General features: G+C 42.8%; 4 protein-coding genes across 4 annotated transcripts; 3 read left to right on the top strand and 1 right to left on the bottom strand.

Moving 5' to 3' along the window:
- Window positions 1–4172: 4172 nt before the first annotated feature.
- Window positions 4173–12065, top strand: samtor (S-adenosylmethionine sensor upstream of mTORC1). The gene is made up of 5 exons (XM_070972966.1): window positions 4173–4403; window positions 7503–7644; window positions 7735–7863; window positions 9172–9286; window positions 9554–12065. The coding sequence occupies exons 1-5, from the start codon at window positions 4244–4246 to the stop codon at window positions 10184–10186; spliced, it is 1179 nt and encodes a 392-aa protein (XP_070829067.1). The 5' UTR covers window positions 4173–4243; the 3' UTR covers window positions 10187–12065.
- Window positions 12066–13286: 1221 nt separating this feature from the next.
- On the top strand, window positions 13287–18032 carry LOC139337236 (transmembrane protein 168-like). The gene is made up of 4 exons (XM_070971743.1): window positions 13287–14783; window positions 15155–15297; window positions 15630–15904; window positions 16543–18032. The coding sequence occupies exons 1-4, from the start codon at window positions 13647–13649 to the stop codon at window positions 17088–17090; spliced, it is 2103 nt and encodes a 700-aa protein (XP_070827844.1). The 5' UTR covers window positions 13287–13646; the 3' UTR covers window positions 17091–18032.
- A 543-nt stretch (window positions 18033–18575) lies between these two features.
- Window positions 18576–42398, bottom strand: ptdss2 (phosphatidylserine synthase 2). Its single transcript, XM_070971745.1, has 13 exons — window positions 42172–42398; window positions 41290–41636; window positions 36487–36588; window positions 33060–33142; window positions 29463–29530; window positions 28571–28705; window positions 27178–27228; window positions 26459–26572; window positions 25783–25901; window positions 25246–25360; window positions 24963–25108; window positions 23855–24040; window positions 18576–21741 (listed from the first exon to the last, which is right to left on the bottom strand). Exons 2-13 carry the CDS (start codon window positions 41520–41522, stop codon window positions 21588–21590), a joined length of 1506 nt encoding a protein of 501 aa, XP_070827846.1. The 5' UTR covers window positions 41523–41636; window positions 42172–42398; the 3' UTR covers window positions 18576–21587.
- Window positions 42399–49164: 6766 nt separating this feature from the next.
- On the top strand, window positions 49165–51593 carry cdkn1cb (cyclin dependent kinase inhibitor 1Cb). Its single transcript, XM_070972264.1, has 3 exons — window positions 49165–50137; window positions 50285–50402; window positions 50871–51593. Exons 1-2 carry the CDS (start codon window positions 49606–49608, stop codon window positions 50398–50400), a joined length of 648 nt encoding a protein of 215 aa, XP_070828365.1. The 5' UTR covers window positions 49165–49605; the 3' UTR covers window positions 50401–50402; window positions 50871–51593.
- The last annotated feature ends 19998 nt before the right edge of the window (window positions 51594–71591 follow it).

Below are 71591 nucleotides of genomic sequence, written 5' to 3'. Positions count from 1 at the left end.
TGGCTTTTCACTGCAGTGTTTGGAGCTGAACACAGCTGCAGTAATGTACTTGCCAGGGGATTTCCGGGCAGTCCGCTGTGAGGATTACACTCTCTTTTGCCTGATGAACATGAACATTTTTAGCCACCAAAAGAGCACACAGAAGCATATGTGTATGTGTGCAAAGAGAATTAATGACTTTTCCAAAGATTTCCTATGGTTCAAATTCCAATTACAGCCTTCAGGGACAAGTGTTTATTTGCATTATTTTTATTTTTTGTGAGCATACTTTTTTTTTTCTCTCTTTTTTTTTTTTTACTGGAAATCTTGGCGATGGCGATGATGTTTTAAAGAGGACTATGACAGACTGTAACAGTCTTCTGTCAGTATGGTTATATAATTTGTTTAGCTTTCAAACATGAAGTCACTGTGTTATTTGAGCTCAGAAACAAAGTCCATGAGAGCAATAATTATTTTTTATTAGCTGTGCAGGTGGAGCTTATTTTGGCAGCGTGTCATCAGAGCATTCTGGCTCACTGAACCCTACACCTGTTGGACTACATATACTGATAATGTTTACAGCGTTTAAAAAACACTGCAGCCAACCAGCTGCCTTTATTCCCACGCTATCTGTTTGACCTCTTTTTAGGATATTTATCACTTGAGTGCAGTGATCAATCAGAAATGATCTATGCATCAAAGTTTAAAGCCAGGGAGTAATTTTTTTTTGAGGCTGTAGCGCCGCCTACATAAAGAGGATAAGATATAGTTCCATGTTTATTAATTATACAGAGAAGAATACAATTTCATTTCAAATATTTTTATTTGGATTTTTCAAACAAATACGTAAATGGTGAGCACGGAGTAAACAGTAGATCCTTATTTGACAAAAGAAAAGAAAAGAAAACAAAAGAAAGCAACAAGACAAAACAAGACAATAAGTGCAGGGTTTAACACAAATAATGAACGATCCTGCACATCCCCCCCCCCCCCCCCCCCCTTGCAGTACTGAGAATATCAGGCACGGTTCTAGAGGTTAACTTATGGCATAGGCAGGCAGTAAATGTTTATGTCAAGGGCCAAAACCAAACCAGTCCCAAGTTCATGTTGTTTGGGTATTATGAAAATATGATAAAAATGGATCCCATACTTTATAGAACTTTTTTCCGAGCTGCGAATGGAGAAGTGCAGCATCTCCAACTTGAGACAGGACATTATGTCCTGGAGCCACTGGCTCAGCGTGGGCGGGGCAGCACCCCTCCATTTAAGCAGAATAGTGCGCCTCGCCAAAAGCAAGGCAAAAGCGACCATGTGCTGCTCACTAGATGTCAAATGTGGGCCACCATTCGCAGAAATGCCAAACAGAGCTATAGTAGGGTTAGGAGCGAAATCCCTGTCCAATATTTTAGATAGAGTGTTGAAAACATTATTCCAAAATATCTGTATTTTGGGGCACAACTAATACATGTGGAAAAGGGTACCGTCGCCGGTTTTGCATTTATCACAGATTGGCCTTAGATTAGGGTAGAAACTAGACATCTAAGTCTTAGACATGTGTGCGCGGTGGACAATTTTAAACTGAAGCAGGCATATCTTGCACAGAGTGAGGTCCCGTGAATTGCTCATAAAAGAGAGTCCCACTGGTCATCAGACACGGGTCCCAGATCCTGTTCCCAGGCCAATCTAATCCTGTCTAGAGATGGGCATGATAGTGTTGATATGTTCTTGTATGATTTCGACATTGCACCTTTAGATAGTGGGTCAAGGGAAAGAAAGGTGTCTATAGGGTTGGTGTCTGGTTTTAAATTGTATTTCACAGACAGTTGATTGAAGGAGGCAAAACATTCATCCACAAAGAGGTCTGCAAAGCATCTGATACTACAAAACTGTACTCCCATATTCAATTTAATAAGAAACACTCAACAGATAAGGTTAGATTAAAATGGGAGAAAGAATCTCAAACTGTCATCACAGAAGAATGGTTGAATATTTGCTCTGTGCAGTCAACTTCTACTAGTTCTGGTCTCTGGAGAGATTTCTGCTGGTGGAATCTGGTTAGATATTTTATAACCCCTAAGTTAAAATATGCACAGACAGGGGAGACGGCCAGGGGACTGTGACGGAGGAACTGTGGTGAACAGCTAGCAGACCATTTTCACATATTTTGGAGCTGCCCAGCTATTCAGCCATATTGGCAAAAGATTACACAAGTAATACAAAATATTTTTGGTGATGAAATCAACAGCTCTTTCTCCACAATCTACTTGGGGAATATTGCACCCCATATACCGGGACGAGATGAATATCTTTTGAAAATTTTATTAGCAGCCAGTAAGAAAACCATAACTTGGAGCTGGTTATAGCCCACACCTCCGGCAGAGTCAGACTGGATCGATATTGTGACCAATATTCAAAATATGGAAAGGATGACCTTCTCGTTAAATCTACAGACTGATAAATATTTGCACTATTGGGAAAAATGGATTGTGTACATGTCCACAAGAGATGCTCATGTATTTGTAACTCCATCAGTATAATGCCTGAATGAATGTACAGGTGACCAAATGTTCGTTTTATGCTTTTCTGTATGTTCCTTTTATAAAAATAAAGTACAAAAAAAAAAAAAAAAGCATCTGATACTATTCCCATGCCAGGTCTTAAAGGATGAATCAGAACATGAAGGAAGGAAAAGGTGATTGGAGGCAATTGGGCTCAGGAGGGAAAGACGCCTTAGGCTGAAGGACTTACGAAACTGGGTCCATATTTTAATGGTGTTACGCACCACCGGATTGTCTAAAGGTTTTGTGGGAGGGGAAAAATACAATTTAATAGGCGCTTCTCATTTCCTTGAATACCTTTTCTTGTTTTTGGTGATGTAATTGTATCCCATCGATGACATTATCACAGTGCATCAAGCAGATGTGTCTTCATCTCCAGCAAAAACCAGCAATTATTTTTGGAAGAATAATAGTTGTGAATATGTTTGTGAATGGGTTTAAAAGAATTTCTAGCTATATTATATAGAATATTGCTAACATACTACTATTGTCCTAACTGCATACTGAATTCAACTTTGAATTGGGATCAAAGCAGTGAAGAAACTGTAAATGTTTCAAATGAATGTACTTTCTTAGCTACAGGTTGTTGGGGTAGCGAATGACTCGCTGCTGTCTGCACTCATCCTTGGCAGGGGCAGCAGTTATCATATGGTGATGGAGGAGGTGAAGATGGAGTCAATGATGGTGATGATCATGAAGTAGAGAGCTGTTACCACACCAGACTGAAATGTTCTCTGTCAGGCTGACGTACTTTCTCCAGCACAGTGTGACTGACTCAAAACTTGTTTAGTTTCCTAACAAGAAATTATTTCTGACCGTTCTCACTCTTGTTCGGGCTTTTCAGATCTTATGCTTTGAGGATGCTTTTTAAATGACTGCTCCTGAATAATCTGCACCAACATCCCACTAATTGCAACATTATTTATCAGGCATTTCCGAGTGGCTCTCCTCACACTATCCCCTCTGAGCAGAACAAAACTTCGTGTTCATGACCCGTCACACTCTCCCAAATCTATTGTCCAGACTACATCCTATTTCTGGACCTAATCGGATTAGCTCACTTGTTGAGGCAGTTGGCCAAGTGTTGCTGTATCTGTGCCAAATCATTGTAGGTTGTACTAAAGATTTGTATGAGCATGTTTTTGGATTAAACTATTACCTAAGTGATAACTTCTGTGGTTTGTGACTGAGTTATGAATGTAATATAACTTAAGCACAGAATACAGCATAAGTGACTTGTTTAAATAAAAAATAAAGTATTATGGTATGAAAATGGATGAAAGTGTTTCGGCATTTGATTTAAAAAGTCATGTGTTGTTTGTTATCATGTCATTTAAAAAAAAAAAAACTTGTAGGGGGTCACTGCTCTTAAAGGTAAGTTTAAAGCAAGGCCTTTAAAGCTGTGCTTAAGACTAGTGTGCATGAACAGCAATGTTTAGAATCACAGTAAAAATAAGAAAAGTGAAAAAGATCTAAATTTTGAATTGTGGGATTAACAAAGTGTACTTAAATGCTCCACGGCAAGCACGCAGGCTCGGCTACCCTTCCAGGCCTGTGATTGGACGACGGACTGTCAGTTCTGGAGCATGTCTGTCAAAGTCCTCCAATCAGCTTGCGTGTTGTTGGCTTGTGCGCCGGTTCGCCGGTCGGTTTGCAGCTGGAAAAGGGGAAGCGACTGGCGGAGGCAGCATCGGTGGCACGGTGCTATGGACCTCAGGGACAATGTCGAGACAGGGGAGACGGAAAACCACCAGGAGTTGTTCTACGTGCCGATTCCAGATGAAGCACCGTGCAAGAGGGAGCAGGAGAAGCTGTCGGGGGTCGTCAAAAACGTCCACAGAAAACTGCGCAGGAAATACAGAGAGGGTAAGCAGCCGCAGTGGGCCCCTCTGTCTCTCTGTGGCCCTGCAGCCGAGTGGCTAACACTTAACGTTCGCTCAAAGATACAAAATTAAACCATTTTCTGATCTAACCCCGGAAAAGATAACATATCCTGCTTGCTAACGTTTACCCTCCGAGCGGTCTAGTTTTGCGGCTTGTTAGCTAGCTGTTGTGGAACCAGACCGCAGTCAGCAGACGTGAGGGTTGCATTCAGCAAGCAAGGCCTTTAATGCTGCTTAACAATAACATTACACACACTGCAAATGATAATACTGTTTTTAAACGAAGTCACCCGTGTCAACATGTGGTCTCTCTACTGAAACCAGCTTACTGACACCCGAGACCTTAACAGGTAACTAACGAGACGCTATCAGAGCTGTTGACGATGAATGACTTTCTGATCCCTTTTTATTGCCAATAAATGGATTGAACAAACAACTTCAGTGAAACGTTTACCACCAAATTAGCTTTATGTCCGAGCATTGGTGTTCATACATCAAATACTGTCAACACACAGATCCACTGAGGCAGATTTTTACAGGAAACTGTCTATTTGAGGACATGAGGCTGAAAGTGGGTTTAAACTCTGGACGATTTTATGTCAGATGGTTCAGGAAGGGCTGGTGTCGTGGGAGCAAAAGAAGAGATTGGCCATTTGTGCTTAATTAAAACAAAAGAGTCTGACCTTTATTTTACAGGAAGTACTGGAGAGGTAGTCCTGGATGTGAATGGCTAAAATATAATAATGCAACCAGTATATATCAGAATATATTAAGATTTGTGCTCAAATCAGTCCAGCATTGCATCCATAAAGCAGTCTTGCTCTTGTCTTGGTTTGCAACAAGAGAAAAGCAGCCTTGATATCTACATGAAAGAAAAATCACTTTAGGTTGACCAGTGGCTGCTATAGCAGGTCTAGTGTCATGTTAGAGAGGGTTCGCGCACATTTATAGAAACTAAATCAGTCGCTAGTCCGAGAAGGTCATCTCTGACACCATCTGTTAGAGGCTGATGGAGAAAGTGTCACCTGAGAACAGCAGAAATTGACCTTTGCACGCTTTATTTTATACATTTTAGACAAAGGTGCCCCTTTTGTTATGAATAAATAAATTTATGGTGCGAAGTGAAACTCTGGATACAACTTTTGGGTGGATTTTCTTCTGCTTTTGTGATTTGGGGAAGTACAAAAATGCTCAAAAGTAACCACTCAGTTCACTGATGAATCTATGATGTCTCAAAAATGATGAAGCTCACCAGAGATGTTGCTCTCAGTCACGTCATCTGTCCTCACTCAGAACTCATCCCATGCTATTTGCAAATCAAATTAGCAACACCACAGTCAACCTTTCTGTGTGCAAAATGAAATGTAGCTTCATTCTGGCATATCCTTGTATTCGAGTAACTGAAACAAAAGAGTTAATGACTCCTTTAAAGCTGTGAAGACTGTGTCCAGCTGGATTTCCACAGGATTAATGTGTGTTCATCGGCTGCAGTCTGTCTGTCCTGAGAGCAAAAACCTTCTTTCCTACTATGAGTCAATCTGGATAAGAGCGTGATATAAAATGGGAAGTTTGGAAAAACCCTTTCACAATACTTCAGCAGTGATGCATGACATTTGAGTCGGTCAGCATCTTCATTGCCCAAAGAAGATAGTGACTTTTCACTTTACAGCACTGCCAGAGGGGCTTTATTACAGCTGCAGGCTTGAAGTTGAAGGCACTTCAGTTTACGCTGAAGTGCTCTGGCTTTCAAAACTTGCTACAGAGGCGTCGTGCTGTTGTTGATGCTGCAGTCTATCTCTCATATCTCTTTCTGGGGAAACACATAGTCCTACCTGAGACTGTGTAGGAGGGGAACACAGAAAGGCACAGTCAAAACAGCAGGTTTGAAGTTGTTTTGTGGAGCAAAAAAACTTTATTAGTTCATCATTATGTTGTACTGTAGCAGAACAACAGCCAGCAGTTTGTAGGCCATAGGATTGAATCCACTGTGCAGGTATAATATATGATTCGGGTCGTCCCCTGCTCGAATGCCGAGTCGGCTCATTTCATGTGACTGTCTCTGAATCAAAAATATGCATTTAACCATTTCCCTGCTCTCCAGTCTTGTGAAAAGTGAACGGCCAAAAGAGAAGACTGTGCAAGACAACTTCTATGAGTTGAAAATGATTCATCAAAAACTGCAAAAAGGAGTGTCAGTCCTGTGTGTGGAGTCACTCAGATGCGACCACATTCTTTACTGTCAGTGGTGTTGTAAGCAGTGCGTGTTTTGCTGTTATTTCTGTAAGCTCTGTTCTACATTTCCACCTTACAGTAAAAACACCGCAAAACCGTGATGTCACATTTCAAAACAGTATCTTATCAAGTCATATTTTGAATCATCGTGTTAAATCTGAAAATATTGCTGGGCAAGAGAGACTAGCTGATTGCTTTGGAGGCTTGAACAGCACAGGAAAGTCATCCTGCTAGCAGACCTCATGATTGGTTAATAAGTAAAGCATGATCTGGTAGGCTTGGCATTGAATCACAGTGGTCATACTTCCAGAGTGCTGCTGTTTACCACCACTCCTCTTGTTGTCCTTTCATTTCTGCAGATCTGATAGTTTTCCTTGTGGTCATGGGATTTCTCTCTCATCGGCTTGTTTGCCCGTGCTACGGGCTGTAAACTTCTCAGCAACTGTGAAGATATACTGTAGGGATTTTTTTTTTTGTGGACATTATTCTAACTGTGAAATGACAATTTTAGGATGAGCTTCAGAGAAACAGTTCCACTTCTGTGCTGGCAGAGACGAGTGACCGTGTTGACAGTGCAGCAGTAAATGTGGCCTGAGCTTCTCTAGCAGGCTTTCACAAAGGAGTTCTGTTATGTTTTGGTGCTAAAGGGGATGACCGAAGTTGGCAAGTATGTTGTGAATGTTTGCTGTTTGCTGAAGATAAGAGAAGATGATAGCAGATGATGACAATAGAGGCAGTGGCTCAAGCTTTGAAAGTCTCAATTGATTCCTCTAAATTGTGGGATCTGTGATTTTCGTCTTTTTAGTTGTTAGATCTGTCCTCAATTTTATATTTTTTTCTCTTCCCTCAGTGGGCGACTTTGACAAGATCTGGCGTGAGCACTGTGAGGATGAGCAGACGCTGAGTGAGTACGCCCTCGCCATGAAGAACCTCGCTGACAACCACTGGACCAAAAACTGCGAAGGAGAGGGCCGCATCGAATGGTGTCGCAGGTAAAGCTGGCCTCAAGTGTCTTCCAGCGTCTGCAGTTTTTGACATGTCATCGTCACTTTCACAGTAAGGTTTTCATTCCACTTCTGCAGCGTCTGTCAAGAATACTTTTTGGATGGCGGGATGAAAAGAATGTTAGAAAAGGACGAGAAAAGCGCCACGCTTGGCCGGGGTCTGACTGCAGCATCTGTAAGTGCCCAACCATACAGCACCATCCCCAGGTGAGTTGTAAGGAGAGCTTCTCCTGTCATAAATGTAGATGCTGGAATCATCTGTGTCCCACTTATGTACTGCGCACTGCTTGTATTAAGTATGCAGTGTGTACTTGTCTCAGTCTGTAGTAAACTGATCTTGCCGTATTTATACAAGATACTGGTTTATAGTGGCAAAAAATATGTTTCCCACCTGATGTCAGTCAAACTGCAACTTTCATGACAAATTAAACTTCACGAAAATAAAGCGAACGTCATCTAAAGATTTACTGTTTATGAGTTTTGCTTTTGGAGCTGTTCAGAAATCATTTTAATGTTTACAGCCGTAACTAACGCCTTAATGTCTTTGCATTGGGGGAGGGCAGTGTGCTGTACACCAACAGCGGACTCCAAACTTATTTCACAGATACTTTTTTGGGTATTTTTATGGATACTGCTGAGAAAAATTTGGATCAAAATCTGTAAGAGACAGAGCAACTCACCTAAAGAAATGATTACAGTAACAATTTTTTTGATGTGCAGTGCCTGAACTCAGAGTATTACTGTAAATGTTTTTTTTTTCTTTTTTTTGAGTGGTCATTTCAGCCTGGTAAGTTTCAGAGTTTTATTTTGTTTAAGCTCTTACAAATTACTTTCATTCATTCAAGCTGCTCCAACTTTGCTTCTGCTCAAATTCTAAAGCCCTGCACTAGTGGCCCCTACAGTCTGCAGTGTGTATTACACACAATATAAAAGGAAGATAAGATAAAACTTTATTAATCCAAACCCAGGGAGATTAAGTAAGGTGTGTGATCCTCAAATGTACTCATGATTTCTGGCATACTTAGAGCCTTGCTGCTAATGTAAAGTAAACCTCATGATCATGCTGAGCTCTATTAGAAAGTACCATGAAAGTAACTAGTATATGCAATCTAATGGAAAATATAACATGTTGGAGCACTTTTTGGCAGAGCAAGAAGAAACATTGTGTTGAAAGCCTCCATTTAGTCAGGCATAATTGTTTAAAATGACACTTACACACTGCGTGCCATGTACATGTAGAAATCCCAGTCTGAAGTCAGAGATGGAGGTCTCTAAAATCCTCCTCCTCGAGGACCACGAGCATCCATAACAAGCTTCACGATAATCTGCCCTGACCTCAAGGTATCTTGTTGGATACAAAAAAAAAAAAAGGGTCCGTCTAACCAACATCTGTATCCTATCTGTTTATGTGAAATTCACAATGTGGATGTCATAAGACAAAGAGGCATTGTTGGATGCCGTTGCATGCTGGTTTGACAGTAAGCTCCTGACACTTCTTCCACATTTGTGTTGCAGTTCCATCTCTCAGCTGGGGAAAATGCGCCTTCTTGACGTGGGAAGCTGCTTCAACCCTTTCTTGAAGTTTGATGAATTCCTCACAGTTGGTATTGACATAGTGCCTGCAGTTGAGGTACGAGTGCTTATTTGTTTAAATTCTTGTTGACACAAATACAATGCGTGAGGCTTTCCGTGCCGGCATCGCAGAGCGAAAGCAACACCAGAAATGACTCATGCAGGGGTATCGGTGTTGTGGTTAGACTGTGAGCGAGTCAGCAGAAAGCAGAACAAAAAGTGTGTCGCATTTGCAGCTGCAAGTGGAGAAACTACGTACATAGGTGGAATGAGCAAAAGATCACATTTGAAAGTGATGAAAGTCTGCCTGTCTTCTCTCCTTCAGAGCGTGTACAAGTGCGACTTCCTCAACCTTCAGCTCCAGCAGCCTCTCCAGCTGGCAGGCGATGCAGTAGACGCCTTCCTCCGCCAGCTGCACAACCCCATCGACACTCTGCCTGCCCAGCTTTTCCACGTGGTGGTCTTCTCCCTACTCCTGTCTTACTTCCCCTCCCCATACCAGCGCTGGATCTGCTGTAAGAAGGCCCACGAGCTGCTGGAGCTGCACGGCCTTCTGCTCATCATCACGCCCGACTCCTCCCACCAAAACCGCCACGCCCTCATGATGCGCAGCTGGCGCGTCGCAGTGGAGTCGCTGGGCTTCAAGCGCTACAAATACGTCAAATATTCCCACATGCATCTCATCGCCTTCCGTAAGGTGTGTCTGGCCACCACCAGCGACCTGGTGTCACGAAACTACCCTGAGATGCTCTACATCCCTCAGGACTTCCATTCCAATGAGGAGGAAGAGTGTGCCGACGTGCCCGTGCAGGTGCGCTCCGAGTTTGAGGATGACCAGCTGGCTTGGGGCTTCACGGAGCTACCTGACACGCCCTATGATTCAGATTCCGGGGAGAGCCAGGGCAGCTCGGTGCCCGGCTTCCACGAGCTAGAAGACCCCATCCTGCTTCAGAGCTAGGCTTAACCAGCCCCCCCCCCCCCCCCCCCCGCCTCCCTTTTCTCTACGTAACTGTCACCTCCCCTTCAACTGCTGTGCTGCCAAATTTAACCTGCTGCATTCTTCTCCCACTTCTCCTCCCCTCTCCTCAAAATAATGCAGTTTGCACAGTGTGAAAGAGAGAAGTTTACAGATTATTTTCTCATATCCACACTCCTCTGAGAGTACACACGCACACACACACACATATACACATACCACACACTAAGATGGATATATTTTGATAAATGTCTAGGTTTTTTAAGAGTTGGAAAGCAAATGCCCTTGAGATATCTGAACTCCCTTCTCCTTGATTTCCACCCCATCTTCCAATCAGCTCTCAATAACAAAAGTCAGCTTGTCTGCATTCTGTACTCAGTCTCTGTTTGAATAAGCTAGTGTGGCAGGCTGTTTAGTACAAAAGGCAGCAACACGAGCAGTGTGACAGGGGTTTGATTGCACTGGAGAGGCTGAGTTGGAGTGACTGGACCGGTACGCTTGCTTCTGTCAGTCATGCAGCTAGATTTTCTGAAAATTCTTGATGTGCATTTAGTTTTCCAAGACAAAAGATGAATATCATTGTTTTGAAATATATATTCTCAAACAGTCAAAACATTGGTGTCGTCCAGTGTTAAGTGTGGCAATGCCATTTTAATTTGGCATCCTCTGAATGATTTGTGTATCTTTTACAAGAAAGTGGTATTTGTAGCATTTTAAACATTTTCAGAACCATACGGTAGGAGTATTACTAGGTTTACTAATGTGAAACTGTAACTGTGTTGACTCATTGTGTAACAAGGTACGAGTATTTCAAAGTAGGTATTACACTTTTTTCCTCCTCTCGTCATCCTCACAGATATTAATACTGAATTATCTCCTGTTTGATGTCCAAAATTTTTGTTCTCAAGCAGAGAAATAATACAACACTGCAAGTCAGTGACCCATAACAGATGGACTTTACAGCAACTTTGATGTGAAAATACACTCAAGTACTCTGCCTCCAAAAAAATCCAGATCTGAGCTCCTCACAGTCAGAAAGTTCACCTTGACAGAAGAGATTTGCACTAACTTCCTGTTTTGTCGTACAGAACCTCTGAATAGGTGAGAAACTGTAGATTTTAGCAATAGCAAGCAAGACCAGATCTGACGATCGTTTGTCCTGCAGCGGGAGGTTTTAGCTAAAGACACTACCAGACGAAATGTTAGCGTGTGTCCCTGCCTGTCTCTGAACAGGCTACATGTGTGGGTGTGGTTTGTCAGTGTGAATGAAGGAATGAACTTGCGTCGATGTGTTTTTTGTCGGTGGCACTTTATCATTGATCCCAAAGGGTGTCACAAAATGTAGTTATTTTCCTATGATGACAGTTTTACAACCAATATGACGGGCCCATAAGTAAGTCTAAGGTGCCTTCTCTGTTCACATTTACTGTACGTTTTGCAGCAGACTTTCATGCCCCTGGAGAAAATGTAACTCATACCTTTTAACAAAAAGATATCAAGCTTCTTTGGTCAAACAGTACACATAAATGTCCAGTTCTTCTTTGTCTTATTAATGGATAACAAGAAACATTTCCGGTGTTGATGTAAAGCAGTGTGTTGTTGCCATTCCCATATCATTTTTCCAGTTTCTGCACATCTCTCTGCTGATATCTCCTCTTTTTTCACAGAAAAAAATCACAGTACCACACATGTTCAGACTTTGAAGAAGCGTGTTTTGTGATTTATTGGTGCATTTGTCTTCCAGTGTTTCTTTTGGTCCATTTGCATGAAATGGTTCATCTTCATTATCAACATTTTCAACAATGCAGAACAACGTGTGCTTCTAGTATGGTTGTATTTCTCTTTTATAAATGAATGTAAATGTAAGGTGTCTGTGTGGATTTTTTTTTGGGGGGGGGGGCTGTTGTAGTTTTACTTTTGAGCATTTAAAATACTGCTCAGTGTACTGCTTTTGGAGTTAGGACTAGAAGACAGAGAAGGTCACTGATCAGGTAAGATAAGATATAACTTAACTGATCCCATGCTGGGGATATTAAGTTGCTACAGACAGCAGTAATAGCAAGAATAAAGGAGACGTAGAAAAGATTCAAAATAAAAAATGAACTATGTATATTATATACAAAAAAGTGTATAAATAAAAAGTTGCCTCTAGAAGGATGGCTCAGTTTCTCAGTGGAAAATTTTGGATTTCACATGGTAGAATATGGATAATAAAAATACAGTGTTTTGCACAATTGCACAGTACATAATATATAACAGTAGAAACAACAATATAGGCACAGTAAATATATATATATATATAATATCGCACAAGAAATGTGCACAGATGTAGCGGATATTAGCTAAATCTTAAACATAAATAACAAATACACATAATTCCTTATTGATTTGTTACAGTGGATATTATATCTAACCTACTGAGGCCATGTCCTTTATTTTAAAACTTAATTGTAGGTAGTTTATAGGCTACTTCTAGTACTTTATTTTAGTAGTCCACTACTAAATTAAGGCCAACAAAAAAGAAGATTCAAGTAAATAAATACATTAAAAAAAAAAAAAAACTAATAAAAAAAGATACAGACATTAAAAGGCTATTTTCTTTTTTTCCTCAGGAAGGGAGTGCTGCATTGAAGGACTTGAAGTCATGACCTTAGTATTTTTAAAATCTTGACTATCGCCATGCTGCTCTTTTGCATACATTTTGAGCACAGAATGGGCCTTTTAACGCTGCTCGGGTTTTTTTTTCCCCCTGGTGCTGCAGCAGTAGACAGAGATACCTTTGAAAACAGAACTGACTCAAACCTGGCTCACAAACAGAACTGAAGAGCTGGTGCCATTTTACAGTGTCCAGTTAAAACACACGTTTGAGCATAAAAGTTAAGTCTTGGCCCATAAAAACAATCTGAATTCCATGTGAGTGTGGTTGAAATCTCCGGAAAAGTATGTCAGCTCTTGAGTTAAAACATTTTCGGTCGAATGCATTTTTAACTCTAGAAGCCCCAGTGATTTAGTATGATAATACCTGTGGACATGGCCTTTTATTTTTGGTTAGCAGTTTTGACCCTTCGCACTTGCCGTAGTCAGAGCCATTGTCATGGCGCCTGTCATCTGACTCAAAACTTTTGACGTGACAAACTTTTTGAACCGATATGCCTGTCACTCTACGGACAACTGGGTTAAAACAGTGTCGGACATTAAATGAAAAGAATGCAAACGACCGTCGCGAAGATGTAAATGTTTCTGCGTGCTAACGTTGACCGGTGCAAAGATGCACCGCTAGTGGCTAACGATAATTAAGCTAGCCACTTTCAACAAGTTAGCTAGCTTAGCTAAACTTTTAGCTGGAGTTTTGTTGTCGAAGGGATTTCAGATGCCGTGACGGACAGTAAACCAACTACGAGTTATTAAAGTGCCTGTTTTTTTGTTTATCTTTCTTGGCAAAATGTGTCGTTTTCTACGCTACTGTGTCAGCCACTGCCTTCATACCGCGATGACCCGGCTGGAGGAGGTCAACGGGGATGTGAGCGTGTGGTCGTCTGTGCGGTGGCTGGGCTACCTGTCCGGCATCAACCTGCTGGTCGCTCTGTGTTTGGGGCTGTATGCCCGGTGGGAGAGGACCGCGGAGACCATTCTTCTTGTCATCTTCATTTTGGCTCTGATTGTCATCGGACTAGCGAGTATAATGTACTACTACTTCAGCATGGAGAGGGTCAGCTTCAGCCTCCTCCACCCGTGGCTCGGCTTTTTGCTGGGGCTGTTGTGTTTCCTAAACAGCCCCGACTTGGAGAACGACCTGAAGGAGAAGGCGGCCAATTACATGCTGCTGGCCAGTGTGGCTCTCAGGACGCTGTGGTCGCTGCTGGACCGACTCTTTGGATGTACCAGGTACCGTCCTGCCTTCCTCACCTCGGCGGAGCGGCTGGAGCTGGCTGGCTTTGCCACCGCCAGCACGGCGCTGCTCATCCAGAAGTCCTTGAGCGTGATGGTGCTGGTGGTGGCGCTGGCCACTGTCATGGTTGCCCTCCGGATGAAGGCCCTCCTGGCTCTGCCCAACTTAGTCTGCTTTGCCGTCATCACCGCCGTGCTGTTCTTCAAGTCTCTGGACATCACCACCAACCCGTTCGCCCTCGCCTGCTTCTTCAGCCAGCTCATCTGCGACCCTCTGCTGGATGTCTACTTCAGCGGCCTCTCTGTGACCGAGCGCTGGCAGCCTTTCCTGGTGTGGCGGGGTCTGTGGCGCCGGCTGTCCCTCCTGCCTCTGCTGGTGGTGGAGGTGACCTTCATCATTCTGGCGTCCCGGAAGCTGAAAGACCTGGACCAGTGGTACCTGATGATCCCAGGCTTTGTGGTCTGCGTGCTGTTCTGGGCCATCTGCCACATGGTGTTTGTCATCACAGTGTGGGGCTTTCACACCAAACTCAGTGACTGCCAGAGGGTGTGCCTGTCCCAGGGCTCCGATGGCAACGGCCTGGACAAGATTATGGCCTCAAAGGGCATGAGACATTTCTGCCTCATCTCTGAACGCCTGGTGCTCTTCACGCTGGTGTCAAGTGTCGCCGTTTCTGCTTTTTGTTGGCAGGTAGGGACAGCCAGACAACATGTGTCTTATCCTTTTACAGAGAAATGCCTCACGAGATCAAGCGTATATCACAGGGATCTGTGGCTCCAACGTGCTGGAAATGTGGAAATACTGTGAGCACAAGAAGAAAGATATTTGGGATGTAACAGCAGTGAATCACCTTGAGGCACATCAACACACATCTGTAATTCTTTATTTGCAATCAAGCTCCCACTTATTTACTACATGTACATGACAGTATTTCATCCATAGTGTCCCCTGAAGACATGCATATTTGTATTCCCAGTTGTATCTGCAGCATTTTGCTTCATGTGCCACACTCCTGTCAGTTTATGTAAACTAGTCAACTGACCCATGAATGTGCTCTGCAGGGCTCCAGCAGTATCTTTGTGAGCGTGTGTCTGCTTGTCCTGCCCCTGGAGTCTCTCTTCCACGGGCTTTTCCACGAGCTCGGGAGCAGCCTGGGAGGAACCTGTGTGGGCTACGCCGTGGTCATCCCCACCAACTACTGCAGGTAGCGTGTAATGCATAACTGCTGGCAAACAAATACCAGCCTAATGTTGGTAGACTGTATGGCCTTACCAGACTATTAGTCAATAACAATACACATATGTATGATGGCAACTAAAAGGTAAATATCAGAATATTCTCCAGTTTTAAATCAGTATTTTCTGTTTTTCCTGATATGTGCATCGTGCCACAAAATGCAGTAAATCTGCATTCCTGCAATAAGGCTAAATATTTCAAACCAAGGCGTTGGTCGGTAAACATCCCCTGACCTGCGCTGAATGACGGATCTTAACAGACACGATTCTCTCACTCTCACTCTCCCCCTTCCCCTCCCAGTCCTGACGGTCAGCCCATGCTGCTGCCTCCGGACCAGGTGCAGGACCTGAACAGGCGCTCGACGGGCATGTTGAACAGTGTGCAGCGCTTCTTCGCCCACCACCTCATTGAGACTTTTGGCTGCGACTACTCCACCAGCGGGGTGACCCTGGAGGCTCTGCAGGCCAAGATCAAGGCCTTCTTGGAGCTTCGCACGGCGGACGGTCCTCGCCACGACACCTACGTGATCTTCTACAGCGGTCACACTCACCGCTCTGGGGAGTGGGCGCTGGCAGGTGAGAGGGGCTTCGAGTCGAAGCTGATACGATTAGTAAGGGTTGATTCATGGATCATTTGAACAGTAATATAATTAGAATATAAGAAGTTAGGCTGCATAATTGATTGTATAATGATTGTAAGCATGATTTTCCCTTCAGAGTTAATGACGCTTGATCAGATGCGGTGTTGTATGAGTGTTTCTGTGCATCAAATGAACTGCTGTATTTTGGCTGCAATTCATATTGTTTTTGTTATGTGCTGTGATGCATCATTATAATATTACTCCACATGAATACCTTTGTTTTTTAAAATGTTTCAGAATTAGTCACACAACCCAAGCTACTCAACCCATCTGCTGTGGAAGGGTGTAAGACAATCTTGACCATAACAACAAGACATTTTAGTAATTTTCTAGAAGATAAAACCTTCCACCTAGTTAATTAAATTAGTAAATAAAGAAAAAAATAGTTTTAATGTAGATGAGGTGAGAAAAGTCACTCATAAGTTGAGAAACATCTGCAATCTTAATGATGATTCTATGGTCACTCTTTGCAGCTAGTGCACTTCTTACTGTTTAATTTTTATGAATCAGAGAATGTGGATGTCGCTCTCTTCATGCACGCTTTGTTTCTGTGTGGTCTGTGTTCATCGTCAGGGGGAGACACTCTCCGTCTGGATCACATCTTGGAGTGGTGGAGGGAGAAGAACGGCAGCTTCTGTTCGCGCCTCATCTTTGTGCTCGACTGTGACAACTCGATGCCGTGGGTGAAGGAGGTCAGGAGGGTGGAGGGCCTGTACGTGGCCGTGCAGGGAGCGGCGCTCGCTCGGGTCGCGGACGTCGAGCTGCAGGACCTCCCGCAGCTCGGAGACTTCACCTCGCAGTGGGTGGAGTACAACTGCAACTCGAACAGCAGCATCCAGTGGTGCGAGAGGGGCAGGCCAGTTTCCGCCGCTTACGGCATCTCCAAGCACTGGAGCGACTACACGCTGCACCTGCCGACAGGAAGTGATGTCACCAACCACTGGAGCGCGTACTTCCCGCGGATGACGTACCCAGTGGTGCAGTTGGCGCTGTGGTGCGGCAGCCTGAACCTGCTGTGGCTCTGTGGCGCCTGCCTGCGGTGTCTCAAGAGAGTCAAACTCAACTGGTTTCCACCAGGGATACTGGACACCGGCCAAGGCTTCAAACTGGTCAGATCATAGAAACATGAACAAGGGCTATTTTTATTTTCAGAATATGTTTGGACAGAATATCGTCTAAAAGTCAATGAGTTTCATTTGACCTGAAAATAGGCAGCTACTGGATTGTAAACTCGTCGCTAACCAGTATCCTGATATTTGCTCCAAAACTAATCACTTGGTTACTGATCCATTTCGAAGTTTGTCCTTTTAGTACCAGTTTTTATAGTCTTTGCAAATTCCTCTATTAATGTTTTTAGCTTTGATTCAAAGATCTTAACATCCCGTCACAGACAGGTCAATGTGGCGGATGAGACTGAGCACACTGACACTATTTTGCACATTTTTGCATCGTATTTACTGTTCGATCTGATTCCAGCTTGATTTTAAGAACGTTCATGTTGTGCCTATTGACCCTAAAACTACCAAATGACCCCCAGCTCCCTAAGCTGGGCTTTTTAACCTTAAACCAAAGTGGCCATGGTACAGTGCAGAGGAAGATCTCAGGCATAAGTCATATTTGATGTGTTCCTAGAGCTCAAAACTTTAATATTGTTCTTGTATTTTGATTCTGAAATGATTCCTGTTGCTGTTCTCCACTATATACTTCACACCAAGCTTAGAATACTCAGCACGCTGCTTTGTGTCTGTTGCAACAGCATTTTCTAAATCTTGTAGGGGTTATTTTAAAATACACTCCAGCTGCTTCAGGGAGTACAGACAGGGTTTTTTTTTGAGAAACCTGTACTGATGAATGCACTATAAACGGAGACGTGTGACAACTGCCAGGAATGAAATGCATCACGTGAGGAGATTCATTTCCTTCCTGGACTTTATTGCAGTTTACTGGGCTATGCAAGTTTATTCTTATCAGTTGTATGTGTTTGCAGAAGGGATTTGTCGGAAGAAAATCAGGTGAAAGACGGATGAAACTATGCAATAAAGGAGAAATGAACCTTTGCTTCTTAAAATGTGCGTTTAATGGGCTCCTCATTGGTTACATTCCAGCATCAACTAAATTAAACAGGTTATTTCATTTCAACAAACACAAATGGAAACGCACTTGGGTGAAAGTCCTCATATGTCCTTGAATGTTTCCTGGAAAGAATCATGTCTTACTGAGGGGAAAACAGACACTCAAGCAACTATTTATTCTTCAGTTATTAAATTTTTGTCTTCATATTTGTTGAATTGTGTGCTTGTCAGACAATTTTAACATATTTGCATGTTCAACTTACCACACCTCCAAGGAAGCCAGGAGGTATTTACAGAACAGAACAAAGCACTTCTAATCCTATCACTGGGCAACCTGCTCCATCACCTGAACCGGTGTCGCCTGAGGTCAGGCAGTCGGCGAAAGCGTGAGTAAACTGTACTGTTGTCCTGTGCTCGATGTTCTCGTCTATCCTGTTGGTCTGATCAGTGGAATATTTGAGTACGTGGGGACAGAAAATGTTCACCACCCAGCCTGGATACAGCTTCTGTGTGTTAAAAATCCAGCAGACTTAATTTGGGTTTTCAGCAAATTTTATTGAAAACATTATAAAAGTATGTGGTGCAGCAGCATATTTCAGTTTGTATGATCTTTAACATGTTCACATTTACACAAACCAAGTTGAAAATGGCTTTTACAGCAAGTTGTGAATGATCGAGCAGATGAAAACAACGCAGGGGCAGAGAGTCACAAAACATCTGCTGCCCCCGTGTGGCTGCTAGTGATACTACACTGAACCCTCAAACACGCTGAAGGAAAAGGTCCTTTTTTTAGGGGACCGCTTCCTCTTTCATTCCACAGCTCCTTTATGAGTTCAGTTTCCGAATTCACTGTTTTGTGATTTCAGAGCTGAAGTGCAAATTCATGACTTGGGTTGGTTTAAGTCTTAAGTGATTTCAAGCAAAACCATTTCGACCAATCCAAGGCATAGACACAGTGAATCCCCCCAGCCCGCATCTAAGAAGCATTCATTTAGGAAAGGAGGAGAAAAAAACAAACTTTGTGAACTTCTAAAAAGTTCACGAGCGACTGAAGTAGCACAGCACAGGATAACAAGTACAAAGTGACGGATCAGCTAAACATCGATTTTAGGGTTTTAAATGTGCACAGCAGTCTGCGTTCAAAGAAGAGGGTGACCGATGCAAACGGTCGCAGCCTGGATGAGCACAAGGAGCCTTTCAGAGGTGAAAGGCCAGAGCCTCTCTTTGAACGGCAGATTCTGCTGGATTACATTCACAAGAAAGTCACGGTAGCGTCATTAAACATCTTCATTTACACCAAGAAGGTTTTTTTTGAGCTAGATTCAGACGTCATCTACGCTGTAGCCTGTAGCCGCTGGGACACGATGAGTAACAGACAGAAATTTACAACTGATCCTCTGACAGCCACAAGACCTGAACAGAACAGACGCTAAAGCTTTCTGAGGGACGTTTGTGATCCCCAGACTGTGTTCTTTTCAGTTTGACCAAGCTGCATTTTTTTCTTTCAATGTAAAGCTTATTTTTTGTACCATTATGAAAGCTTCAGAACATTTAACTAAAGCTGCAACTAACAATTATTTTAATTATCTACCATTTTCTTTTACCATTTTGTCTATGGAAAAAGGTGAAAGAATGGCCTTCGTGAGTTTAATCATTTACAGTTTGTCACAGTCCACGATCAAATTAAGACAAAAAAAAAGCAGCAAACTCTCACATTGGAGAAGCTGCTGCCAGAGAGCATTTAGCATTTTTGCTTGGAACTATTAATTGAATCAAATTAGTTGATTAATCTACGAACTGTTTAACAACGTTGTAACTGACAAGGAAATCAGAAACTTCTGAGGTGATTCCATGTGTCTGTAGACTGAGCGACATTCAGTGTTACAGAAATAAGGAGTTTTTTGACCTTCACTGCTTTAAATGGGCGTCAGTCTCCTTTTGTGACATACAAAAACGTATGCTGGCCTGACTGCTCCCGATGGCTTTGGGACTCGGTTTTAGTTGAAATGAAAAGGAATCTGAAATGAGGTTTAACAGCTGTTCGAGAGACTCAAGTGGGTCAGGGGTGGCATTTATGGCTTTAGCAAGAATGAGATCTAAGCTTTGGCTTGTTGCATGTGCAATATGGCAACCCCACAGAGCCGGAAAGGTTGGTCCTCTTCCCAAACTGCAACACAACTAAAACCTTCATTTCCTCCTCTTAAGACAAGGCTGGCTTCAGACGCAGCAGAACGTGACATTTTAATTTTAAAAAAATGGCATGAAAGAAATCAGACATTAAAGTGACGTTCTGCTGCGGCTGAATGAGCTCGGCCTCTTTGACAGCGGAGGAACATCCACGTCTCTGCCGTTGGTTGGTGCTGTATGTGAGCCGCCGTGTCAGCATCAGAAGGGAGCGCGGCGTCCCGTCAGGGTGATTGTCATGTGATGCGTTTGTTTGAGTGCTGCGGATTCCTCAGTGCCTCATTTTACAAAAAGGAACGTGAGTACAATCTAGTGTTCGTAATCCATTTACCATAAAGAAATAACAACAGCAATAACAAAACGTCTCCAAAAAAACACCCAAACTATGTCCCATATACATTATCATGGAGAATATCAGCAGTTAAATACCTAGAATATGGTACATCTTTTTTTTCCTTTACAAACTTGTCGTTCTTTTCAAGAACAAAGCCTGAGAGGAGTTTCTCCTCTCTGTGTGAGCCTGAGGGAGGATCCCCGGCAGTTACGAGGACCTCCAGGCTCAGCGTCCAGGACTGAGAACCCTGAACGGTAAGTGAAAAGCTGATAACGTCTCCCGCATGTAAACCATGCATCAGGAGCCTGGGACCAAACAAAAGAGGACTCTAAACTGTCACAGATGCACAGGAGTCAGTGGACAAAAGACGCAGTCTTCCCTGAACCTAACAGAGACATGTCCATATTAAGCAAGCTCTGTTTAACTGCTGCTTGGCGATATTGTACCCATCACTCCGAATACCCTCCTTTTCCTCACCTGCACTGACGCTACCACACAACACAGAGCAAAGCTTATTTACAGTGGCTGACATGTTCCTGATGCTCATCATCTCTGCAACAAGACAAAGTGCAGCTGAGAAAATGGAAACTGCTGTCGACCGTTGATCAACCGCAGCGCCTCCCTGTTCACCTACTGTCTATCCCTCCTTCCACTATATCTCTTATCCCCCCTCGTCACCCAACATCCAAAATAATGTATATAAATAATACAAAAAAAATGCATCCTGTCCTGTGTATAATTTCCCATATGTTCCTAGAAAATAGAATGAGGTAAATCCCTGTAGTAAGACAATAACTAGACAATGCACCGAATGAAAGTCGCCCCTTCCTCCCCTCCCCTCACCTCGGCTGAATGACTACTTGGTTCATGTAGGCACAAAACAAGTCTACACAGCACATACGTGTGTCCATCTGTTTGCCTCTACGTGTGTCATCTCTGTTTCAGTCTTCGCATGTTTTCCCCATCGAACCTCGTCCTCCTCCCTCCGGCTGCTGCTGACCGCCCGGTTTCGACTTGGGTCCCCTCCCTCAGGACTTCCTCTGCCGCACCGTCTCTGAGCTGCCGTTCAGCTTGCTCCGTCCGGACGGGGTGCCCGTGCTGCCGTTGCCGAGGGGGCGGTCCCGGTCCGCGGGCACTTCCTGTTTGCGTCGACGGGTCTCTTTGTAGCGGAGTGTGATGTCACTGTGAGGAGAGCAGACATGTTAACAGGAAAACGGTCTCGGGAACAGCTCTTCTCAGCTGGTTCCAGTTTGAGGACGTTCTGATGCTGTGAACAATTAACTGTCATGACTGATCAGCTGTTTCTGCTCCGAGAAAACAAGAAACACAAACGTCACTTTATGCCCTGTCCCGTTTCCTGGCGCCCTTTTAATCATCTTTTTGCGCCCTCTTCTTCTGCAAAGCTACACTGGTCTTCCAGGTGGAGAACTGGTGCCACCCATTGCTCATCTCCATGAACTCTGCTAATGCATTCATTCACATTTTCTTATACCAATTTTCTTGAAATTTGGTTCAAATTTGTGATATGCTTGGATGGAAATGTTAAATATTTATATCGTCCCTTTAAATGCCAAATTGTTGCTGTTTCAAAGGAGTATATGTCAAATAGGACTATCAAACAGTCACATTCGGTTTTCTTTATGTTTTACACAGCAGCTCATCTGTTGTGGAACCAGCACTGTCAGATCAGGACACTCTGTCTCTCTGTGCTCTAACCATGAATCACAAGAGAGTTTCTATTTCCACCACGACATGCACCGTCATGGAGAAAAGCAACATGTTCAAGCAGGTCGGCGCTCCCCTCTACAGAGACGGAGATCCTAAATCAAATATCACGTGAGTCTGACCCCGTTGTCATTAATGCTCCTGATGAGAATCTGCAGCACATTTAATGATGGAGCACCCAAACTTTCATGTCTACAGAGGTGCAGTGAAACACCCCCACAGTGCTCACCTTGGTGTGCTGAAGCTGATGCAGTGTATTAGATGAGGGGCAGGGATGTGACCCACCCGACTAACTGGGTTTAAGTATTCACAGATGATATTTCTTCTCTGCTTGTTTTAAGCTGCTTGGAGTGACAAACAGGTTCTGCTTGCTGCAGTACTAACAGTTACAGTCTACATATACTGTACGTATACCCTTTTTCCAAAAAAACACAAAATTATGATTATCATGTTAACCTTTGTGCCACCATGACAGTAAAAACAAACTGCTAATACAGTCTCACCCACGTCTGAGTGACTGTAACATGGCATGCTGCAGTGTTTGCTGTCCTTGAGTAACTGGGTGAGGTGCAAGAGAGGTGGTGGAGCTGATCTGATTGGCTCATCTGGTGATGGACAGTTGAGTTGGAGGAGCCGGCATGCTGACTGACATATAGTGTGTGTGTGTGTGTGTGTGTGTGTGTGTGTGTGTGTGTGTGTGTCATTCAATGAGCCCTCGTGTCTGCTGTCTATCACCTCGAAAGTGTCGGCACAAGCTGGCTGCTTCACCACAGTGAGAAACTAAAAAAGTGCCATGCAGGAGAAGGACCCGTGTGGACTGATATCTGTGCTGTCTAAAGGATCCCAAAGATATTCTGAACATAATTATTAAACAGTGAAGCATTAAAGTGGAAATAAAACTAAACACAACACTGCTGACAGGAGGAAGTGGACGGGGCAAAGCATGTCTCTGCTATACCTACCTCACTGGACATGGACATTACTGCTGAGCAAGAGCGGGAAGGAGAAAGGGAGGGAGGACGGAGGAGGCCGGGAGGGGGAGAAAATAGACCAGAGGCTTAACATACTGAGGCATGGCTCTGCTGAACAGGAACACTACTCAACGGAAGGTGAATCAAACCAAAAACAACCTAAAAGATGTCGCTGCATGCATACTTTTTACAATGAAAGGCTGACTGAGAATAAATGGTTTAACATTTATTCATTCTGCAAACACTTGAGTTACCTGACTACAAAACAGCAGTAGACTGGCTGAACTGGTTGTTATGGTTGCTATATTTGAATCTTTAGTGTTAAAAGTTCCATTTTTAGCTTGGCCACCTCTTCTCTCACAAGCCTTTGCACAGCTATTATAATCTGCACTGACAAGTCAACTGAAAACAACATCTGGATTGTTAAATTTCACAGCTGCAGACCATTTTTATACTTTGATTTTTTGGATTATTTGTATCAAAGTAGTTTCTTCCTCTAAATGAGTGCAGGGTTTGATCATCTCTTCATGTGAACATGTTCTAAGTTTTTAAAGTAGTGAGTAAAGGCCCCCTGCCCAGTGACCCAGGCCACTTCTTACCGGATGAAGAACCGCCACACGGTCCAGGTGAAGATCAGGACGATTCCTAAAAACCAGCACTGCATGATGAAGAAGGGGATGGGCAGCATGATGGTGTTGGGGTCATACTTGACCACGATGAGGAACTCGGTCACTGTGATTGCTGCCACCAGCCACGCCTGCTGGCCAAGCTTCTTGTGGAACTTCCTGATGGGAAAATGACAAATGGTGTTGTTATGGAAAAGTAACACAAGTGGGAGGAAGTTTGTACTGTTTTCTGATGTGCTTGTGAAGCGGGCAAGACCCATATAGACTTTATAGTAGTGCTCAAAGCCAGCTGAACAAAAAGCTTTCAAAGCAATACTCTATATACACATAAATATACAACATATCATCTGCAGCAGCACAGCTCTACCCATCATTAAGACAAAGCTGTTGGGGGGCAACATGTAATATAGAGCTGACTGGTAAAAATCTGTACCCCCAGTTTCCCTTCACTGCTAACTGCAATCAAGTCACTATCAAGCAACGACCTTAGCTGCTGAAAAAGGAGGCCAGCACAAAGTGCCAAAACAGCAGTTCCTCAAATGGCCACTAGAGGCAGGCTCCAGAAGCGAGTCAACCCCCATAAACCTTCAAGTTCGAACGCCCAATTTTACAGCCTGGTACAAAAGATACGCTACAGTAAGTTGCACTGGAATGTTTTTGTTGGAGTGTGACGACGTGGAACTTAAAACTGTCCTCAAAGATGATTTTGGCTGTTCGTTTGGCCCTCTCAAAAAACGTGTTGCCAATTGTTTGAGGCAGTGCAGTGTTTCAATATTTGTTAGACAAGCAGAAATGCTTTGCATATGGAGATGTGATAAGCTTACACTATCAGGTGATTCTCTCACTCCCAAAGCTGCTCTAGGGGTTTGTTAATGTCAGCCTCACACTCAGAGCACACAGAGATACTTAACACGCATACAGTATACAGTCATTGTTACGTTACAGTACGGCTAACAACACTTTATAGGAATCATCTGCAGTCTTAGAATTGTGTTTTTGAAAAGTCGTGGGGTCTTACTATAGTGCACATGCGATCAGCCTGTGAGCTCACGCGTGCTCATTTCATGCTGCTGTTACTCACGGGTCATCCATGAAGTCGTAGATTTCCCTCATGGCTACGCCTCCTACGTTGACAAAAAAGACCAGGCGGAGCAGCACCAGGTAGTGCTCAGGAGGCATCCACAACACAAACTTCAGGTAGAAAGTGTTCAGCTCTGCCAGGAGGAACTGAAAAGGGAAGAGTAAATTTAACCCTAATTCATGTTTGGGTGTGGCTCATGTGGTACGATGAGGACATGTATTCTCACTCTTTGTTGCCATTATGACCCTCTTCTCCATATCATTAAAAACAGGAAGCTTCTTACCATAAATATGATGCCTAACACAGCAAGCCAGCGACGAACCGTTGAAGCAGGCTTCCACTCAAACTTCACCCAACTGTACGGTGTGAACTGGAACGCTATTCGCTTTATCTTCCCCCTGAGAGCGACACAGTCGAGATGCAGTAAGAGCATGGATACATTTCTATCACAGCAATGTTGCCACTCCTGCCAGAGGAAATGTAACCCCACTAACTCAAGTTCAAAGGCCAAAGAAGTTCTGTCAATATTTTTCAACGTGAACACTAAATCTTTATATCAGTCTTATAATAGAGACAATAGGTGTGGAGAAGTTTTATGAATCCAATTTATTCCCAAGATTTGTTATTGAGAGAAGGCTGGAAAGCGTGCATGCCTGAAGCTAATGCAGTGCATTAGATGAGGGGCGAGCACCAGGACAAACAGACACAGAGCCTGATGGAAAAAGTGAATTCAAGAATGAAGGAATCGTATTTTTGAATAAACCAGCTCTTTCTTCAGAGAGGCAGTCATTGTCAGTGTTTGGCGAGTGCTAAGTCGTACTTGTACGTCGGGATGTTCCACAGGCCCTGCCACTGGTAGGGCTTCATTGACAACCAGGCCAGGGTCTTCATGCCACAGTAGATCCCCAGACCGTTACACACCAGCACATCCATGATCCACTAGAGAGAAAAACATACATTTATCAAAGCGTGCAAAAAAAAGTAAAAAAAAAACATACAACCATAAGCACAATATGAGGGCCAGGCCTCAATTGTAATGTAGTGTACAGCCTTCTATTTATTTAAAGAACAATAGATATTTACATTCTATTATGTCTACATAATACTATATTAGTACTGTTCATATCCTATTATGTTGCTCTATTGCTTTCTAATAATGTTAATGTGATTATTGTGTTGCTGCCTGGTTTACTAAAGAGGTTCTTCTCATACAAACAAATGACCACTGCTATCATAACTCTCAACAGCAACAATGAAACAGCTGAAAAACTGCATCTGCAGGCATCAGGTACCAGGATATTACAAAACCACTGTGCTTCCTCAACACCTCAGAAGTACAGTGACCTTTGCACACAGTTCAGGTTTGCAGCTTTTCATCAGATAAAGTCAGGATAGCTGAAAACGGCCGGTGTGCTGGAGAAAAATCGTGCAGCACGAGGACACGCCTGTCGATTCTTAGGTAAGCAAAGGAAAAGAGCAGTCGTGTTTGTACATACATGATCCCACCAGCACTCTGAGAAGTTAGGTAACTGGTGCTCGAGGCTGTATTCCAGGAACTCAAACATCACGCTGATTATCATACACATCCACCAATCCCGAATCATCAGCGTCTGAGGAAGAGAGCAGAGCGAAAGGAGAGGGGGAGTAGGAGGAGAAGAACAGTGTGAAGTGGGAGGAGGTCAGCAAGATATCATAGAAAGAAACATTTTTCAGTGCACACAGCACTGTGCTGTGTGTGGTGCTGTCAGTCAGTCAGTCAGTCAGTCAGTCAGTCAGTCAGTCAGTCAGTCAGTCAGTCAGTCAGCCTGCCTGCCTGCCTGCCTGCCTGCCTGCCTGCCTGCCTGTCTGCCTGCCTGCCTGTCTGTCTGTCTGTCTGTCTGTCAGCTGCTTGAAGACCCTGGCTGTCAGTCTATTACAGGAAAGACTGATCAAGTGTTGAGGGATATGTTTTGTTTTTTATAATGATCAGTTAAAATTAAAACTTTCAGTTATTTGGCCTGAAACCTATAATTAATTTCTCAGTAAATGACAGGCTTCATCCTGGGATTTTAAAAACATGAGCTGGATGAGTTACATGTATGAAAGTCTGTTGCTCCTCAATGTACTCGACAGTTGAACTATTGACAGGCATTTCTTTACTTGATAATTGGACGGTTTGAGTCCAGTTGAGGCCAGTTGATTAGTGCACAGTCGTGTTCAGCCTCTCCATTCCTACCTTAATGTACCATCCCAAGAAGTGAGCTGGAACAAAGCCGTCCATCTTGTCCTGCAGAGACAAACAGACGTGTTTCTCTTCACAGTTAATGTGAAGTTTAAATACATCACGTCAAATTCAGTCCTAGCACACAATCGCCTTTGAACACAGTGTGTAAATCCTGTTATGTCATCAAAGCAAACTTTAGCTTTGAAAAGAAGCTTAATTTGGTCGTATGTCACTCTGTCAAATGCTGGATGACATAAACTTGTCTCTGATGTAACTGTGGTAGAAAACTGGAACTTATCGATGATATGCTCTTAACTAGAGCTGCAACAATTAGTCATTTAATCAATTAGTTGATAGGCATAAAACTAATTGGCCACAATTTTACAAAATCATCAGCAATTCATTGTTTTTGTTCTTTTTCTTTTTTTTTTTCACCAATTCTCCGGTTCCAGCTTCTCAAACATGAGGATTTAATGCATTTTTGTCACATACCATAGTTTTGGACATTTTGTCATAAAAAACAAGTTTTATGCATCTTTTCTGACATTAAACAGAACAAAGGCTTAATCAGTAATGAAGATAATCATTAGTTGCAGTGCTGTTTTTCACCACAGCTCTCTGCCTTCTAATAAAGTACATCTAGTTCAGATTGGCACTAACCTGAAATGAGCACAGTGAGTACTGGGTCACTGAACAGGACTTGGCTGTGCATCACAAAGCACAGAAATAAAATCCATCCAAACCAGTTATCTGCCTGTTTTTCTTTAACCAGCATTGTTCAAACACTTAACATTTATTTTCAGCTCTATCTGCTTTGTAATTTAGGACGTTCTGATGTTCCTTTGTCGAAAAATCCCAAATCTCCTCCAAATATAAATGTGTCTCATTTCAAATGCAATGTCTGATCATAATTTGACATTTTAAAAAGGTTATTCACACAGACTGGCTGTAATTCAGAGGAGGATGTGGTGGTTTGACCCACTCTGAGACTGAAATCAGGCCAACAGTAGAGATGGGCTCTGGGTCATGGCAGCAGCAGCAGACTGTCTCCCCAGGGGGGGAGGAAGGCCTGGTTCCACTGACGGGCTACAATCTGCACCAGACACAAGTCTCTGGAGCCAGTCAACACACAGCCACACAGAGAGGATTCTAGCTATTTCACAGTAATGGGGAAGGCTGTGTTCAGACTTGTTTAAGCTGCCACATTATTTAAGATCTAGGTCATTCCCTTATTAGTAATAATTGAGAGTGAAGAGTACATAATATAACTAACAGGGCCGAGTCTTGGAAGGTGTACCCCTGAGCATGAACGGTACTGCACATTCAAAATATGTTTTTCACAAAATGACCTCGCTGTTGCCCAAATGACACCTTTCATAAGCAGGGAAAACATAACTAGTCTTACCCAGATGTTGTGGAAGGGGTCGGTGGTGTTGCCTGGGTCATACATGAGGCAGTTTCCTCCATAGTCGCGCTCAGGGAGGGGCACCCCGAGCTTGGGGTCAATGTACTTCATGAACTGTCGTCCATCATGCACTGTCTGGATGATGGAGGTTTAGAGAAGTACAGAAACAATCAGAGCTTTTTCTCCCTGAAACGGAGCTTTCATGCAGACACAGAGACACACTGAAACCGAAACTATGGGCATGGGAATTCGACTTTCCACCACTGATTATTACAGAAAACTACGCACTCAGAATATGGAAATGTTTTCAATTAAACAGCTGCTCTAATTTATCATATTGTCACCGAGCGCCAATTTCAAGTTTCTTTGCATGACTAAAAAAAGCTGGAAAAAGGTGGATGGCTTCAGTACTTAAACTTTTCTTTAACAGTGCCCTGGCCTGATTAAGATACAGTTTGCCAGTGGTGACGCATTGCTATTTTAAAAGGTCTGGCTCAGTGATAAGACATTTTAATTAAAGTGGGAGAGAGCAAAGAGGCTTCCAGGGCTCAAGTTTTAGGAGGATCACAGCAGAAAAAGTAGAAGAGATTGGAGCAGAACAAGAACGAGAGACAAGAAAATCCTTTATTTTGGCCAGTGTTTTAAGATGCCTTTAGGTACTCCACCACATGGCTTTTCTGGATGTAGCTACTTTGCTTTGGTTTGTACACGATCCAAGAGTTAAACCAAAAGTCAACGTCAACCTCCACAAACTTTACGGTTTCATCAGAGAAGGAGCTCTGCCTGTTCGAGTGAAACGCCCGAGCATGAGGTAGCTACGCAGTTGTCCCTCCAACAACAAACATTCTAATGTGAGTGTTTCAGGCCATCAAGGCACCATCAGCACACCAACCTGGAAGAGGATGAAGATGAGGAACAGCTCGTAGACGACAGTGACACAAAGCCAGAATCGCCAGTAAGCTACAGAGACAGAAAGGGATGGTGAGAGTTGTGGCAACAGTTACAGTTTTATTAAGTCTTACAACTGCACTATAACGTGTTATGAATGTGCTTATGCATTAAAGACATCACAGAAACTGAATTGAAGAAATGTATTGCTAAGTTATGTCATGTAAACCTCTATGTTCCCATCCTGATTTTCACATTTAGTCTTTTGACTCATGCTTTGTTCAGAAAGAAACAGCTGATGAGGTCAAACATTAAACATGTCATCTTTGCTGTTTACAAAAGGATTAGAAAATTCTCACATCTGGTTTATTTATCTTTTACAAAGCGTCAAAACCTTTTCCCGGTTGTAAGATATGGTGATTTTAATATTGCAGAATCTCCCCTAACTAATACCTGAATTAATTTGCTCAGACACTGAAATTCAGCAAAGATTAAGTGTTCCAGTCAGAGGGATTGCGACAGACAATCTGGTTTCCATGCGCTCAGCTTCATGTTTTTTTTGAAAACGTCACATGGAAGGACTAACACGAGCTGTGGTAAAAGCAGACACCTAGCATAGCAGCACCTTGTAAGAAATACCCCACAAAAAGGACTGAATTCAACTGTTACTGTTAGTGTCATTTCTTGTGAACGGATGTGTATAAGCTTAGTTTGCTGTGACACGCCCAGCCAGTGATGCACTTGAGAGCTGCAGGTTGTAAATCCCTCTGGAGTCTTTCCCGAGGACATAAACCTGTGAATATTCAACTCAACTGCAGCAAGGTGCACAATGACTGAACCTACTCGGCTGGCTCGACAGGTCACAGTCACTGCATACGCATGCACGCACACAAACAAAATCCCCTTGTCTTTGGATTCACAAAAGGAGGGGCAAGTAACGCAACAACAGCAGCCTAAATTCTTGCCCAGCCACTTCACGCCACCAGCAACATTCAGCATGTGTTTCCATTTGACCTCCACACCCTGTTATCTTCCTTCCTTCCTCTTGTCCCTCTGGAGTTAGTGGGGAAACATGTTGTGTGCGAGAAGAGGTGAGTCTTCTGCATGAATGACCTTATGAAAACTACTTTTAAGAACTGTGCTGTTGAAACAGAAGCACTGCATTTATAGAGTGTAGCACATTTTTTTTTTTTACGTGTTTGTTGGTGTTCAATTTGTTCTCTAAGGGATCTGATTGGACCTCACCCCTGCCAGGAAAACACACCACCTGCTTTCAACAATTGCATTTAGCTATCCATTGTGTGTATTGATTCCCAGCACTCACAGGATATTTACTTCATGATAGAGGCAAACATGAGATTCTCAAATGTTGCTATTGATCAAATGCTCTAGGGTACTCTTACTTCTCTGCACAGGAAAAGGGTGGAGACACAATCAAAGTGCCATTAAAAGGTCAGACTCAACACCTGGGCTTCTACTGATAATAGCATCCTATTTGAACAGCGTAAGGTTCATGTCATTTACTGTAATGGAATATATATTTTCAATTCTCAGTTTGTGAGTAGGGAAGGGAATCCAGAACCAGTTCTTTTTTGGCGCATTTCCATTACACAGTTCCAGCTCTACTCGACTCGGTTCTACTCTACTCTACTTGGTTTGATTGAGTTTCCATTACAATTGAGTACTTCATAGTACCTCCTCAACGTAGGCGGGGTCGTCATACCACGGCTGCGCGAAACTGCCATGACGTCAATTTGTATGCGACGCAAACAGAGCCGACAAACAATGGAGGACATCGAGGCGATGTTGTATTTGCTGCTCGGTTTGTGGCTTTTTGTCACACAAAGCCTCGTCGACGGACCACGGTGATATTTTACGAGCAGCCATTTCCCTCGAGTGAGAATAAAGAATAAAGTCAGCGGTTGCTGTTGCCCGGCGTTACAATGGAGGGGGCGGGATTGTTTTTTCGGTGTTGGACGTCGCCGACCAGTGACGACACTCTCCGGTCAATCAGTGGCCGACAGGCTGTTGACGTCACACATATAGTATCGCTTCTACTCGCTTGGAACCTCGCCAAAGCAGGTACTGAAAATAGTATCAGGTACCAGGTACTATCCCTAATGGAAACACAAAACAACCGGGTAGAGTCGAGTCGAGCCGCGCTAGTGGAAATGTGGCATTTGAGAACCAGCTCCCAGTAGGTCAATTTTCGTTTGTAGGTTTGTAGGAATCGTTTGCCTGCCTGGTTAACGATGCTTATTGATTCCGCCTGTCTTGCACATGCGTGATAACGTCACACACGCTGCATTGTTTTGGTTTAGAACGTAGCCGATATGGCATTGAGGCAGAAGCGCTCCAAAGTATGGCTATATTTCACGCGAAAAGACGACACCAGGGCCACCTGCAACACGTGCAAAGTTTCCATTTCTTTAAAGGGGGGAAATACCTCCAACATGCTAGAATATTTGTCCACACAGCATGCAATTCATTTGCAGGAATGTCACGTGTCTGAAACGCTACTTAGCGATGCTTGTGAATCTAGCGGCAGAGCAAACACCAGGGCGTCATCTGTTATTAGTGCCGAAGGTAATGTTGAACTCTTACAAGCTGTGTCTGTTGTGTTAAGGTTAGCGCCATTTCACTGTGTAAACTGCTTTCACCATATGAATCATCCCTATGTCCTTCCATCAAATTTAGATGACGATGACTGCCAGAGTCAGGCTGGCTCAGAGGCCAGCTCTCACACTGGCTCAGAGGCTGCAGCGGGCACCGGCAGGTCTCGCACTCCTCTATCCACTCCTTTCACTGAGGCAGGGAAGAGTAAATGACCGAGACGAGGATGCAGGAATGTCACAGAGCAGTCAGTAGATTTGTGGTGAAAGGTTTGCACCCTTTTGCCCCTGAATTTCAGTAGGTTAATTCGTTGCATTTTATCTGGCATATCTGTTCAAATGAAAATCAGAAATTTGAGTTCTGTCAGAGTTGCATATAGTTATTTTAACCAGTGTAGTTCTGCTTCATTCATTCCTACTCTGAGAAGTAGCTCACCTACTTTTTAGGTTTGTTCTGAGGTTACGTCACACATCATTTGTGCATACTGTATATGTTATATTTTCTGTGTAGAGATGAAAATATAAAAGACAGTTAACGTAAACAAACCCATTTGTACTCTTTTATTTCTTCATCCAATGAGAATCGATAAGGAATCAGATTGATAGGCAAAATCAATAATGGAATTGGAATCGTTAAATTCCTATCAATTCCCATCCCTATTTGTGAGCAATAATAACGATTTAACGCTAAAGAGGCTGTTCGTGGGTGTATGTGAACATTTTCTCTTATCTGAAAGTTGGAACAGCAAACAAATGTCACTTTGGCATATTCTGGACATGACTGATGATTCAGAGAGGAACAAACAGATGACATGCTCAGATCCTTTGAAGTTTAACCTGCATTGCACAAGATGATGCCCATATTCTGTAGCTTTTAAAAACTGAAAAAGACAGCTTGCATTGACTGAGATATATGGCATGAGGGGGATGAAAATGTTGCCTTTAAACTGGGAAAAGCAGGTTTAGAGAACATTAGATGTGTAGATTACCTGGATGTGGCCTGGTGAAGGGTCCATCTTTGGCTTGTGTCACCCCAAAACAGAGGAACACCAGGATGCTTGCCACGATCCCCCTACAGGACCACGATTACAAGCACAGAAGAATGCTATGTAAGTTTATTATGCTACCAACGAATCAGGTGGCTGATTTATGCATTGGCTCAGTGCACATATTGAACATATTTACGGTGGCAGTGAAAGCAGGGATTATAGGGACAGGACATTATTCTAAAGTGAATTCAGTGACTATAAGTTCAACATAAAACATTTCCAACAGGATCTGCTGGACAGATTTCTTGGCAAAAGCACCCAAAAGTGGTTCACAGGGGAGGTGCCACCACAGTAATGACCACTTGTCTACTTCTACAACTCAGGTTAGTCTATACTGTATGTACATGGGTATAAAGAGGAGGAAGGGGAAAGTAATGGACTTTAAGTTAATATGAATCTAGAGGCCTGCCTGAGCAGCTGACTGCAGACAATTACTCCCTTTTATAATTCCCTCTGTGTTTACTGAACGATGAGGCTAACCTTTTCCTGTCATGCCTCTTTCCTTTGGAAAAATGTTCCTGGTGATATCAGACAGTCTGGCTCTGTTTAACTTTGAATAAGTGCTCATCCTTCAATACCTGAGGCCTTGTCCCTCTTATCATTATCCTAACGGCGGGTCAATCCATCTATTTTGGTGCTTATGGTTTACTTATTTTTATCCTGTCGCTGAGGAATCAACAAACAGAAACCACTGCATTTCTCAAACTTCTGCTGTTTTTGTTTCCCATAAGCTGCCAAACTGTGTCTCTCTCTCCTTCCTCTCTACCATTTTCTCCCTCTTCTCCTCTTTGCTGGACCACAGGCTGTCCAGGGACCTCCCTCTCCTGGCTGTCGTGTCTCATCCAGAGGTCTGGACATAGATCATCGTCCCCAGGAGATTCAGCCTCTCTTCTTCTCTCCTCTCTCCCTTGTTTTTATGCTATCGTGTTCCTCTTTCTGTCTCTCCCTCTGTATGCCTGTCTGTTGGCCTCTCCTCTCTGTCTGAACGCTGTCCTTCCTCTTCTGTGTTTGTGTACCCTGTCCTCCTTCCCGGTCTTCATGGTTGAAAGGAGGTTGTGTGGCTCATGTTCTATATATCTGATGATACCCGAAGCTGCTCAAGGTCCTCCTGGATCCATACTCTTCAGTTACGTGTTACAATCTACATATATCTATTTTTGTCACTGAAATTTGGATATATTGTAATGTTATTCATGAATTGCGGTTTTCTCCGTCCTCGGAGAGGGATCCCAAGCCAGATTTACACTGTAAACCCCTTGAGGCAAATTGTCATTTGTGATTCTGGACGACATAAATAAAACTGGCTTGACTTGCTCTGAACTTTAAAATGAACCGGGGAGGCCTAGCAACTGGACACACAATAAGATTTCAGCTTGTACAGCAAGTGTGGGAGCATGAGTGTGTGTGATTGAGTGACTGACTGTCAGTGTGTGGGTGGGTGGGTAAGTGAGAGTATGTGATTCAGAGAGCTGTATGTGTCAAAGTGGGTGTACATGTGTGTGAACTAGTGGGGGTGACAGATTAAAAACATGAGTGTATCCACCAGTGTGTGAATGAGTACATGAGAGAGATTCTGACTGCGTATGAGTGCACTCCGCTGCCAGGAAGAAGCTCTAGAGTCTTTATCCCGACGAGCCGGACTGTGCTGACGGCAGCAAATCCTGTTAAGACCTGTTCCACAATCCCTCACAAACACCAACATACACACAAACACAACCTCAAATCACATCACATCTTTTTTTCAGCTTGCTTGTGCTTGACCTGCATTGTGCTTTTCCAAACTGCAGCACACAATTAACGAATTAAAAAAATAAATAAAGTGGTCCATTATCATAGGACTTACACTAAGGAACCTTTTTCCACATTTTCAGTTCACATTAAACAAAACAGGCCCTTTTCTGTATTGAACAAGCCTCCAAACTCTCGTCAGAGCCGAGTTGTGAGTTGGTAGAACAGAGAGGAGCTCTGAGCTCAGACGACTGTTATCAGACTTATGTAAATGAGATGTCAACTCCTGACCAACAGGATGAAGTCAAATCCGCCCAAAGTGAACAAATCCAGGTCAGTACTATAATTAATACATAAAAAAGTTCTGTATGTTCAAATGCATGTCAAATGTTGGAACTGATGTCATTTCATGGTGCTTTACGACAGAGCGATGTTAGACCTCTGTAACATCCGGACACATTTACAACTGCAGAATTTCTGACTGAAATCAATTAGTTTCAATGTAATTGCTGAAATTGGTGGATTTGTTCGTCAGTTTCCTCTGCTGAACTTTGACATATCTATCTGAGCCTTTATCCCATCGCAGATCAACTTCAGAGTAGAGGGAGCAGAGAGAACAAGTGAGTTCATAACAGAAGAAGCTGTGTTGCACCATCTAGTTTCACAGAGCCCTTCTCTGCCAAAGCAGAAGCATCGCCGGTAGCTTTCCTCTTCATTTTGTCACAAACAACACTAACAGCAAACAACCAACAGCAGCGAATGCATGACCCACAAGTAGTCATACAGTTTATTTGTCAGCATATTGATATAAGGTGTTTCTTCTACTGTTTTTGACTTCTGGACTGCTGCCTTTTTTCCCATATGTTGTTTTCATGAAGCACAGGCCAAGCTTCTGGTCCTTTCTGGCAGAACTGGGCACCAATAAGAGTAATCATACCTCAGTCATTTTGCATTTACACAAGTCTCTAAGGTCTAGTAAATGTAATGCTCTAGGTTGTCCACTTGGCAAATCTTAATCAAATCAAATGGTGATCTGGCATTTCCGCACTTCCTTTTTATTGTCATAAGGATTTTATTTTGCCATAAAAAATCCATCAGGCTCCATGTGGCCTTGAAAGAGGGCCAGCTGGGCTCAAGGTGACTGTTACTGAAGAAGGAACTGATCCAATTTGAAACAATGACTTCTGCACCTCACCCACACTGCTGAGGCCGTGTGGCTTCATGCCAAATGGTGTCAAAACAGCGAGGTAAAAACTGTGGTGTTTATTGACTAGTTTTGCTATGTGACCGATTCATCGAATGCCAATGTGACGTGACCCACAAAAGACTAACAAGAAAAACATGTCATGGGACTAACGGGACATGAAGACAAAGCTGTGGTCAGTGACTAATTGTAAGAGGCAGAGATGCAAATCAAAATGTGAACTCAGCACGACTCGTCATTCAAAAGTTGGAATTAGAACAAACCTTGAACTTAATAGTGATACCGAGTACTCCTAAAACAAGTTTTCTCTCAAAATAAACTGCAGCCAAAATGATTATTTCAAACTTCAAGTGGAATTTTCTCAGCTGCCCGCTGGGTCCCTGTAGGTTTTTGGCTTTGAGGACACTGAAGGAGTGATGAGCGCAGCCTACTGACCTCTTAGTGTTGTAGGCCGTGTCCTGCGGGGTCTCTTCCAACAGCGTGACGTAGACCAGGGCACAGGTCAGGATGAACAGCACGGTCACAGTATGGGCTCGCCTGCGGAGAGAGGGACATTAAAAACATTTGCAAAGAGGAAACTTTCATAAAAGTCAATAGATGATTGACAAAACAATCCACTGAAGTTACCTGGCAGTACCACATGAGAATGTTTAACAATATTAATGCACTGTGGTTTGAGCAGAGAGCACACTGGTGATTATTAAAGAAACTGTCTGTTCTTGTGACTGAAAAGTGTCTAATAATCAGAAGAAAATATAATGAAGGGAGAGGAGATAAAACAGAAAAATTGAAACAGATTTATGTTGGGAAACTGGGTTACTTTGACTGAAAATAGTCACAAAAAGGGTTTGCAACAAACAAAATAAAAAAAGACACACTGAGGAAAGGATTTTATGAGTCAGTTCAACATTTTCTTTCACTTAAAAAGAGGAACAATTTACCCAAAGTAGCTTCTGTATCAATTTCTTGCTGACCTGCCTGACATTGGACTGAAAATTCCTGACAGGTTATATCTGGCCTGTTAAACTAATAAGATTTTGTATACTTTGGTGCACCAGCTGAACTCCAGTTTGAAGGCCATGGTGTTGGCCATAGGTTCATATCACCCGACAGCAGGTAACAAACCTTGGCCTTTGTTGTGTGACAGTTACACACTATGGTGGCTCAGATAAACATCGATGCTATCTGTGGGATTTATCTCAGCTCAAGGGGCAAAGTTATATTTATCACTTACTGATATGAGTCACAAGGACATACGGCATGCAGTGGATAACTGCAGGAATTCTCAATTAGCAATAAGTAAAAGGATTAAGCACTTGAATGGTATTTGGAAAGCTGATAAGGAAATCACTGCAAGATAACTGACAGGGATATAAATAGTGCCTGATGCAACGGCAGAATCAGCTAAAGGTTTAATACTATACTTGTGATGCTAAGATTGATCAGATGGCCATTAGAATCAGACGATATTTACTATCATTCAGGAAGTCCCAAAGGCCATCCACAGGCCGATCGAAGCACTTTTAAATGCTTGGCCTATTGTCAGTCCTGTGTTGGTCTGCTCAGGGTACCCCAGCTGTCAAAAAAACAGTCCATTGAGCTCAGCTAAAACACTGACACCAAACAGCATTGTGTGTGAGTGACCTGCAAGTGAACTGTGGTGCTCACTGTGGAGTAAATAAACAGCAGTCAGCAGTATCAATTAGCGTAATGACATGACAGCATGTGTGCACCGATGAGTACTGTGAGCAGTGCTGCTTCAGGTGAAGAAAATTTTTTTAAAGCAAATTTGCTTGAATTTTAGCTACATGCCGCAGGTGCACACCCCTCTAAACTGTTGCTGAACTTCAGGGTCTTGTTCAGCAGCACCTGCCGAGCACCAACCAAGTTACAGAGTGGCTGCTAGCCAAAGTAAAATGTTATTTTGAGGCCGATTAAGTTCTGATATTTGAAAGCAGAAACCGCAAAGGCTGTATGGGCCAATGGTCATTTTCTAGCCTATAACAACAAGCCTTCCTGAAATATGGTTAGTTTGAAGAGATGTGACCATGAACTAGACATTTTACCACTGCAAAATAAACTTTGTCAGTGCTTTCTCATGGACAAATGAGACAGCACTAAACACAGCAGGTGCAGTTTGTTCCCCTCAGCTCATTAAACTAGCAAAGCAATGCATCAACATGAAACCTTGTCCCCGAGCATGCTCAGTGACATTTGCCTGACACAGCTACTATCCACAGACAGACAATGCAGTCATGGAGTTGTTTCAGAACAAATAAACTGCCCATGTTTATTGCCATTACAGAAAATGTCGCCCGGTGTGCTCTTTTATGTGTTTTTAATAGTTTTGGGACAGCAATTGAGGTCAATGGTGCAGAGGCTTCATCTTTATCAGTCCACATCTACACAGACAATGGTTTCCTCAGGGGACTTGGCTCTAAAAAATAAAACACTCTTATTATTTAAGGGCATTGGGGTAAATACTGGAATAAAGAAATGGTATATTTAGCATTGAGGCCACTTCTGATATAGACCAGCCTGTCCACAAGCTCTTTGGCTCACAGTCTGAGTCACAGAGACGGTACACCAGGTGTCATTAACATTTCCTCTGTGTTCCACCTCCTTATCCAACCTGTTTGGCTGGAGACACAGGGGAGGGCCTGGCTCCGTCTCCTGCCTGACAACCACACAACACCATAAAACACCAATGGGAATGAAAAGACATGCTGCAAATACCAGTCTGGTGTAACAAACAAGCTCAGAACAAAATCTAGCACTAAGAATGAGGTTGAGCACCCACATAAAACAAGCACCTGGTCGAAGACAGTCATATGACCAATCAGAACATATGCAGAAATACACCCCCGATCACAAGACATTTGGGACACTGTGTCAAACATAAACAAAACAGAATGTGACAATTTGTTACAACAGGTTCATTGGTAACAGGTGATAGCATCATGATTGGGTATGAAAGGGGCATCCTGGAAAAGCGAGGATGGAGCGAGAACACATGACTGGATAAAGAATATTACTACATGGGCTCTGGAACAGTTTCTAAAACTGCTGTTGGGAAATTCAGCTCATTTGCAAATGATTGTATTCTGCTTTATCTACGTTTTGCACAGCTGGACTCAGGGTTGCAGTCTAATGTCCTGAGGCTGACTGTGGGATTGAAATAGGCTAGACGAGGGCTTCTCCAAGTCCAGAACTCAGACTGCATCTGGACCGAAAAGCAAGTCAATCTGGACGTTTGATAAACCCTAGGCTAGAGAAATACAGTTTGTAGCCTCTGCTTAATTTGTTATAGATCACAGGTTCACTGGCCTTGTGTCACAAGACAACATTAAATCCTGTTACGAGCTCAAGTTTGTCTCTTAAAAAACATTAACCAAAAATAAACCTTTTCCCAAGATATCACCAGCAGTCAAAATCCACAAAGCATTCTAAGAAGTCTCATGGAACAGGAATGTGTGGGCAGAAATGCTATTTAGGGAAAAATCAAATGTGGTGTGCCAGCACAAATTTTGCTTCATCAGGCTGAGTTCTATATAAGGTCTATTCAAGCTATTCCTTTTTTCTCAAGACAAGAAAAACTTCCCCAACCCCAGTCTGTGCTAACCTGCTGCATACCACACAGTTACCCTCATTAACAACCACAGTGAGACAGAGAGACCTTTCTTTGGTATATCTCTGTAACGACTGGGATTCTCCCAGACACAGCCAATGTGCTTCTGCAGACTACATGATACAAAATCCATCACAAGCGACAAACTTTTTCACCGCCACTTCCTCTATTTCAGTGCTAATGTGTGGTTTACTTGTCACAAGTCAGTAACAACTGTCAATCACTGTTGAATCTGGGGTAATGACAGCACACTTTTGACAAATATTAACTGCTGAATATACATTTCTGATCTGACTTACGACGGGAAAGCAATAGATACTGTATACTTTCAGTGATGTGCATTTTTTCTACTTGTTTTCAGTGCATTGCATTGCATACATGCAATATTAATAAATATCCAGGATGAATAAATAATACAATAAATATCCACAATGCCATATGATTTCCAATGGTCACAGCCTGCAAAGCCATTCATCATTATCAGTTGCATTTCTGAACAGCAAACAACTGATCGATTAATCGTTGCAGCTCTGAGAACATTCATTACGTGTTGAAACTGCTTTATAGGTGTATTGATTCAACTGTATTGTAATTTTGGAGGCTGTAGTTGGTAGCAGTGTTGAATTATACTGCCTATACTAAGCTGAGTTTCTAGCATTTAGTCTGCCCTAATTGATATAATAGGATGGCCATACTGTATATTAGAAATCCCTATACACACTGCAGGATGATGGTCTACTTCAATAATATGAATAGACAAAGGTAGCATCTTAGTCTGTTAATGCCTCCAGTACTGGACTTCATGTCAAGGTTGTAACACAGTAATGAGAAATCCTCATTAAGGTTTCTCCCTGGGAGAAGCGGCCTCCTCTGCTGCCAAAGATATTGGATAGCTTGGCAGATTCTTCCTGCCCCTTGCTTGACACACAAAGCACAGATGAGACACACATATACTTACTCAAGCTTAATTATTCCTGGCGCGACAGGTTGAAGGGCCATGGTGGTGATATATTAAAGGCGGCTGCAGAGGGGAATGTCACTTTTCCAGATTAGCCTCATGTCCTTCCACTGAAATACCTGCATCCTGCACATGCCACCACGCTGTCTCTGTGTGCGTACAGAACTGACTCCTCCAGTCTACTGCATGGACAGAATATCTGTCTTGACTTCAAGTCTGCCGTGGATCTCTTTCTGCTGAAGGTGCAGGCTGGGATATTAGCTACTGGCTTGTTATCAACCAGCTCTGAGCTTGGGTGTGCTATGTAAGCATCCACGGTAAACATTAGCAGAACACCTTTAAAGCTGGCACCTCGTGGAATAAGCCTTGGAGATTCCTCACATCGTTTTGCGGTTGGTTTCAGACTTACTATTTTAAATCTCTCTTTGAAGATGTGGAACAAGGTCACAGCACTTGTTGTGATTAATAGAGGTCACTTGGGCCTGTCTTTCAGTTCACCTTGAAACCTAGAACACACCCTATTGTCACAGAAAACATGCCTTTTTCTGCAGGAGCTGTGAATTTGAAGCGGGTTAAAAACACCATCACTTCAGATGCTGCACCGTTCGGTATTTGACATTCGTATGAGTTGACATTGCCGGAAAGCACTCACCAGAAAAAGGTGTTGGTTCCGTCGTCATAGACTTCGCACTCCGTGTTTCTCCGGTGCAGGCTCTCCCTGGAGGTCTGCCTCATCACACTGGCCTTAATAAGTGTGTTCTGGTTCGGACAGCCAGGCTCCACTGAGCCGTTGTAGACCTGCTCGGCGGCGGATGCGGCTGTGGCGCATTTGCCGGTGGCGTTGGTCGCGGCCACGCTGCTTCTCTTCGACTCGGGCTTGGTCATGGTTTTCACAAACCACCCACCCTCGCCGCTTTTCTTTACGTTTTGGTTTAACCCCGGGCTCTGCTCCCGTCTACTGTCATCCGCGTCAGCCCCACCCAAGTGACTGTCAGCATCCTGGGGTGGTCGGAGGAAATGAACGTTACTAAAGGGATACCAAACCTGAAAATCACGTCCTGCAGTTAGCGGTTGGCTCCTGAACGTCACCCAGCACCGCACAGCAACGTACAGACATGCATAACGCTATAGGATGCGTAGCAAGACTTCTTCTCTGACACCGCCTTCTTAAATAAACGCATTTCGATTCATTTTTCAACCAACGGGACCACTTTCTGTCATTAGCACTGTTTGGGTATTTAACTGACGACTACCAGGCTGTAAACAAATCACAGGAGCTGCAATGCGATGGGTGCGAAGCCTTGATGTCAGTTAGGCTAACCGCTTTAGCTATTTGTAGCAGGCTATTTTTTATTTGACCTTGCTAACAACGCTAGCGTTGACTGACAAGCTTGTTAACAATTAACCGACGTTAAGCCATCGCTGTTAGAGACAGATTTTTATTTATCTATTTTACAATTTATGTGTTATAATATGTCTTTAGGTTCGGTGTTTGGAATGAGGTTTTCGTTTAATTTAAGCTAGCGTTACTTACCAGTTGAATTTATGGGATTACAGACTGAAGTCCGGATGAGTTCAGGAGATGTTAACGCTACATCAGTACAAACGTTTGAAATCCGTTTTGTTGGAAGAAAGGAAAACGATTTAGCGGCAAACTGTCACACTGCGCCTAGAGACTGCGTCCACTGGAGTAACAAACACACAAACTGCTCTCGACACTGACTTTGTGGGCTATACTCCAGACACGCATCACATGGGCATGGAGTCTGCTTACTTGAAGTTAGCAGCAGCAACAATACCGTATCCGTATAATGCTCTTCACTATAAAAGACGCCTCTCCAGTCACTCAGTAAAATGCCTTTATTTTGAAATCACAGTCTTGAAGTTGGAAGTCTTACCAATGCTACTTTCCGCATTGTTTTGACATGATAACCTCGCAGATCTGGCGGGTTTAGTTGGGGATCATCCATCCAGCACTTTGTTTGTAACAGTTGGTGAATTAATGTCAAAGTGTTCATATTTGACAGTAACAATAGGTTTCATACACATATTCCACCACAATGCGGTATTTTCTTCAATGGAACATGCTATGCTAAAAACATGCTATCGAAAGCTGTCATCCTATGGTGTGTTTTGGGTAAATTGTATGTCGTCACTTCCGATCATTTTCTGCCTCAGACGTCATTAGCCATAACAAATAATGCAATGAACAAAAAGAAACGGCTGGAATTTAATTTAAAAATATAAATAAACAAATTTTAAAAACAAGTAAACAAATCCAATAATAACTATTTGTAATAAATGATTATCATCAGCTCACGAGTCACAGTGCAGGATGGGCATGAAAATTCAAGGACTTACTCAATAATAAGAACAACTTTTGCAAAAGGTTTCTAAGTTAGTTATAAGTAAATCATTTACTGAACATACTATATAGATTGGTTCTAAGTATTGATAAAAGTAACTTTTATTATCAGGTTTTAAAGTAAACAGTTTTTATCCATTGGAATAAATGTTTGGATTGCACTGAAAAATGCTGACAAATGGTTTATGGCTTGCAGAAATTAAAGTTTCCCTTGAAGTTGGCTCCCTGATTAATTAAAAAGCTAGGGGGAAAAAAGTTATGCTTGTGGAGCATAAACATCAGTCAATTTTTCACAGCTTAGCAAGCCAAATGTTATTCTTATTAAGGCCTTATTGCTGAACTCTGAAACATGAAATTATTTATTGAGCATTCATAAAGCTATTGGTTGCATGTTATTTTTTCTTTCTTGAAACGTCATGTTCATAGCACCATAGTTACATTATTTACTCACTTCTCTTGAAGAAATCTAGAATGCTTTTTTTTTTTTTTTTTTTTTTAATGTAAACTGCAGAAGATCTTATCTTTGTCAGCCAGTGTGGTGCAAACTTACCCACGGTCTTCAACAGCTTGATTTGCCCACAAATAGAGCAATAGCAAAAGCCTCAAGTTACAACCGCTTCCTGTTCTTCGGCAACTGTAATTTTGACTTGTCAAAGATCCATTCAGAAGATTGTCCTCGAGACCTAATGTTCTAGCCGGGAAAAACCCTCAGCTGACAACACATGGCAAAACCACCTTTATCTCTCTCTTGTGTAACCAGCGTTAAGGATTCCAGGTCAGAAGTAAAGAGAAAAAGCTCTTCTGTACTTAAGTATTGCCCATTTCACTTTGTACTTTGATTAAAGTGCATATCAGAGGAAACTGTTACCCTTTTTGCTCCATCACAGTTGTTTGTGGCCTGTTGGTAGTTAGTTTGCAAAGTTAGGTTTTACATTCAAAGATTATGACCTATGAGCAGCATAGCAGTAGCTATATTTTTTCATTTAATTTTCTTAATATATCTATAAATTTACTCCCAAAAGAAGTCCTTCTTTGAAACACTTGCACTTATAAGATATAGAGACAAACGAAATAAGAGGTAAGAAATGAGTTGAATTTATTGCTGACACCTCTATACAATAAGTGCAGCTTTGTAGCTGCTTTTATACAATTCAAGCGCCCAAAGTAACAACTCTGCCCAGAGTATCCATCATATTAATATGGTGACTTAGCTAAAATATATATATTCTTTTCTCTCTCTCTTCTCTTGGGGACAAAACACAAGTTCCCATAAATCATTAAATGGCAGGGTGAAGACTACGTAGACTATGTGTCTATGTAATGTCCCTAAAAGTGATGGAAACATGACTGTGTGTGTGTTTATGAAATGATTGGCACTGTACTTAGAGCCAAAGGCAACATTCTCTGCAGGGCGGATGAGGCACACTGAGGCCTGAGAGCCATAACAGCCACTGCAGGTCATAAACTATAAGGGCAGAGGTTTTGTTATTGGCAAGGTAAATGAATGGCGGAGTAGCCCAAGGCTTTAAGTATTTGTCTAAAGCGAGGTTCTAATGTTTGACTGCATGCCATATAAAACAATTAGTATTCAGAAACAAAAAAAAACCCGATTGATGTTGCTCCTTTGAAGACATTTACTGTTTCTAACCAAAGAATATTCCTTTCAGATCTGACAATCGCTGATTCAAAGCATAACACGAAGCTATTTAAATCCTGTGATTCACAAGAAAATTTAAAGTGACAAAGCTACGAGTACTACAAATCAGTCCTTCACACTCAGCTAAAATACTGGAGAGGTGGAGTTCAAATCCAGTTGGAGTCTTATCTTCAAAGGAACAGCACATATGAGGTGCATGCAGCTCTCTTTTCATCATTTATTTTAATTTAGGCCTTTTCTTATGCAAAAAGTGTTACACAAACATTGCAAGGTCTATTTTTAACCACTGGGTGAGCAGCTCTCTAAAGCTGCACTGAGGCACAGGTCAGCTTTCTGAATACTTTTTGCTTGAAACGTCTCTCTACTGGATGACTGATAACTGTTGCGAAATGGACTAGTTTGGTGAACATTCTTCAGTGTTTTTACCAACAGAAGAACATCATTTGTGGTTATTTCATTTTGAGTTTTCTTTAGTGATATAACAGCAGCTTCTGGAATAGGGTGTTTCTGTTATGTTTTCATTAAGAAAGAAAATCTAGCAAATGAAGCCAATGTGGATAACATCTCCCGTCCATCAGCAAATCTTGAGATTTAAAAATTAAAACCAGGGACATCCACAAAGCCTCGATCTGTCATTATGAATAGATCCAGACTAGAGCGTGAGTTACTCAAACCAAAGAGGATACACAGAAATAGCTGCAGGGCTTTAGAAGATAAAATCTATTAAAATTTGCTGAAGACACTCTCAGTAGATGCTGATAGTTCTGCACACTTAATTAAATGACATACACTGAAATAACAGTTTTTGGTGAGACACTGCATTAAATCAACAGACATGTTCCAATAGATAATAATAATCTGCAGTTTGTTTGGCTCATTTCTGTTTAAAGACATGTTTCTGAGCGGTCTGATGAGCTTACAGATAAACATACATAATTTGGTGGAGTGGATCGTTAGGTAGGAAACGAGTGGCTAATTCACCCAGGAAATCTACCCAGCCGGGTGTGTCAAACGGCTGCAAACTCCAGGCTGAAAGGCAGCATGTAGAGAAACAGTTCTTTAGGTGTCACGTATGGTTGTGGGATCACATGACCACTCCTCCATCTAAATGGCCCTGTGGTGACGCCTGCAGCCCGTCTTTAACATCAAAAGGATGAGTGTGTTCAGGTGAGTGGTCCAGGTGGGGGTGTAAGTAGAGTAACGCCTTCGAAATTGCCTTTTACCTGTTTTTTGACTTTACAGGTTGGGAAAAAAAAAAAAACCTCTGACCATGGCAGCAACACTAAAAGGGCCAAAAACACTTGAAGTTGTGTAAGCATTATGTAAGTTAAATGACTTCATACATGCTTCAATATAATATCTCTTTTCTCTTTTTGTAGAGTCTAATAGTAAAAAAAATTTGCATGCAAAATTTTTGCAAGTGAAACATTCAGACAAAAAAGTCATGCTATTGAGACAGAGCTTCACCAGAAGGCTTCATTTGAATGAAACTTAACTTTATATACAAACTGACTATTTGGATCTTTGACAGTATATTCAGAACATCAAACCTGTTTTTGGTCTTTGTCTGCTGTCGACATAAGACTCTGCAGAGCCTCTGTCTGTTTTAAGCATGCATTCAGCCCTCAGGGTCCTTGCATTCCTGTCAAAGAGCCAGTAAAGCCATTGGAGGTATGTGTGTATGTGTTTAAAGATTTAAGAATCATACTGCTTCGTTTGTCAGAGAGAAACAGGTCGGAGGACATCACACCAGGCGGATGACTGTACCTGCTGCTTCGATGAGAGCAGTCAGATAATCCTCCCTTTGAATAATAATGAATACAGACTTTCTCTTTGCATTTTCATAGCCTTTCAGTCAATAGCTGATAGCATCTGTCTGAGAGGACGCTGGAGGAGCAGAAGTCTGTCTCCAGCTTCACAAAGTAAACTGTGACCAATTTGAAATTGAGTAATAAGATGTGATGGGTGAGATAACTTTCAGTTCACAGACAGATAATTTACATCAGATCAAAGTCACACTGATGATCAGACTGAGGTTCTGTTAATCATTGTGGTCTGTAATCCACTCAATAACATAATTTTTGTGCATGTGATTGATTACAAGGAGTATCAATAAGATAAAAATGAGTACTTCAATGGATCGTTTGTCAGATTCAGTTGGCTTCCCCTGCACATTCATACTGTTTTAACCCTGTAAAGCCTTTCACCTTTCAGGTGTTATTTAAGGCAAAAATGAAAGGGTTTTATAATGCATTTATGCTTTAGTAATTTTTCATGGAAATGCTGTAATATCGCTGTAATATTGGCTCTAACTTGGAAAAAGAATTCTTGTATTTGTGCTCATGTAGTCAGAACAAATATTCAGAAGGGTTCATTTGCAGGGTTCTTATTCAGCTCCATAACAGTGTATGTCATGAATAATAATCACACTAAGGGTTAAAGCAGGATGTTTAGAGGGCCACATTTTTGCAAGTAGTAAGGTAGCAGTGGTAATCTAGTACCACTAGAGGGAGCCACCAGATATCACATAGTAATTCCTGTCCGCTTAAAGAAGAGAGACAGGAAATGTTTTGTTTTCTGTTTTAGGTCAGAGCCAAGATGATGACACTATGCATCAGGCAGGCCTGGTCACATCAGATGAGATATATGTATGATCACACAATAATCCATTATTGATAACTTATAAGATTAGTTATTTATTGTGTCTCCAGGTGCTGCTCACCACCTGATGATGATATGTATGTGAATGTAGATTCATTTGTAGCGTCAATATAGCTGAATAACATCAGATCACCACCTAGTGTGAGGGGACATCACTTTCAGAGAGCACCTGACCTTTGGTGGAACAGACTGAATCAGGCTGACGACCCCCTTACCTCAGGTGCTCTCAGACTTTAATTTAAGTGACTCAAACAGCTCTCAGGGCTCGAATGTGCCTCATCAAGCTGGGTGACTCTCGTGGGATGTCATGGTGTCACGCAAAGGTTTTCACAGGTCAGACTGCCCTGCTACTAATAATCACAAGTTTAAACCCCACAAAAGCCACAGTGTGTTACTGGGCTGTTACCTGCTCACTGATTCTCAGGATAATCAATTAATAACGAATTACCTTCTTTAATAATATCAATTCAAATGGCATTACTCCGTTTGCACATTAAAATATAAGCTAAATTTTTAGTGATTCACAGGATGGAAATGTATTGGCACAGCTACACCAGAAAGAATCGAGTGGAGCTGGATAAGTAGAAACTGCAGAAAATGCATTATGCAGACATAATGCAAATTTCTGCAGCAAGGACTGATGTCAGAAATTCAGGTCATCAATATGAGTTTATGTGCTACTGTCCACTTGTGTTTTGTTTTGTGTGATTTATGGCATTATCATTTTGCTGTAGTTTGCCAGTTAACGAGCTCTTGCTGCAGTGCCAGTTTTGCACCACTGAGGGTCGCTGTGCATCTATCATCCCCTGCAAAGGCGTTGTCTGGCTAACCCAACCCAAACGCAGGCTCTGCAGACACTTCAGCTCTCACAGTTACTAACAATACTTATGTTATAATGTGTTACTCCGCAATGAACCGAATGGGCACACTGAATAATGATGCATGGCCAGAACTGAATAACCCCTCTCTCCTAACCTATAATTACCCTCCAGACCACCTCGCGCACACTCACATAAGTGGCGACAGCCTGATTGTGTCATGGCCGCAGTGATTTATAACCTTACTCCTCCATACGGAAACTGAACACCTTTGTTAACCGAGTGTGATGCTTATTTTTCTACTATGAATTAAATAGAATTTCAACCGCAGTTATTTCGGGTTTTTTTTGTCAGTGTTGAAAAGTAGGTGTTGTAATTCACTACTTAACTGGATTACGGTAATCTCTTTACAACATAAAAGGGTGTAATCAGTGGGAAAAGGGGAAAAAGGCTATTCATCTAACATTTCTCTTGAAAAAGTGTCTTACTTTCTTTGTGGAGGTGAAAACTGCTCAGCTGCGCTTAAAGCAGTTTTTTATTTAACGCCCTGCCTTCTTTTAATGCTGTTTGCTTTGCTCAAAGCAGCTCCCTCAGTGCAAAATCCCTGCAGACGGCTGAGTGGAGATACGAGATGAGCAGAGCTGGTAGAGAGGTGTTGTTGTGGTGAGAAAGAAATGAAGGGTGTGTGTGCGTGTGCGTGTGCGTGTGCGTGCGTGCGTGTGTGTGGAGACCGCATCTGTATGTGTGTGGAGTAACATTAAGGGCTCTAACATTGGACAGACCAACAGTTTAACCAACAAGATTCATTTAGAAAAATATATTAAACAAACCACTGACTCATTTTTTTAATCATTAAATCAACACTGTAATTCTTTCATGTAACATAAAGCGGCCAATCCCTTATTACTCAAATATCGGACGCGCAACACAATTTAGAGAGGAAAGGAGGAAAATAAAGCCATGTCCGATAATAGACGCACAGTCATCAGCTGCTTGTGTAAGTTCCATGAGACGACCTAAAAAGGCAGCTCCAGAGCTCGACGCTGACACCGGGAAAGTCCGCTCAGTGTTATCAGAGGGCTGACACTTTGATTGTAAAACCAAAACGCTGCGCTTTGCTCGGCGCACAGCCAAATGGGCACCAGGGGCCGATGGGAAATCAGGGTGGGGGTTGTGCGTGTTTTTGGAGAGGGTCGGACTTAAGGCAACCAATGAGAAAGTCGCCCGAGGTGCCTGCTCTGACTGGCTACTTGTCGGGAGGTTATATTGTGCACGTCTCACTACGACGGTGCATTTAAACAGATCCGTGTGGAGAGAGAGGCGTGCGTGCGAGGAGACAGAAACACATACACACACACACACTTCAGGCACAACAACAACAACACCTGATACACGCTCAGCGGGGATCGATCAGCTAAATCGGGCATCTTTCGCAATTTTGGAGCTTGGGTTGGAAAGATTTTGGAGATGTCCAACGTCCAGTTATCAAACAGCGCGCTTGAGAGGCTGGTGGCCAGGAGGACCTTCCCTCTCCACAGACGCACAAGCGTCTGCCGCAACCTCTTCGGACCGGTGGATCATGATGAGCTGAGCCGGGAGATGAAAGCCAAGCTGCGGGAGATTTCCGAGCGGGATCAGCAGAGATGGAACTTTAATTTCGAGGCCAACACCCCGCTGGATGGGGATTACAAGTGGGAAGAGGTGACCGTGGATAAGACCCCGGTGTTTTATCAGGACTCTGTACAGAACGACAGGACCAGGGTGCCTGCCACTCCCGTCAAACAAAAGCCCTCCTCGGACTCTGATGTACCGGAGACCCCTCGTATGGATGTACTGGAGCGCTTGGCCTTGCCCGAGAGCAGCAGCACTCCCCCTCCGGTGGAGGTCAACCAGGAGAACCGCGCAGACAAGCTCAACTCAGGGAAGCCGACTCGCAGACAGGTCCCGTGTGTCAGACGCAAGAGGACGGCCGCTACTGACAACAACACACACATCACAGGTAAAGACAAGACATTTTTAAATCTCATGTTTGTGCTGTGTTGCTGCGCCCTCGGTTCAGATCATTCCCGTGTCTGTCGCTCTCATTCGTGCGTAATATCAGCTCAGGTGTGTGTCTCAATTGCCTTTTTTTTTTTCATTCCCACAGACTTCTTCGTGAAACGAAAGAAGGCTGCTGATAGAAAATCCAGTGATGCGAGCCCTTGCCATCACTCCAAGTCTCCTATCCCGGTGGAACAAACTCCACGGAAGAGGATCCGTTGAAGGTATGTGGATTTATCGGATTTTTAAAAATGCTCAATCCGTATAAAATAGTTAAATCTAGTCTAAAATGACATACATATGACATTTTTTCACCTCAGATGATCTATTTGTTAATTATTGGGAAATGTGTAGCTGTGTGGGTTGTTGCATTATTACTATTTATTTATGTTGTGTTTTTCCTGCCATAATGCTTTGAGGATTACGTGAGCCTTAAAGCGCAGGCAGGCTTATCTGGGAGGGGGGTGGGGAGAGTTTGTGGTGGTGAAATCGCAGTAGTAGTGATAGTAGTGGCTGTAGTAACACTAGTGGTTGGGGGAGGGGAATGTGCGTCACGATGTGGCGGGAAAAGGCATGGGTAAAGGGTGACGCCTGCTGCTGAGGTTACATCTCCTGTTTCCCCAGAAAGCTGACGCGCGTCTTTCCTCGCAATGCCCGCTCTGAAAGCTCACCGTGTTTTATTCCTTCCTCAGGTGTTTTTCTTTGCACTATTCGCCCGCGCATTTTTGAGGACCAAGGGGAGGATGTTACTCCACGCTACTTAAAACGTCGGAGATGAGAAAAGAGGGGACGGTGTGGGAGGAAGAAGCCCGACCGGCCGACCGCTTCGGCTCGGTGCGCCCCGGCGGAGCGCAGCCAGCAAACCGGACCAGACTCTCAGGACTGAACGGTTTGGGAGGGGAAGGGAGTGAAAAGAGAGAAAGTTTCGCCGAACGACTTCTATCCAGTACAAATGTAGCATTCATTGTTGCTTTTGCATACAGCCACTCGACAGTGTTAAATGTTTTAACATCTGTGCAATCCTAAATTACTTTAAAAGAATTGTCTACACTGGCCAAAAGTGTACAGCTTTATAGAGACAATAGCTTATAAATGTTTATTTCTGTTCTATTTTTTTTCTGTAAATGTATATTTTAAGACTATTCTAACTTATAATTTATTTATGTTTCTTTGTATTTGTTAAATGCCTTGTTGTTTTAGCCAAAGGGCATATTTTTTTATTTTATTTTATTATTTCCATTTTGTATTGTGATATTTTGCAATCATGTAGCTTCTTTATATAGTCCACACTTGAAAAATAGGTTTCTTTGTGTTTCTGAGCCGTATTTGTGTGTGCGTGTGCGTGTGTGTTTTCATACAAGTGCCCTGATTGTGTCTTGCAAAAGATGAGAATAAAATATTTTTCACTTCAACTTTACGCAGCTTTGTTCGCGTGTTTTGTCCAGTATGTTGTTTTGGGGTATTCTGAAACTGGTTGTGAGTCAGATTAGTGCTGAAACTGAAACTGGGACCAGAGGCTTTGACGTCTTTGTGCTTTCCGCTTTCTGCCTCTTTTTTTTTATTCAGCTAAAGAAGGAACAACAACTTAACTGTACATTAAATGACGAATGGCCTCTTCATTCTCTCTTTATTGACTCTGACTTTAGAGATGATTTATTTTATTTCACACTGCTGCAAAGAAAGCACAATAAACCCCATCGCGAGTCCACGCAGTGTTATCACAGACGTTTATGGCTCTTCCCCTGGGACGCAGGTACATTACTTTTCACTGAGCTCCGCCTGTATCTGTCTGCCTTTATGGGCTCATATACCTTGCGGGGGGAAAACGCATTCAGACGTGCAGCCTTGGGCAGCATGGCAGCTGCGGGATATAGGCTGGGATTTAAAGGCCCTTTCGCCCCTCTAAAGAAGCAGCAGCTGCCTTTGGATCCCCGCTTTGTCCGCCACGGAGACACCCCCACATCCACCCGCACTCAACAAGCCCTCTAAAGACCCACTCACACACACTGTTTACCCCGCCGTGGATACACCGGGCGTGGAGGCCACCTGCCAGAGCTGGAAAAAGAAAACTACTAGTCTTTGTAATTGTCCTCGTCTATTGAAACAAACCATTCAGCAGGTCATACTTGCAAGTTTACCCTTAATTGAAAGAAGCCAAATGCAGCAGTGAATGCGCACCGGGCCTGGGCTGCCTCTCAGTGCGCACAAAACAAAGGCGCATTTCATAATTTTTCCATAAGTTCCTCCGTTTGTTTGAGCGGCTTCGACTGTCTGCCATGAATGTTTTGATGAAAATGGAGACTTTTGATTGCCAGAGTGACTTCGTCAGCTCTATGCAGCCATAAGCTCTGACGGGCTTGTTCTGATTTCCAACACAAAGCGCTCTCCGGCTCCATTCTTTCCTTTTTGTTGCCATATGGCAAATCCATGTAGACATAGCCAAGACCCATTCAGTCAGCCACAGAATGTCCTGCATCAGAGAACAAAAGACACTTTGTCTGGCTGCTCTATTGATACGGATGGGCGAAAAAAATATTATAATTAATCTATGGCTATATCCAGCTAATTAACGCCCATATGCCCACGGGGAGCTGCGAGGCCATTCAGTGTAGTTTTAAATTCTCAATAGTTTACATGTTAAAGACAACAGCTGTTCATGTGTTACTTTAATGAAGTCCCCTCTATGTTGGAGACTGGACACATTCAAGGGCTCAAGTCCCCTCTCAGAGTTAAAGGGGTCATCTTCCTTTATTTGTCTCTACAGCTGTGCAACTATATAAAATTTGTCCCAATAAATAGAACTTAAAATTGCATTCGTTTTCTCTAAAGGCTATTGGATTTGAGCCATTGCTGAAAAGGTCACAGGTTAAGGCCTGGGCTTCACCTCGGTAAGCTTCTCTTTTAACAGAAGGGGCCAAAATCTAATTGTACTTTAAAGATTAAATCATTATAATCTGTGCAGAATAAGTGAAATTTGTTGCTAATACTCCTGCATCTATGCCAAGGCCTTTACATTTTGTGACCGGATGGATTTTTACCATTGAAATGGCCTCCATACTGTAGAATACGTTGTATGACAGTTACAGCTTCATTCAGCTTTGTTGTATGTATGATGGACATAAAGGAAGGAGATGACAGCTAACATACAGTCCTCATTAACAAGCCCACTACAATAGAATAGAATTAAACAACCAGCTGCTGATGGGGAGAATCAGCCTCATGGGCCCTTCAGTGTGCCATCTGACCTTTAGCTCACATCCACAGTTATAATTGCCAAAGTCATCAGTCAAATCAAATGTTATTTGCTTTAATCAGATGCAATTATGTACATCTGCTGTCTAACATTTATCTATCATTACTGAGTTATTTCAATGATAATAAAATATATGACCTTTAACCCTGTCATCACCATAAAAACAGGTTAATAATAACTTTAACAAAAGCAATCTTTTTTCATTAAAAGTTGCCTACAAGACTTAATACATAACCCTGTACCTAACCTTCTCTCAAAAAACTAAAAAAAAGTAAACCAGAGATGGAAACTGTTTATTTATTTATTTTTTTAATCGTTTATTTTGACCTGAATGAAACAAAAGTGCTTGGATTGCAAGAATTGAACCAATAGATAAGTATCTGAGTCGTAAATCAGTCTATTTGACCTTTTTATCAGTGTAATGAAAAGAGGAGATTAGATAGAAATTAGATAATGCAGTCTGTGTAAAAGCCAATCTTAAAAATTAATTTTCAAAGAGAGCATGCAGACCCAATGCGTCGTCTGTGCGCGTCTTTGCAGACTCTGTTCATTCCAGTAATTAATCTCATTGACTGCTGATAAAATCTCGTCAGTCCTCGGTAAAATGCGTCACAGGTTCTCCAAAAAATGTGCTCCTTAATGGGTCTGAGGGGACAAATGATTTAGCTGCAGCCACTTTGACGTGTACAGTGGCTGTGGGGCTTTATGCAAATGTAGCAACTAAAAATATAATTTCAGAGGGAGAGAGAGAGAGAGAGAGAGAGAGAGAGAGAGAGAGAGAGAGAGAGAGAGAGAGAGAGAGAGAGAGAGAGAGAGAGAGAAACCTTAAATCACATTTTCCTCTCAAAACACACAATTAACGGGACAGTCTGCAAAGACTGCAATTAAATATAGAAAAGAGGAAAATCAGCCAAAGGGAATTAGCATTTTCCATGACCATCTGGCATCGGCGCAGGCGACAGGGAACAAAGGCGAGCTGGATGGAGAGGAGAGGCGAGTGTGCCATCGCATTGACCTGCAAATGAGGCTTTGTCACCGAGTTAAAGCTCCCTGACCCCCTTTACCCCCCTCCCCAAAAGACTTTTTTTTTTTTTTTTTTTTAAACCTATAGCGTGACGAATGGAGGCCTGAATTTAGGTCTGAGTTTGTTTTGCGGCTGCAGAACAAAACTATGAAAAAATGATTTCAAAAGTATAAACTTATTAATAAGCCTATTTCCGCGGGTGTGTTTGATTAACAGTCTTAAAATTAAATCTTCTTGAAGTCAAATGAGAATATTCATTTCCTAGATTTTCTGAAACGAAGCTGAGTTATTAACGTGAAACAAGGCAGAAGGAAGCAAATTATTTCCCTTTGCTACATCTTTTTTGTTGTTGTTGTTTTAAGGAATATAATATCATAAAGGACTCAAACACAAACTGAATTATGTCAGTGTTCTTATCTTATGTCAAACTGGCCTTTAACCTCTTGACGCACGGGCCCCTTGAGCCATTTTACGCACCAAAAGTCCCTAAAATGCTTCTTTTTTTTCTTCCTCTTTGCGCTCTTCTCGTACACGGCTCGTAATTCTTTTACGATTAATAAGGGAACATTTCGATTATTGGAATCAGTTGAACAAAATTGTAAAGTTATTCCTGTCTTGCTTTATTTCGCCTCGATGCTCGCGCCCTGCGTGGGATATTCAGCGCGGTCAACGGCGTAAAAGTTCGCGTGTGTAGAGGGTGTTGTGTCGGTAAGGGTGTTTGGTGGTGGTGCTGGGGAGGGTTTTGCTGTTGGACACCTGTACCACCCCCATCCACCCCACCCCCACCTCCACTCCACGAGTGAAGTGGGCAGACAGAGACCATGTTTGCATAAAGGTGATTGTATCCGGAGGAGGGATCTGTTGTTTGTGTGTCAGGGACGAATTGATGATGAGAGTCGCACAAGCTTTACAGAGAAAAAATACATTTTTAAATAAATAGTGAGAGCACAGGAGGTTCTTTTGTTTCAAGAGGTTAAAAACTCAATATTAAGCAAATTTCATTGGATGAGTCCAAAAATAGGAACAAAAAATTAGTAATCAAACGCCAGACGTTAATGAACTTTAAGAAAAAGTTCTCTCAATCAAGTCTTGTGAGGATATTGTGGGATCATATTGTTATAATGATACTTATTAAATGTTAAGGTAAAATGAGGCCACAACAGAGTTCCAGTATTTATCGACATTAACGCTTTGTGTGATTTGTCTTTGAAATGTATGGCAGATATTCTAAATATGAAACCGGAGACAGACAAAACCACGACGCAGAGGAGAATGACATAGCTGTAAGGCCCTTTGGCCTCTATTCTAGACACCTTGTAGGTCAAGTTATTTTTGGTTTGGGTTCTTCTGGATGCAGAGGTGCTGCATGTTTTTCTTTTTTTCCGTCTCCCGGCCCGTTTTTCTCTTTACATCCACTCAGTATTCATGCCTGTGGACAACAAAGAGCACGGCTCAATCCACGCAGGAGGCGGTGTGACAGGGAACTCGTGGCAGCTTTTCAAATATCTTCTTTCTGTCTCCTCCTTTTCTTTGCATCTCGACTTTGGTCTCGGTTGGAAGAGGAGGGGAGAGGGGGAGGAGGGGGGTTAATCAGCCTCCCACCTCAATCTCTAATTCACTTTGCTCTCCCCACGCATCAAGGGGATCGGATTTAATGCTGCCCAGAAGAAAAGCAGATCCTCTACAATGTTTCACAACGTGATGGAGCGAGCGGCTTAATGTCTGGTCTGGGCGGCTTCTGCAAACATACAGCCGACTGCATTAACCCTCCTGTTGTCTTCGTTTTCTGTTAACTACTGTTGTCTTCCCAGTCAAAACTGACCGTTCCCTTCTAGCTGATTATAAATCCATGTATATATATATATACATATACCTATATATATATATATGTACACACACACACACACACACACACACACACACACACACACACACACACACACACACACACACACACACACACATATATATGTATATATACATATATATGTATATATGTGTGTGTGTGTGTGTGTGTGTGTGTGTGTGTGTGTGTGTGTGTGTGTGTGTGTGTGTGTGTGTATATATATATATACACACACACATATATATGTGTTTCATCTTTTTATTAACTCTTGTGAACAATACCAGTTTTGAACTTCCATTTGCTATTTATGGCCTGACACTGACTCACCACACCCACCCATGCCAATTTGTGGTCAATGAGCATATACACACACAAAACTGACTAAAAAGTACACAAAATGCAAATTCCTAATTCACATGCAGGGCTGTATTGACCATCATTAGTAAGCTCTGAATCAAATCAAATCAAATCAAATCAAATCAAATCAAATCAAATCAAATCAAATCAAATCAAATCAAATCAAATCAAACTGTATTTATATGGCACTTTTCATACTTAAAAGCAACACAAAGTGCCTCACAGAGGCTAAAAACAGCAAAAAAGAAAACCCAGCCCTCCCACCCCCATAAATACATAGAGACATATAGAGACTCACAGACACGCACCTACGCACACACACACCCACGCACCCATATGGACAAGGCAAGGAATAAGCCACCTTGCAAAATACACATGTAGAGCACCGTTTTACAAAGTTAAAGAGAAGAGTGTGACATAGTACAGAATATTAACAAAGTCCAACTTTAGAACTCACATACAGGATCTTCTTTCATGATCACATACATACAGCACATCTACTGTCAGGCTCACTGGCCAGGTGAGCGTATCTACCTGGTAAAACCGCACACGCTTGGTGTAGCTGAACTAACTAGTAGCCTGAGTTCAGCTAGCCTTCTCGAAGTTAGCGGCTAACAGTAGCATGAACAGAAACCTGAAGGTCCAGTTACTAATTTTGATCTGCCCATCTGTGGACGAGCTTAACAAAGCAGGAACACTAAGCGACATTTTCACCTTCTCAGGTGCTTTTTCGTGCTCAGGAAGCAGGGGGAGATAAATGATGATAAATATAATGATGATGATGATAAATGATCATTTTAGAAAGCCTGAGCTCCTCTGGGGCCCCTGGAGGCCAAGGGCCAACTCTGTCCTCGGCAGCATGAACATGTGGTCGTTTCCTCTGATGCCTCCTCTTCCCTTTTGAAGTTCTGCATCTCTTTCCTATTAAAGGTATCTTGGGGTATCTGCAGCTCAGGTCGCTGGTTCTGCCGAGTGCTTCCCTTCAGTGCCTTTATCGTTCAGGAAGATGAAGATTTGATCTGTTTTGATTTTTCTGTCATGTTGCCTTTTGCACTTTGTAGCTGCAGCAGTGTTTCCCTGCTGTCAGGGAAAAGGAAAAAATGTCCTGTTTGATCAAGTTTTAACGTTAGTTTCCTGCACTGCTGCTTCTTTTTTACAGCCTTCAGTGTGTGTCTGTGTTCAATCAATTCAAAAGTGTTTGTCCAAAACCAAATAAATCTCCAGCTGATTCGGTTTCATCCCGGCTCAGCTCTGATCCAGTTCAGGGAAAGGAGTTTTCAGCTGATTCAGTGTTTAAGTGTTATCACAAAAATAATTAAAAAGAAAAAAAATAATATTAAAAAAAATAAAGAACAAAAATCAAATCAAAATAAGCAGAAATAATGTTTGTTTGTTGTTGATAAATTTTTAATTGTAAAATGTTGGTGTAATGTTCAAAGCTTTGTTTGATGGAGATACGAAGGCACAGACACTGAGGAGTTCTCGTCTGCAGCTTACAGCCTGCGCATTTCTGCTCATCCAAAGAAAACCCTTGAATGAAAAGCAACTTTTCTTTCAGCAACATTTCACAGGTGAACTAAGAGTCTGAGGTGGTTTAAGAGTTTAAGACCAAGCGGCTTTATTTGGTGTCACAGCAGAGAGAAAAGAGCACGAGGCTGGTTGAAGGATTCAGCTTCCTTCACACACACTGTCTCTACAAACACAACACGCTGGCGGCTGTTGTCCGTTCTTGTGTCATCATGATGTGTTCGAGGCCGGATGGTTGTGTGCACACACACGGTTGGAACAGACGGCTGGTCAGGCTGCGTACGATGGTCACAATAAGACGACATGACAGTCATGCAGGGGGCCACTTTATCGATTTAGGATTTAAGAAACCACATTGATAATGCAAATGTATTAAATGTACCTAATTATGTGAACAGCAAGTGTACACCGAACAAAATTTCAATTGCAGCAGGCTCATCACAGGGTAGAAAATATTTAAAAAGTATGTTAAAATAAACAGTGTGTAGAATAAACAGTTGGAATAAAAACATTAAGTTAAAAAAGTAGCAGCAGGGATACGCAGTAAGTGAGAGAAATAAGCAGCACAAATATACATTGAGATCATTTAGAGTTCAGCAGTCTGATGGCCTGGGGAAAAAGCTATTACAGAACCTGGTGGTCCTGCACCGGATGCTGCACAACCTCTTTCCAGAGGCCAGCAGGGAGAACAGACCATGGTGGGGGTGTGAGGAGTCACTGATAATGTTTTCGGCATGGGACATGCAGCGTTTGGGTGTAATGTCCTGAACGGAGGGAAGAGATGTCCCAATGACTTTCTCTGCTGTCCTCACCACTCTCCTCACATTTTTCCAGTCAGCAGCACTGCAGCCTCCATACCACACAGAGATGCAGCCGGTCAAGATGCTCTCTATGGCGCTTTTGTAGAAAGTAGTGGGGATGGGTGAGGGCAGGTAAAGTAGTAAATTCCCTGGGCAGATAGAACGGTCTGCAGAGTACAGTCAAAAGCTCAATGTCTGGTGAGCAATAACTTGAGACGTACTTAGCATTATTACACCAGTTGTCGTTGAGTGCGCAGCTCCTATCGGCACAGAATGTAACAAGCACCTCGATGCTAATAGCATTGTCCAGAATTGATGAGTTTGGCCACGTCTCTGTCAGAATTATTGCGCTGCAGTTCCTCATCTCCCATTTCGATGTTAGTTCCAACTGCAGATGATCTATTTTGTTCTCCATGAACGAACGTTGGAGAGGAAGATAGATGGAAGTTTGATAGGGATTGGCTTTTAGCTTAGCTGTTAGCTAACCTCGGCAGCCGCGCCTCTGCTTCCAGTCACATCGCTTCCGATTGGATCTCTGTCGGCCTGTGCTGCTGGGCCAGTCCGCTGCACCATAGGCCACTGGGTCTTGCTGGCGTGTCGTTATTTTGCATATGCCTTGCAAATAGATGCACTACATTTACGTTTAGATGCACTACACAAGGATGGTTTTGACATCTCTTGCTGCACACAGTTTGCATCTCGTCCTCTTCCTGGTGGCTCTTGCTTGTGATGCTTGAACATCTCTTACTCTTTTGTGTCCCGGCCATCAACATGCAACACCCAGGACAGTGAAAAGTCTTCAGGGGCATTCAGGCATAGGCTGACGGTGGATTCAATGTTGGATCTGTAGACACCGGACAGAATCAAGATACCCATGTAGGCTTGAATGTCCATTCGGTCTGCCTCCTCCCACATGTCTCTCCAAGTTGGTCATGTTCATGGCTATTGTTTGGATTTCCTCTGTCAGGAACAGTTCAAAGCAGGACTTTACGTCATCCACCCAGGATATGGCATACCTTGACCAATGAGTCTTCTTGATGACATCTTCTGCTGACTGCCGACCTCTCCTCTCAGGTGGGGGTGAGCACCAGGAATAAGTCCCATTCTTTGACTGGAATGTAACCACAGCAGGAGCATCCTCTTCACACTGGATTGTTCCCCATCAGTAGTCTCTTCGTCTTGATCATATTCTGTGTCATCCTCATTGTCTGACACCTCTTCTTCAAAGGCATCTTCAGTCTCATTTTCCTCCCCTCTCCCCTTCTCATCAGTGTCATGGTCAAAGAAATAATCTGAAGCCTCAGCCATTGTGCTACCACAGAAATTAATTTAGAGAGACACACACACCTCTATTTTATACACTAACTGTAATCTTACCCATTAATTAATGGCTGGTCATTTCTGACCGGGAAGACCAAGGGTGTACATAAGTTCGATAAAACATCAAAAATTGAAAAAAAAAAAAAAAAAGAAAGAAAGAAAGAAAGAAAGAAAGAAAGAAAGAAAGAAAGAAAGAAAGAAAGAAAGAAAATCCCAAAATTCATTTTGTGTGTTCCGATGCCATGTGTGAACAAAGTCAGGGAATCTTATGACAAACAGATGAAATTAACTACATAATTTAGAGAGAGAAATTGTCAATCGGTCAGATTTGACCACAAAGACAACAGGAGGGTTAAAGAGCTGGTGGGTGGAAGAGCTGGGGTCCAAACTTTTGGTTTGTCTGAGGACACCTGGGAAAAAAGTCTAAAACTAGTTTACCTTTTTTCAAATTTGTGTCAAATATTTTCAATTATAAATGGAGGATGATATAAACTTTATGATAAACAGTCTTTGTGTATTTTGGGCTTATTAAAATGATGTTTTTGGTAACTTTTTGGCCACACTGCTAATTTCACATCAGCAGGAGCATTTCAGCTAAAAGGCTACAGTGATCATCAAGTATTTAGGCTTTGCATTTGAGAGCATTCCTGATCAAACTGCAGCTTTTCAACAGCTTGTAAGAATTTGGCACAATGGATGCATGCGTTCTGCAAAAAACATCAAATTTAACAAGTGATTTGGTGCAATATTGACCATGAATTATATTTTGATTATTTATCACAATTGTATCATTGATATCTTTGTGTTTTAATAATATTGATGAAGGCAGATAAGCATAAGCTTAACTGAATTACGCATCAAAGACATATATTACCAAAGCAATATGTAGTTAATGCTATTTATACATACATGATGTACTTAATCTAGGAAACAATGGAGGTATTCCTCTGACTCTGCCACTTTGGCTGGAAATCTGCATACATACATAAAAAAATAAAATAAAATAAGACACAGCACTTGACTAATCGACTTCAGGTGGGCATTATTTCCAGTGTACAGAGCATCAATTAAAGGACGTCTATTCTCTTTGCTTCCGGTCAGTTTCCCGCCTGGAGAGGTGAAGAGGTCACCCTATTGATTTGACACCACTGAGCACTGAATTCCATCAGCCTCATTCCACCACATCCAAATGTTTTCAAATGTTAAAAAAAGTTCCAATTCTTTTATGATAATTTGCACTGACAAAAACAAGGCCTAGAGTTAATGGACTATGGAACTGACACTCCTAAATAGAATGCAGCCATTGTGAATGACATTAGCCACACCATGTATTTCATCTGACAAGTCATAATGTCAACTCAGCACTAAACAAACAACCTGATCATTTATGTTTAGGAGAATCAGAGCTGCCCTTCAGAAAGACACTGAATTCTGTGATTGATCCTGCAGCTGATCCAGACCTGCAACATTAATAGGTTACCATCGACACATGGTGCTGTGTGTGTGTTGCATTCCCACAGACGACGCACACCAGTGAAGCGATGTCATTATCAGATGCCTTCACAACACTGATATCAGGGGAATTAACTGACACAGAAAGGTGCCGTGCAGCCACTTAAACTTGTTTGTGCAAAGCTATAGAAAGTTGCCAACTTTCAAACAGAGGTCTCATAGCTAGATTTAAAAACCAATGCTATGCCCTGGTTGCTGCTATTTATTATTAGATAGCAGCTTTCATACTTTTTTTTGCATGAGAATTACATGGCATGATCAAATTGAAGTGCTCAGCATTGCTCTATTATTACAAATCACTAAATAGGCCTTTAACTTACTGTTAAGTCAAGTTCCTTAGTGTAAGTCTGTTTAAACACAAAGCAAGCCTGTTGGCATGGAAGGAAACCGAATAATAACTATTTCTGAGGGCGATGTTGAAGCTGACAGTAGATGATTTAATCCTCACAGCTGCTTGTGGCTCGTGATAGGCTGGTGGCATGTCAGGATTCACAGGAAATCATGTTGAGACAAGCTGTACGAGCAGCAGCTCACGCTCAGTCAAACAACAACCTACTGTGGCCCTTTGAGTTTCACACATACTGTACCTATCAAAAACTGCATAGCTGCACTCGGGAGTGATGGCTTTACAACCAGAGAGCCATATGCAGCTCTGCAGGAAGGGGCCTGCTTCATTGTGGCAGTAATTGGACAGAGAGGAGAGAGGAGGAGACGCAGATAGTGCGATGACACTTGAGAAATGAGATCTAACTCCATCCCAGCGCCAGTCCTGACAGCCAGAGTCCTCCACCTCCATTCTTCTCCTCTGTCCCTTTGTCTGGATGCTTTTCAGTGCCTCTGAACCAAACCTGTTCCCCTTCACATCACTTCTTGCATGGGATGCGAGTCCTCTGTTGAGCGGCTGCTGTCTCTGTTTTATCTGTCCATCCATCCATCTCTGACGCCTCTCCTCCTCGCTCCTCTCCTCCCTGTCCCTTCCCATTGGCAGAGCAGTTTTCTTTTCCTTCAATCATCTTGGCTCATAAAACTTGGGGAGGAGGGCTACCAGGCTGTGTTTTCAGGGCTGGCTACACCGCTATGGGTGCAGTGACTCGGACTAATGCCATTCACGCCTCACATTTGCTGGCCAGGTCCTATGAAAAGGGATGGCCACGGCAGCCTTTATGGGACGCACAACAAAGGACCATCATTCATCAGGCAGCGGAGCACTGAGGAGCGGCGGAGTTTGAGTTCATCCCTCTAGCCGTCAGCTGCTGGCGTTTGCTAGCATCATGTTCGAACATGGTCGCTTTATTTTGAAGAAACAAAAACTTGTTGAGAAACATTGATGAGGAGAGGCTGAGACGTATTTTCTTCCTCATGTGTTGTTTGCAGAAAGTTTAATTTGTTCTGGATTTTACATTCAAACTTTTACATAGTGCTGCTGATAGTGTGTGTGTGTGTGTGTGTGTGTGTGTGTGTGTGTGTGTGTGTGTGTGTGTGTGTGTGTGAGACACAGAAAGACAGAGGTGCACTATGGCTGAGTGTCTGGTGGTGCTATAGATATATAGCCGTGCTCCTGGGTCACCAAGCCATTATTAATCTTCACCTTTACTTGGCTGTTCCTCCACAGAGGGCCAGAAGCTTTAGAGCCCCGTTGGCACCTCACAACAATACCCAGAATGCTGCAGGGCCTTGTCAGCCTGTCCTAATTTGTGGCTGTGGTCCTGGGGTTGAATTCAGCCGCTGCTGGCTGCTTGACCTGCTGTATTCTGTTGGTGGATTAGCAACATCTTTTAGTCTCCAAGCAGGGCAACAGCAATGGGCTGATAGGCAGCTTGCAATTACACAGCAGGACAGGCCTGCTTAGACATATGCAGGCATGCACACACACGCACACACTTAAATGTTGATGGATGGATAGATGGAAAGAAGAATAGTCGGCTGAAAAGAGAAAGAGAAGCAGGTGATGTGGCGGTAGGCTGCTTTGAAGAAGACTTAAGAAAGAGAGAGGGAGACTGAGGGAAAGGGAAACTGTCTCAGTGTGTGTTTTAGGGTTTTGTACTTACACAGTGGGTATTCAGCCTACATTGTGTACATGGAAATCAATGTATCGAGGGGCAAAGCAGCAGCTTATCTTCACAGAGATGGCACTGGACTCGGTCAGAATGCCAACAGGTGCCTGCCAACGATGAAAACGGCCAAAATTTTTCATTCCAAATCCTTCCCAGGGTGTTATTCAGAAGGTGTGACCATGCAATTGTCCTATAGTGTCTTGGATTTTAGTAACGAAGCTCCTCCAGCGTCGTTGGCAAGCAGCTGATATTGCACTAGTGCAATGAAAGAGAGCATTCTATAGCTTTTAACTATGGCTGATCATTTGCATAAAGCTTTTTTTAAAGGTTGTTTTAGGGATGAATTGTGCTTTTACCTTTGGTTTACTGAGCTGCATTTTAGAAAGCCCAGAAACCAACATTTTTGCATTCTTCCAGTGATGCGTCAGCCTCTTCTATGTCGATTCTACCCCAGTCTTCTTCAGATCTGTCTCCTGCAAGACTACGGTACTGCTGGAAAAAATAAGTATGAAAGAAGAGTTCACATTTAAGTGAACGATTCCTTTGGTTAGAACATGTCTTCTGTCAATATATATTATTTGGATAGACTGTTTTGTTAGTCTTATCTTCTGGAAGGAGGCTGCAGAGCATTTAGACCAGAAACATCCATTAATGACTTAGTCGTGTTTATGACTAAACAGTCTTTACTTTTACACATGTTTTTTTTCTTCACAGGCCTGCAGTTTTTCATGTTTGTTAAGTCATCACAGTCATGGCAGGTTGGTTCATTGATAGAAGGCCCAGCTGCAGTGGAAGTTGCAGTGGTAGCTCGAAGCTGTAGTGATTGCAGCTGTGTAGTTATTTCACTGGAACTGCACAAATAAGATTCATTGATGAAAGGTTTTAAGTAACAAGGCAGGTACAAAATAAGATGTAGAGTAAGAAAAATCTCCAGAACTGTACACACAGATGCATTTGCACACTGTTAACCCCAGAGGAAAACAAAAGACCTGAACACAGATAAAGACAGGAATATATGCAGCAGGTCAAGCGCAGATCAGAATTGGCAGCGCAGCTCAGGATCTTACAATGCACACAAAGCCCTGAACGATGGGAATAGGGAAATTGGCAAACCTAACATGGTCCCCTGCCATCATCCCTCGCTCCCTCCCTCTGTTTCACAACAGATGCTATGTTCCATGAAGACACTGTCAGCTGCACAAGAATGGGCCGAAATTTGTTGACAATGATGGTGGGGACTGGAGGGCAAAAAAAAAAAGGACAAAAAAGAAGAAAGAAACAAAAAAACGTTGTCAAAGTCAGCATCTGAGTTTACAATGACGACACGGCACCGGGGAGGAGGGCAGCGTGCATGTGTATGCACAAACCTCTCTCCAGGAATAGGACCTATCGCTATGGAAACACGCCCCTACCCCTCCCCACTACTATTACTATAGTATACACATACACGCACACACTTGTCAGCTGCAGGCCAGGCGCTGTCTGAGCCCAGATGGTGGTGAACTGCATAACTCACTTATCTGTCTCTGGCCTCTAAAGGAATGCTTATAGGCCTCTCCAATTCCCAGCGGACGTCACCAAAAAAGAGAGAGAGGGAGAGGTACGCCATCTGCTCCCAGACACCGTGGGCACCCCCCTTTCCTGTCCGTCCCCAAAATTCATCCCTCTTTTCTTTCCCTTCAACCCCCCAAAACCCTCCTTATGATCCCTGAGTCATTCCTAGAGAGTCACTGGGGATGGGAGAGGGGCGCTGGGAGGAATCAGCATCATTTGATTTGTTAAGTTCAATAAATCCACTGGAAATATGATGTCATATCATTTTATGACACTGGTGAAAATGACAGCCAATTTATTGACTCTTTAACTCTATAAAATTATGCAAAAATGCATGAGAAAAGGTGTTGTATATTTTCTTGACTTACTTTCCTACGAATCAAAATAAAAAGCAACTTACTTCTTACTTCACTTACTTCTTGCTATTGAAAAGAAGGAACACATAAATTTAAACTAGTGCAATCTCAAAGATACACTGCAAGCAGATCAGTTATGTTACTCTTGACTGGTGTGAGCACATCAGTTTCTCTGTGGCATTGCTGGAGAAAAAGAGAAAATTAAAAAATAGCTGTAGGCCTCTTACATTCGTCAAATAGCTGCAGTGCAGCTGTTTTCAGGTTAATGAGGTGATTTTGATTAAGCTTACTATAGTTGCTTTTTTAATTTTAAGTAAAAAAAAACCTGGCCTGTTAGAACCTTCAATGTGCAACATGTATTTCATACGACTTATATGAAAAAACTTTCTTTTTAGATGCAAATATGTGCAAACGTCCCAGTTGTTCTGCTCTAAGAAGACAGTCCTGAAACACATAACCCTGGGACAAAGAGAGACTGCATACTTTGCGCATGGACAGTACAAGCTAAGGGTCACTGGGTTGAGTCTATACAAGCGTCTGTGCTGGAGTCTTCTCATTGCTCTGGATGGTGTGCAGACTGGGGCTTTCCATAAAGGCTGTATTAATGCTGCTTCTAACACAGAAACACACTGGAAATAAACGTTGCAAGTGAGTGTAATGCTATTGCAAATTAGTTGTGCATGAACGCATGTTGTGTGAAAAAAAGTTTAAACTTACATCTATGCAAGGAATATTTTTTTAATTTAGCATATTGCTGTAACATGAACTTCATCAATCAATTCATATTAAGGTTTTAAAGTTTTATTATAGTCATTAATTGCATTGTCAGTTGCTACAAGTGTGACGTTTGCCTGCTGGAAAGACATGTAAGGAACAGAGATGTAAGAACTCAAAATCAAAAGGAAAAGAGACATTTGAAAACACTTAAAAGAGGCTGGTGAAAGCACCGGCATGTTTTGCCTTCATCACAGTGCCAACTCTTTACTCTCACTCTTTAAGCCCCTGATGAAACAGTACACCCCTCTCCACCTTACTGCATATTGCTGCTCTGTTTAAAGAGGTGCAGTCTGGTGAATTCTGCACCACCCACTGAGTCAAGTGCGGCTCAGGTGTGTGTGTGTGTTCACCACATGTGCCTGTGTGCATGCTGGTGTGTGGTCCGTCCACTTCGTGTAAGCATAATCAGATGGTTTTCTTGGTCTTGTCCGCGCCTGCATGTGCACACATGTACAGAAAATAATAAATGTTGCTTTATACGAGCAGTAAGAGAGAAAGATAACGAAAGAGAGAAGGACGGAAATGGGGTTTGTGTTTGAGACAGAGAGAGAGAGAGAGAGAGAGAGAGAGAGAAAGAGAGAGAGAGAGAGACAGACAGACAGACAGACAGACAGACAGACAGACAGACAGACAGACAGACAGACAGAGAAAGAGAGAGAGAGAGAGAGAGACAGACAGACAGACAGACAGACAGACAGACAGACAGACAGACAGACAGACAGACAGACAGACAGAGAGAGAGACAGAGAGAGAAAGAGACAGACAGACAGACAGACAGACAGACAGACAGACAGACAGACAGACAGACAGACAGACAGACAGACAGACAGAGAGAGAGACAGAGAGAGAAAGAGACAGACAGACAGACAGACAGACAGACAGACAGACAGACAGACAGACAGACAGACAGACAGACAGACAGACAGAGAAAGAGAGAGACAGACAGACAGACAGACAGACAGACAGACAGACAGACAGACAGACAGACAGACAGACAGAGAAAGAGAGAGACAGACAGACAGACAGACAGACAGACAGACAGACAGACAGACAGACAGACAGACAGACAGACAGACAGACAGAGAAGGCTGCAGGGATGCACTTGCAGCAGTACTGTAAACCCACAAATAAGACAAGCTACTCATAGAAGGTAAAAACATTTTGGTATACATAGGAGCAAGCAAGGACAGAAGTGCTGGCCAGCATCCAGTGTGTTTACAAAAACTGACATATACTCTCTCAGGACAAGGTTGGGACCATGCATGTGACATCCGCTGAATCAGAAAAAACCTCAGTCTTCAGGACTTAGACAGACTGACTCAGTCATGCGGTCACCGCTCCAATTCAGCACAATAAAATGATGGACCTTTACGAAATGGAAATTTCAAACCACGTCAACCAATAACAAGCACGGACAAGTTGAAGTCCTATAGTGGATGCAGTGGACGATATAACGTGATGCAAATGCTGCTGATACAGATATATAAATAAAACTATTAGAAAATTCAGGGATGAGAAGGTGAGCTCACTACAGGTGCTCAGACTATCTGATAACTCTGTCATAAAGAATACAATGCTTAGATCTTAACCTTATGTACTGCTGCTTGTAGTTTAGAATCAGTGCTGATCAATGCTGTGTGAGCAGTGCTGCTCCCTACATACTGAAGTACATTTGAACTGTGATGCAACTGCTTAAATGATTAAAAAAGCAAACATACTGTATAGTCGGTGTCTACAAAATGAACAAAATGATTTAAATCTCTTCCACCTCTAGAGCTCATTAGAAGGTCCAGCAGCAAAATCTGTCAGTTTACGTAATATATTCAATTACAGCTCCATTTAAATGGCGTACAGATGTACTTTAAACACCCTCATACTACATACATACAACGTTTTTGTGTTTCTCTTTTTCTTGGTATACTCACATTTGCTCCTCGTCTAATTTACAGACCTACATTTTTTCCTACATTTCTCAAAATGGCCTTCAGCAATCAGAGAGTGGCCCTGAACTAGATTGACAGATTAATTGTGGTAGGCGCCAGAGAGTCAAAGTTTTTTCCACTTTAGCTCAGAGATCAGCTAAATCAACTTGATATTTACAAGTGATCCGACAAACTCTACTTTCAAATGCTATTATAGTGCTGGAAATATGTTAGGTAAGAAAAGCACACCTCCAAAATTTTACTAGAAGGTGTTTGAATATGTTTTTACTGTAATTGCAGACTTTGTTTCAGACAGAAGAGTAAGCAGGTTCAGATGCTCTCACTAATTGAAACGGTAGGATAAGTTCAAAATCCCAGTGTTAGCAAATTTTAAGCACGCTGAATCTCTCAAAGCCTCAGTGTTCTGGCAGGAGATTCATCAAAGTTTCCTGTGTTTGAAGAGCATCACTTGTACCATAATGCTGAGTAAAGTCTCAGGTCACGACATAAGTCTTCGACGAGTCAGGACAAGTACTTCCATCATGTGGCCTCACAGCACCACCAGCTCTGAGCAGCTTTCCGTCAGCCACCGACAAAACGTGTGGAACAAATGGCACCAGCCAAATGGAGGGGCAATAAGGCGAGGGGCCCTCTGTGAATTGCGTGCGCGCGCGTGTGTATGTTTGAGCGTGTGCGTGCGGGAGCGTGTGTGTGTTGATGAAGTGTACCCAAGCAGACAGGACGTGGTGTGTGTGGATTTTGCAGAGTGAATGGTGATTGTGTATTCTCAAAAGAGAGGGGGTGTCTCCCTGTGTGAGAGTGAATGTCGGAGCCCTCTGTGAGTGAGGACGTGTGTGTGTGTGTGTCACAACAGTCCAGAGTGGGTGAGAAAGAGCAGTCTGTCGGTTCAAGTATGCCCTCATGTGACCGTTGTGAGAAGTAGAGGGTCGAGATGGGAGGATGAGAAACTTCTGGTTGCATTAGGTTTACTGCAATTTATTAGTAAAATGTTGATGCTGATGATATTCACTCTTTGTCTTCATCTGATCGAATACAGATGGGTGACAAATTAAATGACAAACCGACATAAAGCATCTTCAAACTGGAACAGCTTCAACGCTGCGTAGCAGAGATTCACCAAGTCTGTGGAAAAGTCCTGTAGAGATGAGCAGGATCTTTCCCTCAGCTGGTGTTTGTCACACTGGTGTTCAGCGGGGTTGAGATCTGGTGACTGTGAAGGTCAAAGCATGTGATTCACATTATTTTCAGACTTATCAAACCAATTAGTGAGCCCTCGTGCTCTGTATGGGAACATCTGCACATGTTGCCTCCCGCTTATGAATTTGTCTTCAAGTCAAAGTGGCATTTGTCAAACAGATGAAATAAACCTGACTTGCCATCTGGAAAGCTGTTTTTGGAAACTGGAAAAGCGCAGACGCTTTCAAAAAACACTTGGCAGGTGATTGGATGAACAACCTGTCTATCACTGTCTATCACGGGCTGACTTCGACCAATCAGATCAACGAACCATATGATGTAAACTCTAGCTGGAGCCAGTCAAACATCTCTTTTCAGTTCTGATATCACACGGTTGCACTGAGAGCGTGATACTTCCTGCGTTGGTGCTAAAAGTTGGGATTGGATGTCTGTCATCATTGTTGAATATCCATCCATCCATTATCTATACCGCCTATCCCTTTCGGGGTTGCGGGGGGCTGGAGCCTATCCCAGCTACAATGGGCGAGAGGCGGGGTACACCCTGAACCGGTCACCAGCCGATTGCAGGGCTTGTTGAATATTATAGACCGAATATTTTTAAAAAAGTTGCATTTCTTAAGAATTAAAGATGAAATATTAACCATGGAGATGCCCCACATCATGCACTCTGCACAGGGCTGCACTGACAGCCAGAAGAGCCTCCCCATGTATACTCCCCTCAGTCGGCTAATAGATAACATGCTTTCCTGTGGAGGGTTTGGCTCTTCGGTAGCTGAGTGGCTTGTTGACCGGCTCAGTAACACATCAAATCCCTGCTTCTGCTGCATCCAAGAGGATTTTCACCCCTTTGACTCAAACAAAGAAGGAGAGTGTTAAGATGTTAAAGCCCCAGAATAAGACACTGTCAGCCTCAAGAGACACTTGCAGCACAGAGAGGAGGGGAGGCAGGAAAAGTAAGCAAACAAAGCCACTGGGACGGAGATATTGTGTGTTTATCTTTTGTTATGAAAACACAAATCAGCTGTTTTGTTTTGCTGGTTTTTATCAGATGGCCGTAATGAGCTGCCTGAACTTCTGAGCAGTTCAATAATAAGGCCTTGCGATCAGAGGGCACTCTTATCGTCAACAGAAAACTTCAAAACGAACAACAACAAACAGTTTGAAAAGCCGACTGAACCCCAGGAGCCAGCCTCTTTTATCTCCCTCCCCCCCGCCCGCTCCCGGCGTTGGGATCGTGACTCAGTTTAAGGATGGAGCGTCCGGTGTCACGCCATCATTCGAATCTTTCATCGCTTCTTCTACCAAACCCTCCGTCGTGGAATCAGACCTCAGTTTGCTCCTTGTTTCTGTGAATGGAAAAAAAATCTCGTCTATTAAACTCTTTCATCTGCCCCCATTGTCACATCTGGGCTGGGATCTGACATCAGTGCAAAGGCTTGTGTCAGATGTGGGTCCCAATTAGCTAGTGAGGCTGGTTCACTGCCCCCTGCCCCCCCCAGAGTTCGAGCTGAGACAGAGAAGCCTACATGAAAAGGACAGGGGCTGCTGGGTAGCAGGGTTGGAGTGTAAAAACAGTACTAATTGTGCTTGGCTGCTCTTTATGAAGTTGGAAGTCGAGGCGCTCCGTGCCACACCCACCCCCTCCCCTCTAAACTTGCACCGAGGCGACAACTACACATTATAAACACCACCCGGGCTGGATTTGTGGTCGCTGCGATCAAAGTCACCAATGGGGATGATGGGTCTGGTGCTGCATTTGTGTGTGAGAGAGGAGGTAATGCATGGGTTCTGTCGTTGTAATTCTTTACGATTGTAACCGCTCTACAGCTTGACGAGTGAACGTGACGCTAATGTGCTACGCTCTGACGCACTCTATGTGTGTGTTTCTTACCT

Source organism: Chaetodon trifascialis, chromosome 10, assembly GCF_039877785.1.
Source record: "Chaetodon trifascialis isolate fChaTrf1 chromosome 10, fChaTrf1.hap1, whole genome shotgun sequence".
NCBI lineage: Eukaryota > Metazoa > Chordata > Actinopteri > Chaetodontiformes > Chaetodontidae > Chaetodon > Chaetodon trifascialis.
The sequence above is the reverse complement of the archived record's forward strand: the minus strand, read 5'-3'. Positions and strand labels throughout refer to the sequence as shown.

Coding starts and splice junctions, on each gene's coding strand:
- samtor (XM_070972966.1), top strand. CDS start 4,244: ATGGACCTCAGGGACAATGTCGAGACAGGGGAGACGGAAAACCACCAG. Junction 4,404..7,502: donor GCGCAGGAAATACAGAGAGG/GTAAGCAGCCGC, acceptor CTCTTCCCTCAG/TGGGCGACTTTGACAAGATC. Junction 9,287..9,553: donor ACATAGTGCCTGCAGTTGAG/GTACGAGTGCTT, acceptor TCTCTCCTTCAG/AGCGTGTACAAGTGCGACTT.
- cdkn1cb (XM_070972264.1), top strand. CDS start 49,606: ATGTCCAACGTCCAGTTATCAAACAGCGCGCTTGAGAGGCTGGTGGCC. Junction 50,138..50,284: donor CAACAACACACACATCACAG/GTAAAGACAAGA, acceptor TCATTCCCACAG/ACTTCTTCGTGAAACGAAAG.
- LOC139337236 (XM_070971743.1), top strand. CDS start 13,647: ATGTGTCGTTTTCTACGCTACTGTGTCAGCCACTGCCTTCATACCGCG. Junction 15,298..15,629: donor ATCCCCACCAACTACTGCAG/GTAGCGTGTAAT, acceptor TTCCCCTCCCAG/TCCTGACGGTCAGCCCATGC. Junction 15,905..16,542: donor TGGGGAGTGGGCGCTGGCAG/GTGAGAGGGGCT, acceptor GTTCATCGTCAG/GGGGAGACACTCTCCGTCTG.
- ptdss2 (XM_070971745.1), bottom strand. CDS start 41,522: ATGACCAAGCCCGAGTCGAAGAGAAGCAGCGTGGCCGCGACCAACGCC. Junction 25,902..26,458: donor CAGAGTGCTGGTGGGATCAT/GTATGTACAAAC, acceptor TTTTCTCTCTAG/TGGATCATGGATGTGCTGGT. Junction 21,742..23,854: donor GTGTGGCGGTTCTTCATCCG/GTAAGAAGTGGC, acceptor CTCTCCTCACAG/TGACATCACACTCCGCTACA.